This window comes from Budorcas taxicolor, chromosome 5, assembly GCF_023091745.1.
Source record: "Budorcas taxicolor isolate Tak-1 chromosome 5, Takin1.1, whole genome shotgun sequence".
Lineage (NCBI taxonomy): Eukaryota > Metazoa > Chordata > Mammalia > Artiodactyla > Bovidae > Budorcas > Budorcas taxicolor.
Genome location: NC_068914.1, coordinates 156,599,801 through 156,666,847, shown reverse-complemented (window position 1 = coordinate 156,666,847; position 67,047 = coordinate 156,599,801). Strand labels below are relative to the sequence as shown.

The window sequence follows — 67,047 nt, the reverse complement described above, 5'->3', positions numbered from 1 at the left end:
AGGCTGGGGAGAGATTTCAGGCCCCCATGGGATAAGGGGGGCCCATCAGCTCTGACACCCACATTTCAGGCCTAGCCACAGCCACCTTGCTCCACAGGCCGCAGGTCAGGCAGCCCCTCAAGTCTGCTGGCACAGAAGGTGGTGGGATGGGGGCCTGGGAAGCGATATGCCAGGTGAGCCCCCAGCGCTCAATGCTCTTGAGGCCGGAGCTCTTCCCAGGAGGGAGCCACCTCCCTGGGCCTCTTTATAGGATGGGCCCCCTTTCCCTGCCCCTTAAGGACACTCATCCCCCAGCCTCTGCCCAGTAGGAGTTGCCACTCACGGCCGCGCTAGAGCTCGGCTCCAACCCGGGGCTCTATCCTCTGAGGGGCCAGGTGAGGCCGGGCTCCCAGGAGCCTAGGCAGGGGCTGGAAATGAGCCTGAGTGGACCGGGCCGTGCTCTGGGGCAGGGTCAACCTTGGATCCTGGGACAGTGGGATGGCAGAGCTGAAGGAAGCCCTCAGAGCTCAGAGGAGGACACCCTGGCTCTCGTCCTTGCTGTGCTACGACATCATGTGACCTTGGGCTTCTGTTTCCCCTTCAGCCAGTAGGACGTTTGCCTCTGATGCCTGTCGGGCCCTGTGTTCCTGTGCCGACTCTGAGGCTGTGACCTTCTCAGCCTGGAGCCCCGGCCAAGGGCAGGGACCCCCATTCTCCAGCTCCAGCCCCCAGTCTGGTCTGCACTGAGCTCACACAGACACCACCCAAGGGCTCTAACGACTGTCTGCTCACCAGAGTCTTGGGCAGACTCCTTGGCACATTGAGGTTAAGAGCTGGGAGACACCAGTCAGGCAGGCTGGAAGCACCAGCCCCTGATCAAGCAAGTTGTGCCTTCATGACAGTCAGCTCTCGACATTCAGGGAGTCTTGTCTGTCCTTTGGCACAAACTCAGAACACCAGCCAGGGCCCCCTTGAGTCTCCAGCATACCCAGGTCGAGGGTTTAGTGGCCGGAGGTGGTGTTCCTCCAGCTTGTTGGGACAGGGTCCGTGGACGAAGCCACACTGAGTTTGTAGAAACTTGAGGACACTGAAAGGAGGAAACCGGGCCTACAGAAGTAACAACTGTGGATTTTTTGGACGCAGGGTCACTCGTGGCTCCGAATCTTGGGGATGTCAGAGGCGGGGAACCATCCCAGCCAGAGCTTCCTCAAGAGCTGGGGGACCCAGCCCCCGGGCCTTTCCTCCACGATGTCCTCCCCGGAAGCCTCTAAAAAGCACAATCAGACATGCCCTGTGGGTACCTTGCTGGAAGGAACCTTGCCCAGGGCTAGGGTACCCTCTGCTGCCAGGAGAACACATCAGCATTGCTAAAAGGGCAATACCTTCCACCAGCCCAAGGGGAGTGACCTCAAGTCCTGCCAGACCAAGAAGGAAGAAGGACACAAGGGGCCTTTTCGGGAAAGACGGGGCATCAGACTACCTGGGCTTCATCCCCGCCCCCTCCCTGGGCCAGGAGGGTCAGGGAGGAGCTCAGCTATCTGTGACCTCTGCAGGGTCCCTGGGGTGAGGGAGCAGGGCAGTCCTGCTCACAGGGTGGGGTCTGCTGTCTTTCCTGAAACGTACATGGCCGTCTCCTTTTGGGCCTTCTTATTCTCCTAGGAAGGGAGAAGGGGCAGAGGGTGGGATGAGGCAGGTTCTACATTCTGTAGCCAGGGAAACAGGCCTCACTTCACGAACAGTCGGGTAAGGCCAGGGTTCAGATCCACTCGTTGCTCAGACCATGTCTGCACCTCTCAGCTGCACACAGAGCTGTTGCTCCACCGCATTGGAAGTTTGACTCAGTGGTCTTGGGGTGCCCTGGCCTCCTCTAACCGTTGCCACGGTGGCATGAGCCTGGCCTTTCCACTCCACCCTGCAGAGCCCAGGGGCTTCCCAGGAGGACTCACATGGGGACCGTGTTCCAATTGAGCACCAGGGTCCTTACCTGCCATCCTGCAGTCCCTGCTACCTCTTCCTTCTCAGTCACCCCCTTCGCACCAGGAATGAGGCTGGCTGGTTCCTCCCCCGGGTCCCCCACCTGCCTCTCTTCCCTAGACAAGACAGCAGTCTCCTCCTTGGGGGCAGCATCTTTTGGTCCTCCCATTGCCTTGGGGGTCATGGCCTGCAAGGAGGGGCAAGAGGGCGCTATATGGGCAGAAAGGCTCTCTGATGCCCTACGCCTCCCCTCCTGCTGTGCACACTTGGGAGTCAGCATCCCTTGCTTCTGTGCACACTTGGAGTGCGCAACCCCTGCTTCTGTGCACACTTGCAGTGTACACACCCTGCTTCTGTGCACACTTGGAGTGCGACCCCCGCCTGCTGTGCACACTTGGAGTGTGTAGCTCTTTGTTTTTCCAGGGAAGCCCCTCCCTTCTCAGCTCGAGGTGTGGTCGGGTTGTTAGTGTCCTAAAGGAGCCCCCTTACTATCCCTGGGGCCCTGATCCTGCGCTGGACGAGTTCCTGTCTCAGCGAGCACTGACAGGGGACAGCCCCCAGCCCCCGGCCCTTCCTGGCCAGGCCTCACTTACCTCAGAGTCATGCTTCTTCCCACTCCTGACTCCACGTCTCTACAGAGGGAAACGGGCCGTCACATACAGCTGAGAGTGCCCAGGGTCCTTCCCTGCCTGCCTATCCTCTGTGTGTGTGCCCACCAAGGAGGCCCAGGACAGCCGCCCCGCTCCTGGGGAGAAGGAGTCCCCAGCCCTGACCCACCTGAGTGGTCACGGGGTAGCACTTATCCATCGGCCCCCACACTGGCCTTAAGGTCTCCCCGATGGGCTGTATGACAGGGAGAAAGAGAGAAGGCTGAGGTGACGTGTCAAGGGCTCAGTCACGCATTGGTCCAGGTCAGTGCATGCTGCAGACACCGAAGACTGCGAGGGGTTTCAGGAAGCTTCACACTAACAAATGATTGATGTCTTTAAACATAAAACGCTGCATTCACAAATCAAGGACGGGTACTAAAATAACAATGTTCCAACAATAACCTCTAAAACCTTTTTAAATTTCATTTTGGCTGAATCGGGCCTGTTGTGGTGCATGGACTCTTCATTTCGGCGCTTGGGCTTTTTTTTTCTCTCTCTAGCTCAGTGCACAGGCTCTTCTCTAACTGCTGGCCATGGCCTTCGTTGCCCCATGGCATGTGCGATCTTAGTTCCCCGCTAGGGATCACACTGGCATCCCCTGAGTCAGAAGGTGGATTCTTAGCCACTGGACCACCAGCAAGTCCCTCCAACTTCTAATTCTTCAAAAACAGAAATATGATCATGGGAATTAAAAATCCAATCACAATGTGGAGGATAAAATTGAAAAAGAGTTTCTCCCAGAATAGAGAGATCAGGCACTGCAAAGGCTAAAGCATAGATCTTTCTGAAAGAAGGAACAGAATCAACAAACTGGGGTGGCTGGAAAAATCCCAAATAAATTCCATTCATGTGTTATTGAGAATTTTCCCAAAGATGCAGGACCTGAGTTTGCAGAGAGAAGGAATGGCCAAGTCTCCAGGAGAATGGATGAAGGAGACCCACCCCAGATGATGTCATCAGTAAATATTGAAACACCTAGGATGAAAAGAAGAACCTAAAAACTACCAGATATGAAGAAAGAAGTCTATTAAGTTTCATCACCCTTTGAAGGAAGAAGAAAATGAGAATCTTCAAAATCTGCAAGAAAATTATTTCTAGTCTAAAATTCTGTACATAGTCACACTGACTTACATACGCAGTAAGACCTTTTCAGACAGGTAATATCTAGGACTACCCCTCCGGAGTATCTCAGGATTACCCCTCAGCACACCTGCAGGTTGTGCTGACCGCAAAATAAAAGATAACACGGGCTCCACATGTGAACGGAGTGACGTACTCACCAGAATGACGGTGAAGGGAGGTCCCAGGACAGCTGAGCCTCCGACCTCAAGGACGTCTGTCCAGGAGGGAAAAGGGTGGAGGGCTCCAAGAAATACGTCCCCAGCGAAATAATCATATTGATAAACCACCTAACTTAAGTCTTAAGTGTATAGCAAGGAGATTGTTTTTAATAGACAGTTTAGATGTATTAATTATAGGTTCACAGAAAACTACAGTTTAAAAAAGAGGAGAAACGCAAAATTGTACAGAAAGACTGATGATAGTATACTCCCTAACTCAGGAATACTCTTTGCATAGTTTTAACATGTAAACCCTCAATATTGAGCTAAACAAAATGATGCCCCAAGCCTACTAGAATGACTTTCAAAAAGGAAAATGCTGGAAATGTTAGGAAACAAACAGATCCTCTCGTTCTTTGCTGGAGAGAATGCAAAGTGGATACCAGCACTTTGGAAAGTTTCACAGTTTGCTAGGAAACTAAGTACACATTAGCACAGAACCCCAGCACCCCCTGCGCGGTGCTTACCTGAGTGAAAGAAAAACCTATTTTCACACAAAACTTGTACCTGAACATTACAGTGGTTTTATCTGAAACTGCCAAAAACTGGAAACAATCCAAATGCTTCTCGTCCAGTCGGCGGCCACACTGCGGGGCATCCATACTCGGGACAGCTACTGGGCAATGAGAAGGAACAAACTACCGCGGACCACGTGCAGGTGTCCTGTGCTCAGTGAGAGGCTCAGAGCCACACCCGGGTGCTGCGGCCAGCACAAGCAAGAGTTGCACCTGCACAGGGAGAGAACGGAGTGTCCCCGCTAAGAAAAATAAGAGAGAGAGACAAAAGATGGGGTTGAGAGGATCAGACCACAAATGGCTGATGCCTTTCTTTATTAGGCTACAATATTTATAGGATAATGTACGTGACTTAAGACATGTACAGGATTATTTTTTAATCTCAGGATACAATCACCAGACACTTACCATTGTATACAGAGCACTATAAGATTATCTATCTTACATGTTGCAGAAACAAGACATCTTGGAGCCTTAAGGGCTATAAAAATTCTTCAGGGGGGCGGGACAGGGAGCTTAGGAACGTGCCTAAGGCTCTGCATACCTGCCGAGCAGCTCCCAAGACTTAACCCTTCACGGGCAGTCCCCCGCACCCGGGGGCGGCCCTGTGGCCCAGCGGCTAGGACTCCGTGCCTGCACTGCAGGGGCCCGCGTTTCATCCCTGGTCAGGGAACCGAGCTCCCCAGGCCTGCTGCGTGGGCAGATAAATAAGACTAGGTGCTGGGATGTTTCCAGTTATATGCCCATCTTGCAAAGGCAAAACTATGGAGCCAGAAAACCAATCACTGGGTGCCAGGGGCTGGGAGGGGGAAGGGTATTAGTGAGTATGTGGGATTTTTCTGAACTGATTGGAGCTGTTCTGGATCTTGGCTATAGTGGCAATTTCATAATTGTATACATCTGTCAAAATTCACAGAATGGTACACTAAAAAAGAATGGATTTCATTTGATTTAAATAGTTCCCTAATTTTAAAAAATGAATAACATGAACCCACTTTGTGGGAGAGGAATTTAAAAGCCAAAATGATATAAAAGTTACCCAAAAAAAAAAAAAGCTAAAATGATACTTAAAAATTTTTAACAACTAAAGATGTCTTTACTCAAAACAGTTAGAATGCCGAAACCTAGGATATGATCATGAGGAAGACTGGAGAGAGGTGAGACGCCTGTTGGAGGTGGCACTAGGTTTTCAGTTGTTATGAGAGTTAAATCCTCACCTTTTGCTGTAATAATTCATTAGATGATGTTTAGATCTGAACAATCAAGACAAAGCAAGATAAGCTTTTTATTTAGAACAGTGGAGGCAAAATCAAGGGCTTCAGCTAGACAGTTGGAAGCTAGAAAGATTTCTACCCTGGGCTGCAGGAATTGTGGGTGAAGAGGGCTGGAACAAACAGCAGACTTTTTCCAGGTCTTAAACCTTTGACTCATCAAACTATTGTCTTTGATGACAATAGTTTCTTTAAATGAAAGTTTGGTTAATTAACAAAAAAAAAAAACATTAATGAAGCAACATAGGACTCTGTCTCCTAAAGTGAAATTTGCTCAGTTGTGTCCAACTCTTTGCAAACCTATACAGTCCATGGAATTCTCCAGGCCAGAATACTGGAATGGGTAGCCTCTCTTCCTGGAGAAGTCCCTTCTCCAGGGGATCTTCCCAACCCAGGGATCCAACAGAGTCTCCCGCATTGCGGGTGGATTCCTTATCAGCTGAGCCACAAGGGAAGCCCAAGAATCCTGGAGTGGGTTGCCTATCCCTTCTCCAGTGGATCTTCCTGACCCAGGAATCGAACCGGGGTCTTCTGCACTGCAGGCGAATTCTCTACTCACTGAGCTATTAGGGAAGCCCTAAGGCACCTGCCCACCTGGGCCTTCTTAGGGGCTCTCCAACCTCTGACAGTCACTCCCTAACCTCGTAGCCCACACGTCTCCGTGCTGCTGGGTCACAGAGAAGCTTGGCCCCATGAAACTCCTCTCTTCCCAGTAGCGCCAGAGGGAGAGCAGGGGGCCTCCAGAGACCAGGCATGTGACTCTAACGTGTCACCTTGGGCAGCCTGGGTCCAGTCACTGTCCCTCTGGGAGCCTAAGTTTCCTGCTCTACAAAGTGGGAGCTGCTGGTGGAGGCGAGGAGAATGGATACACGTGCATGTATGGCTGAGTCCCTTCACCGTTCACCTGAAACTGTCACATGTTTCCTGGCTATACTCCAACACACACAAAAAAATGCTGCTGGGAGCTGCAAGGTTTCACCAGATTGTCAACCCCTGATTTGGCTAGTGACTCTCAGTGGATATCCAGCTTCCATGTGTGTTTTCCTGACAGAGGGCTGGGAGTAGGGGCTTCAGTCACAGGTCCCTGGACCTGCAATGTCCAAGAGGATATGTGACCCCAGGTAGGTGTCCTGCTTACCACCACCCCCTTCACGTACAAATGTGGAACCATATTCCAAGGCTACTCACACAGTAGGGGTCATCATTTCCTATCGGTTTGTCTAGGTTCCTGCCCCGGACCCTGAGATGAGCTTACGGCCACAGATCTCTGAGGTGACCATACAGCCAGCCCGACGGGGGAGCGGGAATGGGGGTGGTAGAGCGGGGCTTTGTTTGACACTTTCCTGAGAACACAGGGAATTTCTCCAGAGTCCTCACACACACACACATACACAGTTGGTCAATCATTACCGATCAAGCCGCATGAGCGCTCTTGTGCTACGTGAGACAGTCCCCGTAGCCCCTGACAGAGGTCGCCACCTGTGATGACTCCACAGCAATCTCATGGGCAGGGGCTGTTTCCACAAAGACCCCTGAAAAGAGTAGTACACCACGCCGGCAGGTAGATGAAGAAAGACTAGTTAAAACATTTAAAAGAGTAACATAACTATTTTTAAATGTCGATGTTTACAATATGTTAGAAATGGTAGATTTTTAAAGTATTTTGATGTGTGATGAAAGACATTAGACATTAACTTACAAATGTGTGAGGAGACAGTTATTCAAAAGATATAAGTAAATATTTGAAGATCACTTTTGTAGAATATGACTTGGTTATATGTGTTTTGAGGGGGGAGTTTGGGAGTTTTTTGGGAGGATGCCTGGATTTTAGTGGCTCAGACAGTAAAGCGTCTGCTTACAAGGCGGGAGACCTGGGTTCTATCCTAGGTCGGGAAGATCTTCGGGAGAAGTAAATGGCAACCCACTCCAGTACTCTTCCCTGGAATCCCATGGAAGAAGCCTGGCAGGCCACAGACCATGGTGTCTCAGAGAGTCGGATATGACTGAGCGAGTTCACTTTCACTAACGGATTTTGGAAAACAACCCTGCTGCCTCCCTACCCCCAGACTCAACTTCCCTCAGCCACAACAGGTGGAAACTGAGGCAGCAGCCAGCCAGGTGAAGGCGCCGGCACCCCCGAGAGCAGCCTCCAGGTGCAGGGAGGTCGGCTGAGTCCAGGCAGCCGCTGAGAACTAGAGCCCTTGCTGCTGGGTCTCTGTGAGTGGAAGGTGGTAACACAGGCACTCGTGGATGTGGCTGTGTGGGTGTGTAGATATGCATGTGAGCATGGGCTAGTCAGGATGTGAATGTGTGTAAGTGTGGTTCATGAGTGTGTGATTCTGTGTGTGTGTTGCGTGTACCAGTGGGAAGTGAGGGGACACCAAGAACTTTATCGGTGGTCCCTCCGGTCATCAGGTCCTCCCGCCAGCACGGGGCAAGGACCAGAACATACTTGGGAGGCGAAGGCCACTAGGAGGAGGACAGGGACACGTTCTGGGAACGGGGCTGTGGCCGCATTAGAGGCTGACAGGCGACAGGTGGTGGCAGAACCCATTCCCAAGACCCTGGATTCTTCCTCGACTCTGCCGAGCTGGGGAGTCAGGCCGGGGCAGGGGGACTTCTTGTGCTCTCCAGCCACCTCCGGAAGCACGTGGAGAGCACGCGTGAGGGACAGTGGGCGCCCGTGCGCCTGACTCTCCTTGACCCCTCTCCTACCCTCTGGCAGCACAATCTCCCCTACAGCACACCTCAGGGCAGAGGGCAAAGGCCGGGCCTCCGCTCCCTTTATAAAGCGGCCCCGGACTGGTGGAGCCCCGGAGGTGGAGTGAGAGTGCCGCGCTGGGCTGGTCCTGGGTGCCGGTGTGGTGAGGAACGCAGCGCCCACGGAGGCAGCCATGGGGCTGCTGTCTGGGGACACGCTGGGGCCCCTGGCCGTGGCCGTGCTCATCTTCTTGCTCTTGCTGGACCTGATGCACCGGCGCTCACGCTGGGCCCCACGCTACCCACCAGGCCCCACGCCGCTGCCGGTGCTGGGCAACCTGCTGCAGGTGGACTTCGAGGACCCGCGTCCCAGCTTTAACCAGGTGAGGACGGAGGGGTGGGGAGTGCGCAGCAGTGGTCCTAGCGCCCCACCTAGCAGCAGACAGTGGGCTCTGGGTGAAGCCACAGGCCGGAAGAGGACTGGGCCAAGAAGAGGAGGCGGATTCGAGAGCCCTCCTGAGGGAGGGCGTTTGTCCAGGGCCCGAGAACAGTTTGGATTTTCCAAACAGAGGTCAGAGAGGACAAAGGCCAGGGGGTGGGGGATTTTACGGCATGGTGACAGGCTGCGGATTCAGCCAGCCAGCTCTTCAATTAAGTGAGCCTGAGTCCCTGAGGGTCACGTTGGGAGGAAAGGTCTTGAGAATGGGGGAGATGTCTGGTCATGGGCCCTGTTTGAATCAGGCGAGTTGAGGTTGAGAGAGGCACAGTGATCTGGTTCAGGTCTTTTGCCTCCATGAGACCTTGGGCCTCCCTGGTCCCCTCTGTGAGCCTGGGTCTCTTCACCTGTAAATAGGATGCTGACTTGGCCTGCTGGCCATTTTGTGACACTTGCACAGTCATAGCTGGGTCTGTGAGTAGGATGGTCTCATCCAACTTGAGAGCCTCAAAACTAGTGGATGTAACCCCCGGGGCTCACAAGACTAGATAAAGTCCTTGCAGTTGCTCGCTGCTGGAGGGGGGCCCAGAGGTGCCCAGAGGCTCACGCCAGGAGGCTGGGCCCACATCCTGGCCGCGCCTGGGCTTGCCAAACACCCTCGACCTTTGGCCTGCAGCTGCGGCGCCGCTTCGGGAACGTGTTCAGCCTGCAGCAGGTCTGGACGCCGGTAGTCGTGCTCAACGGGCTGGCCGCTGTGCGCGAGGCGCTGGTTCACCGCAACCAGGACACTTCCGACCGTCCACCTCAGGCACTCTACGAGCACGTGGGTTTCGGGCCGCGCGCCGAAGGCAAGCGGAGAGGGCAGGCCACGTCCCTGCAGGCGGAGGCAGGGTCGCGGACGCTCGGTGCAGGAAAGAGCCAACGAATCTGAGGGGGCGGCAGGTGGTGAAAGGAGACTGTGCCAAGCGTTGGAGAAATTGGATGAGGCAGAGAGCAGGGGCCTTACTAAGACAGGGCGGCTCAGGGCCACGGCGAGAGTGTAGGGGACATTGGTGTGGGCAGGAAAGAGGACAAAGTCGGGGTCGGCAGGGCAGGGGTAGGCCAGGACCTTCCCCACGTGACAAACGTGGTCTCGGATGGTAAAATAAAAAGTAGAGCCAAGATGGGCCCTTAGAAGAGGAGCCTCGGGGAGCAGTGTGGGCCGACAGCGAATGGGACCAGTCCTCAGATGGAAGAGGGTGTAAAAGTGCGCCGGATTTGGGAGGGGAGGGCGAGGCCATTGAGGGCGGGCAGGGCCGGGAGCTTCCCCCACGGGGTGGGGCTGTGAGCAGATCCCCGGGAGGGGCGGGGCCAGACCCGAGCGGCTCCCAAGTTTCCGCCCCGCCCCCAGGAGTGATCCTGGCGCGATATGGGAACGCCTGGCGAGAGCAGCGGCGCTTCTCCCTGTCCACTCTGCGCAACTTCGGCCTGGGGAAGAAGTCACTGGAGCAGTGGGTGACTGAGGAGGCCTCGTGCCTCTGTGGCGCCTTCGCCGACCAGGCCGGTGAGTGAGTGCTGGGGCTGAGGGACCCGGAGGTCTGGGAGGTTTGGAGAGGTCTGGGAAAGAAGAGATGGAGGCGTGCCCTACCTTGCACCGTCCCCTTCCAGGACATCCCTTTAGCCCCATGGACCTCCTGAATAAAGCAGTGAGCAACGTGATCGCCTCCCTGACCTTCGGGTGTCGATTCGAGTACAAGGATCCTCGAATCGTCAAGCTGTTGGACGTGATGGAGGATGGGCTGAAGGAAGAGATGAAAGTAGTGCGCCAGGTGCGGGAGGAGGAGGCGGCCTTGGTCCTCCAACGGTCCCCCCCCCCCGGAGGACTTGTTACAGAGCCAGCACAGGAAAGGGCTTTCCTGGAAAGGCACCTGCAAGGAAAAGGCTTGAAAGTCGGGAGAGATGGCAGACAGCCCAGGTGGGAGAGGCCGGGTCGGGGTCATTGAGCTTAGGGGTGGGAGTACGCTTTCACTGGAAGGGACCGGTATCCATGATATGTATTTTTTATGTTTATCTTTTGGGCCTCGGGCCAGGAAGGAGGGGCAGGGTCTGAACTTAGGGAGGAACAAGGTCGATGGTGGGGACATGGAGGAGGCTGGGACCTGACTGCTGAGCGCCTGAGCACCAGGAGGGCCCAGGTTCCAAGGGCCCTAGGCCTGTGACCCGCACAGGTGGCGGAAGCTGTGCCGGTGATCCTGCGCATCCCAGGGCTGGCCGCCAAGCTCGTCCGGGGGCAGAAGGTTTTCATGACCCTGATTGATGAGCTGATCACTGAGCAGAAGATGACCCGGGACCCGACCCAGCCACCCCGACACCTGACCGATGCCTTCCTGGATGAGGTGAAGGAGGTAAGGTGATCGGAACAGGGATGTGTGTTGAGGGCCCAGGAGGCAAACTCGGGGCTCTGTATCACCCAGGGATCAGACACCTGGGCTGACCGGAGCAGGGTGGGAGGCCATGTGGGGACTTCACCTCTGTCCCTGAGCTTACCTTCCCGGTGTGACCCAGGCCAAGGGGAACCCCGAGAGCAGCTTCAATGATGAGAACCTGCGCATGGTGGTGGCCGACCTGTTCTCCGCTGGGATGGTCACCACCTCGACCACACTGGCCTGGGCCCTCCTCCTCATGATCCTGCACCCAGATGTGCAGCGTGAGTCCAGCCTGGGGTGGGTGCTGGGAGGACGAGGACAGCCCAAGGGCTCTGAGCTCGGTTGATTTGGCCACCAGCACCAGCTCTGTGCAGAGCCTGAGCCCCAGCTCTGATGTCACAGCCACTCCTCCAAGTGGACGCAGTGCTACCCAGGCGTCAGGAGGAGGCAGGAGCCCAGCCCTTGGGTCTGACCACCACGAGGACACTTGTTTTCCAGGACGGGTCCAGCAGGAAATCGATGAGGTGATAGGGAAAGTGAGGCGACCAGAGATGGGGGATCAGGCACTCATGCCCTTCACCATGGCCGTGGTCCATGAGGTGCAACGCTTTGCAGACATCGCTCCCCTGGGAGTACCCCACATGACATCCCGTGACATCGAGGTGCAGGGCTTCCACGTCCCAAAGGTAGGCCTGCGGCTCTCCCAACCCTGCCTCCGCACCACCTGTCACCTGGTAGCCACAGTGAGTGTTGCCAGGTCTGGCCAGGATTGGAATCCAAGCCACCCTGTCCTCATGGCCAAGGTACTTAATGTCCCAGCCTGGGTGGGCGTGGACGAGAGCAGAGCAGGCCTGGCTCTGTCCACTCAAGAGCCCCAGGTCGGGCAGAGAAGACAAACTAGAACGTATCACAGCATTGGAGGAGCCGGGCACTAAGGGGAAGTAAGGGCACCCTGCCATGGGCAGAGGGACAGTGCTGAGAAGCGTCTTGGGCTGAAAGTTACTTGAAGAGTTCGGGTGTGTGCCACGCAATGTGTGTGCCCATGTGTGTTTGCTGGCAGGGGTCTGGGCACCCCCTCACCAATCGAGACCCACCCATGCCAGACATTTGCCACCAGGGGACAACACTCATCACCAACCTGTCGTCAGTGCTGAAGGATGAGACCGTCTGGGAGAAGCCCTTCCGCTTCCACCCGGAGCACTTCCTGGATGCCCAGGGCCGCTTCATCAAGCAGGAAGCCTTCATACCCTTCTCCGCAGGTACCTGGGGGGTGGGGTGGGGTGCCCGGTTTGCTTCCCCATCCTGAGGGGGTCTTAGAGGGGGAGACCCAGGGTCACAGAGCCCCCGTGCCCACCCACAGGCCGCCGTGCATGCCTCGGGGAGCCCCTGGCCCGCATGGAGCTCTTCCTCTTCTTCACCAGCCTCCTGCAGCACTTCAGCTTCTTGGTGCCTGCCGGGCAGCCCCGCCCCAGCGACCATGGTGTCTTTGCCTTCCTGGTGACCCCAGCCCCCTACCAGCTCTGTGCGGTGCCCCGCTAGAGGCAGGCACCCTGCCCCAACCTGCTCCTCAGCCATAGCCCTGATGCTCAATAAACCACTGTCTGGTGGCTCCATCCTGACTTGAGTCCCACCTGGGGCCCCTGACCAGCCCCTGGCAGTCATGTGGCCTCAGCAGTCTCCCCAAAACCAGCCCTCCCCCCCGGCCTGATTCATCCTTACCTGGCATTTGACCCCGTTTAACACATGAAGTGTACTGAGGCTCAGAGTGTCCTGGGGTGTACTGTGAGATGCGTGTACTGAGGCTAGAAGGTTGAGCTGGGTATACTGTGAGATGGGTGTACTGAGGCTTATAACCAGACACTCTGGAAGACCCAACCTTGGTTACTGGGTGTAGTGACGAGGCCTATATAATCAGGTCCTGGCTTCTGCTGGAGAGGCTCACATAGGCTGAGGAGAGATTTCAGGCTCCCATGGGATAAGGGAGCCCATCAGCTCAGACACCCACATTTCAGGCCTAGCCACAGCCACCTGGCTCCACAGGTCGCAGGTCAGCCAGCACCTCAAGTCAGCTGGCCCAGAAGGTGGCGGGATGGGGGCCTGGGAAGCGATATGCCAGGTGAGCCCCCAGAGCTCAGTGCTCTTGAGGCCAGAGCTCGTCCCAGGAGAGAGTGACCTCCCTGGGCCTCTTTATAGGATGGGCCCCCTTTCCCTGCCCCTTAAGGACACTCATCCCCCAGCCCCTGCCCAGTAGGAGTTGCCACTCACGGCCGCGCTACAGCTCGGCTCCAACCCGGGGCTCCATCCTCTAGGGACCAGGTGAGGCCGGGCTCTCAGGAGCCTAGGCAGGGGCTGGAAATGAGCCTGTGTGGACTGAGGCCGTGCTCTGGGGCAGGGTCAACCTTGGATCCTGGGACAGTGGGATGGCAGAGCAGAAGGAAGCCCTCAGAGCTCAGAGGAGGACACCCTGGCTCTCGTCCTTGCTGTGCTACGACATCATGTGACCTTGGGCTTCTGTTTCCCCTTCAGCCAGTAGGACGTTTGCCTCTGATGCCTGTCGGGCCCTGTGTTCCTGTGCCGACTCTGAGGCTGTGACCTTCTCAGCCTGGAGCCCCGGCCAAGGGCAGGGACCCCCATTCTCCAGCTCCAGCCCCCAGTCTGGTCTGCACTGAGCTCACACAGACACCACCCAAGGGCTCTAACGACTGTCTGCTCACCAGAGTCTTGGGCAGACTCCTTGGCACATTGAGGTTAAGAGCTGGGAGACACCAGTCAGGCAGGCCAGAAGCACCAGCCCCTGATCAAGCCAGCTGTGCCTTCATGACAGTCAGCTCTCGACATTCAGGGAGCTTTGTCTGTCCCTTGGCACAGACTCAGAACACCAGCCAGGGCCCGCTTGAGTCTCCAGCATACCCACGTCGAGGGCTTAGTGGCAGAAGGCGGTGTTCCTGCAGCTTGTTGGCACAGGGGCCGTGGACGAAGCCACACTGGGTTTGCAGAACCTTGAGGGCCCTGAAAGGAGGAAACCGGGCCTGCAGAAGCAACAACTGTGGATTTATTGGACGCAGGGTCGCTCGTGGCTCCGAGTCTTGGGGATGTCAGAGGCGGGGAACCATCCCAGCCAGAGCTTCCTCAAGAGCTGGGGGACCCAGCCCCCGGGCCTTTCCTCCACGATGTCCTCCTCGGAAGCCTCTGAAAAGCACAATCAGACACGCCCTGTGGGTACCTTGCTGGAAGGAACCTTGCCCAGGGCTAGGGTACCCTCTGCTGCCAGGAGAACACATCAGCATTGCTAAAAGGGCAGTACCTTCCACCAGCCCAAGGGAGTGGCCTCAAGTCCTGCCAAACCAAGAAGAAAGAAGGACGCAGCAGGCTCAGTCAGGAAAGATGGGGCATCAGACTACCTTGGCTTCATCCCCGCCCCCTCCCTGGGCCAGGAAGGTCAGGGAGGAGCTCAGCTATCTGTGACCTCTACAGGGTCCCTGCGGTGAGGGAGCAGGGCAGTCCTGCTCACAGGGTGGGGTCTGCTGTCTTTCCTGAAACGTACACGGCTGTCTCCTTTTGGGCCTTCACATTCTCCTAGGAAGGGAGAAGGGGCAGAGGGTGGGATGAGGCAGGTTCTACATTGTGTAGCTGGGGAAACAGGTCTCACTTCCCAAACAGTCGGGTAAGGCCAGGGTTCAGATCCACTTGTTTTTGCTCAGACCATGTCTGCACCTCTCAGCTGCACACAGAGCTGTTGCTCCACCGCATTGGAAGTTTGACTCAGTGGTCTTGGGGTGCCCTGGCCTCCCCCAACCGTTGCCACGGTGGCATGAGCCTGGCCTCTCCACTCCACCCTGCAGAGCCCAGGGGCTTCCCAGGAGGACCACATGGGTCGGTGTTCCAATTGAGCACCAGGCTTCTTTACCTGCCATCCTGGGGTCCCTGCCACCTCCTCTTCCTTCTCAGTCACCCTCTTTGCACCAGGAATGAGGCTGGCTGGTTCCTCCCTCGGGGCCCCCACCTGCCGCTCCTCCTAGACAAGACAGCAGTCTCCTTGGGGGCAGCATCTTTCGGTCCTCGCATTGCCTTGGGGGTCATGGCCTGCAAGGAGGGGCAAGAAGGCGCTATATGGGCAGAAAGGCCCACTGATCTCTACACCTCCCCTCCTGCTGTGCACACTTGGAGTGGGCAACCCCGCTGGTTGTGCACACTTGGAGGGCGCACCCCGCCCGCTGTGGACACTTGGAGCGTGCACCACCGCCTGCTGTGCACACTTGGTGTGCACACCCCCACCTGCTGTGCACACTTCGAGTGGGCATCCCGGCCTGCTGTGCACACTTGGAGTGTGCATCTCTCTGTTTTTCCAGGGAAGCCCCTCCCTTCTCAGCTCGAGGTGTGGTCGGGTTGTTAGTGTCCTAAAGGAGCCCCCTTACTATCCCTGGGGCCCTGACCATGCACTGGATGAGTTCCTGTCTCAGGGAGCACTGACAGGTGACAGCCCCCAGCCCCCGGCCCTTCCTGGCCAGGCCTCACTTACCTCAGAGTCATGCTTCTTCCCACTCCTGACTCCACGTCTCTACAGAGGGAAACGGGCCGTCACATACAGCTGAGAGTGCCCAGGGTCCTTCCCTGCCTGCCCATCCTCTGTCTGTGCCCACCAAGGAAGCCCAGGACAGCCACCCCACTCCAGGGGAGGAGGAGTCCCCAGCTCTCACCCACCTGAGTGGTCACGGGGTAGCACTTATCCATCGGCCCCCACACTGGCCTTAAGGTCTCCCCGATGGGCTGTATGACAGGGAGAAAGAGAGAAGGCTGAGGTGACGTGTCAAGGGCTCAGTCACGCATTGGTCCAGGTCAGTGCATGCTGCAGACTTGAAGACTGCGAGGGGTTTCAGGAAGCTTCACACTAACAAACGATTGATGTCTTTAAACATAAAACGCTGCATTCACAGAACAAGGACGGGTTCTAAAATAACAATGTTCCAACAATAACCTCTAACTCCTTCTTAAACTTCATTTTGGCTGAATCGGGCCTGTTGTGGTGCAGGGACTCTTCATTTCAGCGCTTGGGCTTTTTTTTTTTTTTTCTCTCCAGCTTAGTGCACAGGCTCTTCTCTAATTCCTGGCCATGGCCTTCGTTGCCCCATGGCATGTGCGATCTTAGTTCCCCGCTAGGGATCCCACGGGCATCCCCTGAGTCGGAAGGTGGATTCTTAACCACTGGACCACCAGCAAGTCCCTCCAACTTCTAATTCTTCAAAAACAGAAATATGATCATGCGAATTAAAAATCCAATCACAATGTAGAGGATAAAATTGAAAAGAATTTCACCCAGAATAGGGAGATCAGGCGCTGCAACGGCTAAATCATAGATCTTTCTGAAAGAAGGAACAGAATCAACATACTGAGGTGGCAGGGAAAATCCCAAATAAATTAAATTCATGTATTATTGAATATCTTCCCAAAGATGCAGGACCTAAGTTTGCAGAGAGAAGGAATCGCCAAGTCTCCAGGAGAATGGATGAAGGAGACCCACCCCAGATGATGTAATTACTAAATACTGAAACACCTAGGATGAAAAGAAGAACCTAAAAACTACCACATATGAAGAAAGAAGTCTATTAAGTTTCATCAGACTTTTCAACACCAACCTTTGAAGGAAGAAGAAAATGAGAATCTTCAAAATCTGCGAGAAAATTATTTCTAGTCTAAAATTCTGTACATAGTCCTACATACGCAGTAAGACCTTTTCAGACAGGTAATATCTAGGACTACCCCTCAGAAGTATCTCAGGATTACACCCTGCAGGTGTGCTGACTGCAAAATAAAAGATAACATGGGCTCCACATGTGAACGGAGTGACGTACTCACCAGAATGACGGTGAAGGGAGGTCCCAGGACAGCTGAGCCTCCGACCTCAAGGACATCTGTCCAGGAGGGAAAAGGGTGGAGGGCTCCACGAAATACGTCCCCAGCGAAATAATCATATTGATAAACCACCTAACTTGTCTTAAGTGTATAGCAAGGAGATTAATTGTTTTTAATAGACAGTTTAGATGTATTAATTATAGGTTCAGAGAAAACTACAGTTTAAGAAAGAGGAGAAATGCAAAATTATACAGAAAGACTGATGATAGTATACTACCTGACTCAGGAATACTGTTTACATAGTTTTAACATGTAAACCCTCAGTATTGAGCTAAACAAAATGATGCCCCAAGCCTACTAGAATGACTTCAAAAAGGAAAATGCTGGAAATGTTAGGAAACAAACAGATCCTCTCATTCTTTGCTGGAGAGAATGCAAAGTGGATACCAGCACTTTGGAAAGTTTCGCAGGTTGCTAGGAAACTAAGTACACATTAGCACAAGACCCAGGCACCCCCTGCGCCGTGCTTACCTGAGTGAAAGAAAACCTATGTTCGCACAAAACTTGTACCTGAACATTACAGTGGTTTTATCTGAAACTGCCAAAAACTGGAAACAATCCAAATGCTTCTCGTCCAGTCGGCGGCCACACTGCGGGGCACCCATACTCGGGACAGCTACTGGGCAATGAGAAGGAACAAACTACCGCGGACCACGTGCAGGCGTCCTGTGCTCAGTGAGAGGCTCAGAGCCACACCTGGGGGCGGCCCTGTGGCCCAGCGGCTAGGACTCCGTGCCTGCACTGCAGGGGCCCGCGTTTCATCCCTGGTCAGGGAACCGAGATCCCCAGGCCTGCTGCGTGGCCAGATAAATAAGACTAGGTACTGGGATGTTTCCAGTTACATGACCATCTTGCAAAGGCAAAACTATGGAGCCAGAAAACCATTGACTGGGTGCCAGGGGCTGGGAGAGGGGGAAGGGTATTAGTGAGTATGTGGGATTTTTCTGAACTGATTGGAGCTGTTCTGGATCTTGGGTATAGTGGCAATTTCATAGTTGTATACATCTGTCAAAACTCACAGAACGGTACACTAAAAAGTTTGGATTTCACTCTATTTAAATAGTTCCTTAATTTTAAAAAAATGAATTAAAAAGAGCCCACTTTGTGTGAGAGGAATTTAAAAGCCAAAATGTCATAAAAGTCAGCAAAAATGATTCTTAACTTTTAACAACTAAAGATGTCATTACTCAAAACATTTAGAATGCCGAAACCTAGGATATAAACATGAGGAAGACTAGAGAGAGGTGAGACGCCTGTTGGAGGTGGCAGTAAGCTTCAGGTGTTACAAGAGCTAAATCCTCACCTTTTGTTGTAATAATTCATTAGATAATGTTTAGATCTGAACAATCAAGACAAAGCAAGATAAGCTTTTTATTTAGAACAGTGGAGGCAAAATCAAGGGCTTCAGCTAGACAGTTGGAAGCTAGAAAGATTTCTACCCTGGGCTGCAGGAATTGTGGGTAAAGAGGGCTGGGACAAACAGCAGTCTTTTTCCAGGTCTTAAACCTTTGACTCATCAAACTATTGTCTTTGATGACAATAGTTTCTTTAAATGAAAGTTTGGTTAATTAAAAAAAAAAAAAACACTAATGAAGCAACATAGGACTCTGTCTCCTAAAGTGAAATTTGCTCAGTTGTGTCCAACTCTTTGCAAACCTATACAGTCCATGGAATTCTCCAGGCCAGAATACTGGAGTGGGTAGCCTCTCTTCCTGGAGAAGTCCCTTCTCCAGGGGATCTTCCCAACCCAGGGATCCAACAGAGTCTCCGCATTGCGGGTGGATTCCTTATCAGCTGAGCCACGAGGGAAGCCCAAGAATCCTGGAGTGGGTAGCATATCCCTTCTCTAGGGGATCTTCCCAACCCAGGGATTGAACCCAGGTCTCTGGCATTGCAGGCGGATTCTTTACTAACTGAGCCACAAGGGAAGCCCAAGAATCCTGGAGTGGGTAGCCTATCCCTTCTCCAGTGGATCTTCCTGACCCAGGATTCGAACCAGGGTCTTCTGCACTGCAGATGAATTCTCTACTCACTGAGCTATTAGGGAAGCCCTAAGGCACCTGCCCACCTGGGCCTTCTTAGGGGCTCTCCAATCTCTGACAGTCACTCCCTAACTACGTAGCCCACACGTCTCCGTGCTGCTGGGTCACAGAGAAGCTTGGCCCCATGAAACTCCTCTCTTCCCAGTAGCGCCAGAGGGAGAACAGGGGGCCTCCAGAGACCAGGCATGTGACTCTAACGTGTCACCTTGGGCAGCCTGGGTCCAGTCACTGTCCCTCTGGGAGCCTAAGTTTCCTGCTCTACAAAGTGGCAGCTGCTGGTGGAGGCGGGGAGAATGGATACACATGCATGTATGGCTGAGTCCCTTCACTGGCCACCTGAAACTGTCACAACGTGGTAATTGGCTATACCCCAGGACAAAATAAAGTTTCCCTTCACCGTTCACCTGAAACTGTCACATGTTTCCTGGCTATACTCCAACACACACACAAAAAATGCTGCTGGGGGGCTGCGAGGTTTCACCAGATTGTCAACCCCTAATTTGGCTAGTGACCCTCAGTGGACATCCAGTTTCCATGTGTGTTTTCCTGACAGAGGGTTGGGAGTAGGGGCTTCAGTCACAGGTCCCTGGACCTGCAGTGTCCAAGAGGATATGTCACCCCAGGCAGGTGTCCTGCTCACCACCACCCCCTTCACGTACGAATGTGGGACCATATTCCTAGGCTACTCACACAGTAGGGGTCATCTGTTCCTGTCGGTTCGTCTAGGTTCCTGCTCCGGACCCTGAGATGAGCTTACGGCCACAGATCTCTGAGGTGACCATACAGCCAGCCCGAGGCGGGGCGGGAATGGGGGTGGTAGAGCGGGGCTTTGTTTGACACTTTCCTGAGAACACAGGGAATTTCTCCAGAGTCCTCACACACACACACATACACAGTTGGTCAATCATTACCGATCAAGCCGCATGAGCGCTCTTGTGCTACGTGAGACAGTCCCCGTAGCCCCTGACAGAGGTCGCCACCTGTGATGACTCCACAGCAATCTCATGGGCAGGGGCTGTTTCCACAAAGACCCCTGAAAAGAGGAGTACACCACGCCGGCAGGTAGATGAAGAAAGGCTAGTTAAAACACTTAAAAGAGTAACATAACTATTTTTAAATGTCGATGTTTACAATATGTTAGAAATGGTAGATTTTTAAAGTATTTTCATGTGTGATGAAAGACATTAGACATTAACTTACAAATGTGTGAGGGGACAGTTATTCAAAAGATATAAGTAAATATTTGAAGATCACTTTTGTAGGATATGACTTGGTTATATGTGTTTTGAGGGGGGAGTTTGGGAGTTTTGGGGGAGGATGCCTGGATTTTAGTGGCTCAGACAGTAAAGCGTCTGCTTACAAGGCGGGAGACCTGGGTTCTATCCTAGGTCGGGAAGATCTTCGGGAGAAGTAAATGGCAACCCACTCCAGTACTCTTCCCTGGAAAATCCCATGGAAGAAGCCTGGCAGGCTACAGACCATGGTGTCTCAAAGAGTCAGACATGACTGAGCGAGTTTACTTTCACGAATGGATTTTGGAAAACAACCCTGCTGCTTCCCTACCCCCAGACTCAACTTCCCTCAGCCACAACAGGTGGAAACTGAGGCAGCAGTCAGCCAGGTGAAGGCGCCCGCATCCCTGAGAGCAGCCTCCAGGTGCAGGGAGGTCGGCTGAGTCCAGGCAGCCGCTGAGAACTAGAGCCCTTGCTGCTGGGTCTCTGTGAGTGGAAGGTGGTAACACAGGCACTCGTGGATGTGGTCATGTGGGTGTGTAGATATGCATGTGAGCATGGGCTAGTCAGGATGTGAATGTGTGTAAGTGTGGTTCATGAGTGTGTGATTCTGTGTGTGTGTTGCGTGTACCAGTGGGAAGTGAGGGGACACCAAGAACTTTATCGGTGGTCCCTCCGGTCATCAGGTCCTCCCGCCAGCACGGGGCAAGGACCAGAACATACTTGGGAGGCGAAGGCCACTAGGAGGAGGACAGGGACACGTTCTGGGAACGGGGCTGTGGCCGCATTAGAGGCTGACAGGCGACAGGTGGTGGCAGAACCCATTCCCAACACCCTGGATTCTTCCTCGACTCTGCCGAGCTGGGGAGTCAGGCCGGGGCAGGGGGACTTCTTGTGCTCTCCAGCCACCTCCGGAAGCACGTGGAGAGCACGCGTGAGGGACAGTGGGCGCCCGTGCGCCTCACTCTCCTTGACCCCTCTCCTACCCTCTGGCAGCACAATCTCCCCTACAGCACACCTCAGGGCAGAGGGCAAAGGCCGGGCCTCCGCTCCCTTTATAAAGCGGCCCCGGACTGGTGGAGCCCCGGAGGTGGAGTGAGAGTGCCGCGCTGGGCTGGTCCTGGGTGCCGGTGTGGTGAGGAACGCAGCGCCCACGGAGGCAGCCATGGGGCTGCTGTCTGGGGACACACTGGGGCCCCTGGCCGTGGCCGTGCTCATCTTCTTGCTCTTGCTGGACCTGATGCACCGGCGCTCACGCTGGGCCCCACGCTACCCACCAGGCCCCACGCCGCTGCCGGTGCTGGGCAACCTGCTGCAGGTGGACTTCGAGGACCCGCGTCCCAGCTTCAACCAGGTGAGGACGGAGGGGTGGGGAGTGCGCAGCAGTGGTCCTAGGGCCCCACCTAGCAGGGGACAGTGGGCGCTGGGTGAAGCCACAGGCCAGAAGAGGACTGGGCCAAGAAGAGGAGGCGGATTCGAGAGGCCTCCTGAGGGAGAGCGTTTGTTCAGGGCCCGAGAACTGTTTGGATTTTCCAAACAGAGGTCAGAGAGGACAAAGACCAGCGGGTGGGGGTTTATAGGATGGCGACAGGCTGCGGATTCAGCCAGCCAGCTCTTCAATTAAGTGAGCCTGAGTCCCTGAGGGTCACGTTGGGAGGAAAGGTCTTGAGAAAGGGGGATGTAAGGTCATGAGCCCAGCTCTATGCTCTCTGAGTCACCAGCTCTGTGCAGGGCCTGAGCCCCAGCTCCGATGTCACAGCGACTCCTCCAAGTAGATGCAGTGCTACCCGGGCGTCAGGAGGAGGCAGGAGCCCAGCCCTTGGGTCTGACCACCACGGGGACACTTGTTTTCCAGGACGGGTCCAGCAGGAAATTGATGATGTGATAGGGAAGGTGAGGCGACCAGAGATGGGTGATCAGGCCCTCATGCCCTTTACCGTGGCCGTGGTCCATGAGGTGCTACGCTTTGCAGACATCGCTCTCCTGGGAATGCCCCACATGACATCCCGAGACATCGAGGTGCAGGGCTTCCACGTCCCAAAGCTGGGCCTGTGGCTCCCCCAACCCCGCCTCCGCACCACCTGCCACCTGGTAGCCGCAGTGAGTGTTGCCAGGTGTGGCCAGGACTGGAATCCAAGCCACCCCGTTCTCATGGCTAAGGTACATAATGTCCCAGCCTGGGTGGACGTGGACAAGAGCAGAGCAGGCCTGGCTCTGTCCACTCAGAGCCCCCGGTCGGGAGGGAAGACAAACTAGAACGTGTCTCAGCGTTGGAGGAGCCGGGCACTGAGGGGAAGTAAGGGCACCCTGCCATGGGCACAGGGACGGTGCTGAGAGGAGTCTTGGGCTGAGAGTTACTTGAAGAGTTTGGGTGTGTGCCACGCAGTGTGTGTGCCCATGTGAGTTTGGTGGCAGGGGTCTGGGCACCCCCCCAAAAATCGAGACCCACCCATGCCAGACATTTGCCACCAGGGGACGACACTCATCACCAACCTGTCGTCAGTGCTGAAGGTTGAGACCATCTGGGAGAAGCCCTTCCGCTTCCACCCGGAGCACTTCCTGGATGCCCTGGGACGCTTCGTCAAGCAGGAGGCCTTCATACCCTTCTCCGCAGGTACCTGGGGGGTGGGGTGGGGTGCCCGGTTTGCTTCCCCATCCTGATGGTGTCTTGGAGGGGGAGACCCAGGCTCACAGAGCCCCCGTGCCCACCCACAGGCCGCCGTGCATGCCTCGGGGAGCCCCTGGCCCGCATGGAGCTCTTCCTCTTCTTCACCAGCCTCCTGCAGCACTTCAGCTTCTTGGTGCCTGCTGGGCAGCCCCGCCCCAACGACCATGGTGTCTTTGCCTTCCTGGTGACCCCAGCCCCATACCAGCTCTGTGTGGTGCCCCACTAGAGGCAGGCACCCTGCCCCAACCCGCTCCTCAGCCGTAGCCCTGATGCTCAATAAACCACTGTCTGGTGGCTCCATCCTGACTTGAGTCCCACCTGGGGCCCCTGACCAGTCCCTTGCAGTCACGTGGCCTCAGCAGTCTCCCCAAAACCAGCCCTACCCCCTGGCCTGATTCATCCTTACCTGGCATTTGACCCCGCCTAACACATGAAATGTACTGAGGCTCAGAGTGTCCTGGGGTGTACTGTGAGAGGGGTCTATTAAAGCTTACACCCATACACCCTGGGAGACCCAACTTTGGTTACTGGGCATAGTGACGAAGCCTATATAATCAGGTCCTGGCTTCTGCTGTAGGGGCTCACATAGGCTGGGGAGAGATTTCAGGCCCCCATGGGATAAGGGGGCCCATCAGTTCAGACACCCACATTTCAGGCCTAGCCACAGCCACCTGGCTCCACAGGTTGCAGGTCAGCCAGCACCTCAAGTCTGCTGGCCCAGAAGGTGGTGGGATGGGGGCCTGGGAAGCGATATGCCAGGTGAGCCCCCAGCGCTCAGTGCTCTTGAGGCCGGAGCTCTTCCCAGGAGGGAGCCACCTCCCTGGGCCTCTTTATAGGATGGGCCCCCTTTCCCTGCCCCTTAAGGACACTCATCCCCCAGCGCCTGCCCAGTAGGAGTTGCGACTCACGGCCGTGCTAGAGCTTGGCTCCAACCCGGGGCTCCATCCTCTGAGGGGCTAGGTGAGGCCGGGCTCTCAGGAGCCTAGGCAGGGGCTGGAAATGAGCCCGTGTGGACCGCGGCCGTGCCCTAGGGCAGGGTCAACCTTGGATCCTGGGACAGTGGGATGGCAGAGCAGAAGGAAGCCCTCAGAGCTCAGAGGAGGACACCCTGGCTCTCGTCCTTGCTGTGCTACGACACCATGTGACCTTGGGCTTCTGTTTCCCCTTCAGCCAGTAGGAGGTTTGCCTCTGATGCCTGCCGGGTCCTGTGTTTTTCTGCCGACTCTGAGGCTGTGACCTTCTCAGCCTGGAGCCCCGGCCAAGGGCAGGGACCCCCATTCTCCAGCTCCAGCCCCCAGTCTGGTCTGGACTGAGCTCACACAGACACCACCCAAGGGCTCTAACGACTGTCTGCTCACCAGAGTCTTGGGCAGACTCCTTGGCACATTGAGGTTAAGAGCTGGGAGACACCAGTCAGGCAGGCTGGAAGCACCAGCCCCTGATCAAGCCAGCTGTGCCTTCATGACAGTCAGCTCTCGACATTCAGGGAGCCTTGTCTGTCCCTTGGCACAGACTCAGAACACCAGCCAGGGCCCGCTTGAGTCTCCAGCATACCCACGTCGAGGGCTTAGTGGCAGGAGGCGGTGTTCCTGCAGCTTGTTGGCACAGGGGCCGTGGACGAAGCCACACTGGGTTTGCAGAACCTTGAGGGCCCTGAAAGGAGGAAACCGGGCCTGCAGAAGCAACAACTGTGGATTTATTGGACGCAGGGTCACTCGTGGCTCCGAGTCTTGGGGATGTCAGAGGCGGGGCACCATCCCAGCCAGAGCTTCCTCAAGAGCTGGGGGACCCAGCCCCCGGGGCTTTCCTCCACGATGTCCTCCTCGGAAGCCTCTAAAAAGCACAATCAGACATGCCCTGTGGGTACCTTGCTGGAAGGAACCTTGCCCAGGGCTAGGGTACCCTCTGCTGCCAGGAGAACACATCAGCATGCTAAAAGGGCAGTACCTTCCACCAGCCCAAGGGAGTGGCCTCAAGTCCTGCCAAACCAAGAAGGAAGAAGGACGCAGCAGGCTCAGTCATGAATGACTGGGCATCAGACTACCTTGGCTTCATCCCTGCCCCTTCCCCGGGTCAGGAAGGTCAGGGAGGAGCTCAGCTATCTGTGACCTCTGCAGAGTCCCTGGGGTGAGGGAGCAGGGCAGTCCTGCTCACAGGGTGGGGTCTGCTGTCTTACCTGAAACGTACACGGCTGTCTCCTTTTGGGCCTTCACATTCTCCTAGGAAGGGAAAAGGGGCAGAGGGTGGGATGAGGCAGGTTCTATATTGTGTAGCTGGGGAAACAGGTCTCACTTCACGAACAGTTGGGTAAGACCAGGGTTCAGATCCACTTGTTGTTGCTCAGACCATGTCTGCACCTCTCAGCTGCACACAGAGCTGTTGCTCCACCACATTGGAAGTTTGACTCAGTAGTCTTGGGGTGCCCTGGCCTCCCCCAACCGTTGCCACGGTGGCATGAGCCTGGCCTCTCCTTCCACCCTGCAGAGCCCAGGGGCTTCCCAGGAGGACCACACGGGGCCAGTGTTCCAATTGAGCACCAGGGTTCCTTACCTGCCATCCTGGGGTCCCTGCCACCTCCTCTTCCTTCTCAGTCACCCCTTTCACACCATGAATGAGGCTGGCTGGTTCCTCCCCCAGGGCCCCCACCTGCCGCTCCTCCCTAGACAAGACAGCAGTCTCCTCCTTGGGGGCAGCATCTTTGGGTCCTCGCATTGCCTTGGGGGTCATGGCCTGCAAGGAGGGGCAAGAGGGGGCTATATGGGCAGAAAGGCCCTCTGTTGCCCTACGGCTCCCCTCCTGCTGTGCACACTTGGAGTATGCATCCCCTCCTGATGTGCACACTTGGAGGGCGCACCCCCTGCTTCTGTGCATACTTGGAGTGTGCAACCCGCCTGTTGTGCACACTTGGAGGGCGCACTCCCGCCTGCTGTGCACACTTGGAGTGCGACCCCCACCTGCTGTGCACACTTCGAGTAGGCATCCAGGCCTGCTGTGCACACTTCGAGTGTGCATCCTGGCCTGCTGTGCACACTTATAGTGTGTATCCCCTGCTTCTGTGCACACTTTTGAGTGTGTAGCTCTTTGTTTTTCCAGGGAAGCCCCTTCCTTCTCAGCTCGAGGTGTGGTTGGGTTGTTAGTGTCCTGAAGGAGCCCCCTTACTATCCCTGGGGCCCTGATCACGCGCTGGAGGAGTTCCTGTCTCAGCGAGCACTGACAGGGGACAGCCCCCAGCCCCCGGCCCTTCCTGGCCAGGCCTCACTTACCTCAGAGTCATGCTTCTTCCCACTCCTGACTCCACGTCTCTACAGAGGGAAACGGGCCGTCACATACAGCTGAGAGTGCCCAGGGGTCTTTCCTGCCTGACCCATCCTCTGTGTGTGTACCCACCAAGGAGGCCCCGGGCAGCCACCCCACTCCAGGGGAGGAGGAGTCCCCAGCCCTGACCCACCTGAGTGGTCACGGGGTAGCACTTATCCATCGGCCCCCACACTGGCCTTAAGGTCTCCCCGATGGGCTGTATGACAGGGAGAAAGAGAGAAGGCTGAGGTGACGTGTCAAGGGCTCAGTCACGCATTGGTCCAGGTCAGTGCATGCTGCAGACACCGAAGACTGCGAGGGGTTTCAGGAAGCTTCACACTAACAAATGATTGATGTCTTTAAACATAAAACGCTGCATTCACAGAGCAAGGACGGGTGCTAAAATAACAATGTTCCAACAATAACCTCTAACTCCTTCTTAAATTTCATTTTGGCTGAATCGGGCCTGTTGTGGCACATGGACTCTTCATTTCAGCGCTTGGGCTTTCTTTTTTTCTCTCCAGCTCAGTGCACAGGCTCTTCTCTAATTCCTGGCCATGGGCTTCGTTGCCCCATGGTATGTGCGATCTTAGGTCCCCGCTAGGGATTGCACTGGCATCCCCTGAGTCGGAAGGTGGATTCTTAACCACTGGACCACCAGCAAGTCCCTCCAACTTCTAATTCTTCAAAAACAGAAATATGATCATGGGAATTAAATATCCAATCACAATGTAGAGGATAAAATTGAAAAAGAGTTTCTCCCAGAATAGAGAGATCAGGCACTGCAAAGGCTAAATCATAGATCTTTCTGAAAGAAAGAACAGAATCAACAAACTGGGGTGGCTGGGAAAATCCCAAATAAATGCCATTCATGTGTTATTGAGAATTTTCCCAAAGATGCAGGACCTGAGTTTGCAGAGAGAAGGAATCGCCAAGTCTCCAGGAGAATGGATGAAGGAGATGATGTTATTACTAAATACTGAAACACCTAGGATGAAAAGAAGAACCTAAAAACTACCAGATATGAAGAAAGAAGTCTATTAAGTTTCATTAGACTTTTCAACACCAACCTTTGAACGAAGAAGAAAATGAGAATCTTCAAAATCTGCGAGAAAATTATTTCTAGTCTAAAATTCTGTATAGTCACACTGACTTACATACGCAGTAAGACCTTTTCAGACAGGTAATATCTAGGACTACCCCTCCGGAGTATCTCAGGATTACCCCTCAGCACACCTGCAGGTTGTGCTGACCCCAAAATATTTTAAAGATAACATGGGCTCCACATGTGAACGGAGTGACGTACTCACCAGAATGACAGTGAAGGGAGGTCCCAGGACAGCTGAGCCTCCGACCTCAAGGACATCTGTCCAGGAGGGAAAAGGGTGGAGGGCTCCAAGAAATACGTCCCCAGCGAAATAATCATATTGATAAACCACCTAACTTGTCTTAAGTGTATAGCAAGGAGATTAATTATTTTTAATAGACAGTTTAGATGTATTAATTATAGGTTCAGAGAAAACTACAGTTTAAAAAAGAGGAGAAACGCAAAATTATACAGAAAGACTGATGATAGTATACTACCTGACTCAGGAATACTGTTTGCATAGTTTTAACATGTAAGCCCTCAGTATTGAGCTAAACAAAATGATGCCCCAAGCCTACTAGAATGACTTTCAAAAAGGAAAATGCTGGAAATGTTAGGAAACAAACAGATCCTCCATTCTTTGCTGGAGAGAATGCAAAGTGGATACCAGCACTTTGGAAAGTTTCACAGTTTGCTAGGAAACTAAGTACACATTAGCACAAGACCCAGGCACCCCCTGCGCCGTGCTTACCTGAGTGAAAGGAAAACCTATGTTCGCACAAAACTTGTACCTGAACATTACAGTGGTTTTATCTGAAACTGCCAAAAACTGGAAACAATCCAAATGCTTCTCGTCCAGTCGGCGGCCACACCGTGGTGCATCCATACTCGGGACAGCTACTGGGCAATGAGAAGGAACAAACTACCGCGGACCACGGGCAGGCGTCCTGTGCTGAGAGGCTCAGAGCCACACCCGGGGGCGGCCCTGTGGCCCAGCGGCTAGGACTCCGTGCCTGTACTGCAGGGGCCCGCATTTCATCCCTGGTCGGGGAACCGAGATCCCCAGGCCTGCGGCGTGGCCAGATAAATAAGACTAGGTGCTGGGATGTTTCCAGTTACATGACCATCTTGCAAAGGCAAAACTATGGAGCCAGAAAACCATTCACTGGGTGCCAGGGGCTGGGAGAGGGGAAGGGTATTAGTGAGTATGGGGGAATTAGTATTAGTGAGTATGGGGGATTTTTCTGAACTGATTGGAGCTGTTCTGGATCTTGGCTATAATGGCGATTTCATAGTTGTATACATCTGTCAAAACTCACAGAACGGTACACTAAAAAGCATGGATTTCACTCTATTTAAATAGTTCCTTAATTTAAAAAAAATGAATTGAAAAGAGCCAACTTTGTCGGAGAGGAATTTAAAAGCCAAAATGTCATAAAAGTCAGCAAAAAAAGCAAAAATGATTCTTAACTTTTAACAACTAAAGATGTCATTACTCAAAACATTTAGAATGCCGAAACCTAGGAGATAAACATGAGGAAGACTAGAGAGAGGTGAGACGCCTGTTGGAGGTGGCAGTAAGTTTCAGGTGTTACAAGAGCTAAATCCTCACCTTTTGTTGTAATAATTCATTAGATAATGTTTAGATCTGAACAATCAAGACAAAGCAAGATAAGCTTTCTATTTAGAACAGTGGAGGCAAAATCAAGGGCTTCTGCTAGACAGTTGGAATCTAGAAAGATTTCTACCCTGGGCTGCAGGAATCGTGGGTGAAGAGGACTGGGACAAACAGCAGACTTTTTCCAGGTCTTAAACCTTTGACTCATCAAGCTATTGTCTTTGATGACAATAGTTTTTTTAAATGAAAGTTTGGTTAATTAAAAAAAAAAAACACACTAATGAAGCAACATCGGACTCTGTCTCCGAAAGTGAAATTTGAACTCTTTGCAAACCTATACAGTCCATGGAATTCTCCAGGCCAGAATACTGGAGTGGGTAGCCTCTCTTCCTGGAGAAGTCCCTTCTCCAGGGGATCTTCCCAACCCAGGGATCCAACAGAGTCTCCGCATTGCGGGTGGATTCCTTACCAGCTGAGCCACGAGGGAAGCCCAAGAATCCTGGAGTGGGTAGCCTATCCCTTCTCTAGGGGAACTTCCCAACCCAGGTCTCTGGCATTGCAGGCAGATTCTTTACCAACTGAGCCACAAGGGAAGCCCAAGAATCCTGGAGTGGGTAGCCTATCCCTTCTCCAGTGGATCTTCCTGACCCAGGATTCGAACCAGGGTCTTCTGCACTGCAGATGAATTCTCTACTCACTGAGCCATTAGGGAAGCCCTAAGGCACCTGCCCACCTGGGCCTTCTTAGGGGCTCTCCAACCTCTGACAGTCACTCCTAACTACGTAGCCCACACGTCTCTGTGCTGCTGGGTCACAGAGAAGCTTGGCCCCATGAAACTCCTCTCTTCTCAGTAGCCCCAGAGGGAGAGCAGGGGGCCTCCAGAGACCAGGCATGTGACTCTAACATGTCATCTTGGGCAGCCTGGGTCCAGTCACTGTCCCTCTGGGAGCCTAAGTTTCCTCCTCTACAAAGTGGGAGCTGCTGGTAGGAGGTGGGGAGAATGGATACACGTGCATGTATGGCTGAGTCCCTTCACTGGCCACCTGAAACTGTCACAACGTGTTAATTGGCTATACCCCAGGAGAAAATAAACTTTCCCTTCACCGCTCACCTGAAACTGTCACATGTTTCCTGGCTATACTCCAGCACACACACACAAAATGCTGCTGGGGGGCTGCGAGGTTTCACCAGATTGTCAACCCCTGATTTGGCTAGTGACCCTCAATGAACATCCAGCTTCCATGTGTGTTTTCCTGACAGAGGGCTGGGAGTAGGGGCTTCAGTCACAGGTCCCTGGACCGGCAATGTCCAAGAGGATATGTGACCCCAGGCAGGTGTCCTGCTCACCACCACCCCCTTCACGTACGAATGTGGGACCATATTCCAAGGCTACTCACACAGTAGGGGTCATCTGTTCCTGTCGGTTCGTCTAGGTTCCTGCCACGGACCCTGAGATGAGCTTATGGCCACAGATCCCTGAGGTGACCGTACAGCCAGCCCGAGGGGGGTGGGAATGGGGGTGGTAGAGCAGGGCTTTGACACTTTCCTGAGAACACAGGGGATTTCTCCAGAGTCCTCACACACACACACAGTTGGTCACCCATTTCTGATCAAGCCCCATGAGCGCTCTTGTGCTACGTGAGACAGTCCCCGTAGCCCCTGACAGAGGTCCCCACCTGTGATGACTCCACAGCAATCTCAGGGGCAGGGGATGTTTCCCCAAAGACCCCTGAAAAGAGTAGTACACCACGTCGGCAGGTAGATGAAGAAAGATTAGTTAAAACATTTAAAAGAGTAACGTAATTATATTTAAATATCAGTGTTTACAATATGGCAGAAATGGTAGATTTTTAAAGTATTTTGATGTGTGATAAAGACGTTAGACATTAACTTACAATGTGGGAGGGGACAGCTATTCAAAAGTTATAAGTAAATATTTGAAGATCACTTCTGTAGGATATAACTTGGTTATACGTGTTTTGAGGGGGGAGGTTTGGGAGTTGTTTGGGAGGATGCCTGGATTTTAGTGGCTCAGACAGTAAAGGGTCTGCTTACAATGGGGGAGACCTGGGTTCAATCCTGGGTTGGGAAGATTTTCGGGAGAAGTAAATGGGAACCCACTCCAGTACTCTTCCCTGGAATCCCATGGAAGAAGCCTGGCAGGCTACAGACCATGGTGTCTCAAAGAGCTGGACATGACTGAGCGAGTTCACTTTCACGAATGGATTTTGGAAAACAACCCTGCTGCCTCCCTACCCCCAGACTGAACTTCCCTCAGCCACAACAGGTGGAAACTGAGGCAGCAGCCAGCCAGGTGAAGGCGCCGGCACCCCCGAGAGCAGCCTCCAGGTGCAGGGAGGTCGGCTGAGTCCAGGCAGCCGCTGAGAACTAGAGCCCTTGCTGCTGGGTCTCTGTGAGTGGAAGGTGGTAACACAGGCACTCATGGATGTGGCTGTGTGGGTGTGTAGATATGCACGAGAGCATGGGCTAGTCAGGATGTGAATGTGTGTAAATGTGGTTCATGAGTGTGTGATTCTGTGTATGTGTGGTGTGTACCGGTGGGAAGTGAGGAGACACCAAGAACTTTATCAGTGGTCCCTCCGGTCATTAGGTCCTCCCGCCAGCAAGGGGCAAGGACCAGTACATACTTGGGAGGCGAAGGCCACTAGGAGGAGGACAGGGACACGTTCTGGGAACGGGGCTGTAGCCGCATTAGAGGCTGACAGGCGGCAGGTGGTGGCAGAACCCATTCCCAACACCCTGGATTCTTCCTCGACTCTGCCGAGCTGGGGAGTCAGGCCGGGGGAGGGCGACTTCTTGTGCTCTCCAGCCACCTCCGGAAGCACGTGGAGAGCACGCGTGAGGGACAGTGGGCGCCCGTGCGCCTCACTCTCCTTGACCCCTCTCCTACCCTCTGGCAGCACAATCTCCCCTACAGCACACCTCAGGGCAGAGGGCAAAGGCCGGTCCTCCGCTCCCTTTATAAAGCGGCCCCGGACTGGTGGAGCCCCGGAGGTGGAGTGAGAGTGCCGCGCTGGGCTGGTCCTGGGTGCCGGTGTGGTGAGGAACGCAGCGCCCACGGAGGCAGCCATGGGGCTGCTGTCTGGGGACACGCTGGGGCCCCTGGCCGTGGCCGTGCTCATCTTCTTGCTCTTGCTGGACCTGATGCACCGGCGCTCACGCTGGGCCCCACGCTACCCCCCAGGCCCCACGCCGCTGCCGGTGCTGGGCAACCTGCTGCAGGTGGACTTCGAGGACCCGCGTCCCAGCTTCAACCAGGTGAGGACGGAGGGGTGGGGAGTGAGCAGCGGTGGTCCTAGGGCCCCACCTAGCAGCGGACAGTGGGCGCTGGGTGAAGCCACAGGCCGGAAGAGGACTGGGCCAAGAAGAGGAGGCAGATTTGAGAGCCCTCCTGAGGGAGGGCGTTTGTTCAGGGCCCGAGAACTGTTTGGATTTTCCAAATAGAGGTCAGAGAGGACAAAGGCCAGGGGGTGGGGGGTTTACAGGATGGCGACAGGCTGAGGATTCAGCCAGCCAGCTCTTAAATTAAGTGAGCCTGAGTCCCTGAGGGTCACGTTGGGAGGAAAGGTCTTGAGAATGGGGGAGATGTCTGGTCATGAGCCCTGTTTAAATCAGGCGAGTTGAGGTTGAGAGAGGCACAGTGATCTGGTTCAAATCTTTTGCCTCCATGAGACCTTGGGCCTCCCTGCTCCCCTCTATGAATCTGGGTTTCTTCACCTGTAAAATAGGATGCTAACTTGGCCTGCTGGCCATTTTGTGACTCTTGCACAGTCATAGCTGGGTCTGTGAGTAGGATGGTCTCATCCAGCTTGAGAGCCTCAAAACTAGTGGATGTAACCCCCGGGGCTCACAAGACTAGATAAAGTCCTTGCAGTTGCTCGCTGCTGGAGGGGGGACCAGAGGTGCCCAGAGGCTAACGCCAGGAGGCTGGGCCCACAGCCAGGCGGGGCCTGGGCTTGCCAAACACCCTCGACCTTTGGCCTGCAGCTGCGGCGCCGATTCGGGAACGTGTTCAGCCTGCAGCAGGTCTGGACGCCGGTAGTCGTGCTCAACGGGCTGGCCGCTGTGCGCGAGGCGCTGGTGCACTGCAACCAGGACACTTCCGACCGTCCTCCTCCGGCTGTCTACGAGCACCTGGGTTACGGGCCGCGCGCCGAAGGCAAGTGGAGAGGGCAGGCCACGTCCCTGCAGGGGGAGGCAGAGTCGGGGACATTCGGTGCAGGAAGGAGCCAACCAATTAGAGGGGGCGGCAGGTTGAGATCGGAGACTGTGCCAAGCGTTGGGGAAGGAGAAATTGGATGAGGCTGAGGGCGGGGGACTTTCTAAGAGAGGGCGGCCCAGGGTCACTGCGAACGCGAAGGAGACGTCGGTGCGGGCAGGAAAGAGGACAATGCCGGGGTTGGTAGTGCAGGGGCAGGCCAGGACCTTCCCCAGGTGGAACGATGTCTCCGTGGGCAAAATAAAAAGTGGAGCCAAGACGGGCGCCAAGCAGGGGTGACTCGGGGAGCAGTGCGGCCGACAGAGAATGGGACTTGTCCCCAGATGGAAAGGGGTGTCAAAGTGGGTGGGATTTGGAAGGGGAGGGCCAGGCCAGTGTGGGCGGGCAACCCCGAGAACTTCCCCCACGGGGGTGGGGTTGTGAGCAGATCCCCGGGAGGGGCGGGGCCAGGACAGAGCCACGCCCACATGCCCGCCCCGCCCCCAGGAGTGATCCTGGCGCGATATGGGAACGCCTGGCGAGAGCAGCGGCGGTTCTCCCTGTCCACTCTGCGCAACTTCGGCCTGGGGAAGAAGTCACTGGAGCAGTGGGTGACTGAGGAGGCCTCGTGCCTCTGTGCCGCCTTCGCCGACCAGGCCGGTGAGTGAGTGCTGGGGCTGAGGGACACGGAGGTCTGGGAGGTTTGGAGAGGTCTGGGAAAGAAGAGATGGAGGCGTGCCCTACCTTGCACTGTCCCCTTCCAGGACGCCCCTTTAGCCCCAAGGACCTCCTGAATAAAGCAGTGAGCAACGTGATCGCCTCCCTGACCTTCGGGTGTCGATTCGAGTACAACGATCCTTGCATCGTCAAGTTGTTGGACATGATGGAGGACATGTTGAAAGAGGAGTCTGGCTTAGTGCGCCAGGTGCGGGAAAGGAGCTCTGTAGAGGCGGCCTCGGTCCTCCAGCAAGTCCCTCCCCCCGGAGGAGGACTTGTGTAGAGGGCCAGTGCAAGAAAGGGTTTTCCGGGATAGGCACCTGCAAGGAAAAGGTCTGGAAGTGGGAGATGACAGACAGCCCAGGTGGGAGAGGCCTGGCGGGGGTCAGCGCACTTAGGGGTGGGAGTACGCTTTTACTGGAAGGGACCGGTATGCACGATATGTACATTTTAGGTTTATCTTTTGGGCTCAGGGCCAGGAGGGAGGGGCAGGGACTGAACTTAGGGAGGAACAAGGTCGATGGTGGGGACACTGGACGAGTCTGGGACTTGACCGGTGAGAGCCTGAGCACCAGGATGTCCCACGGTGCCAAGTCTGTGACCCGCACAGGTGGTGGAAGCTGTGCCGGTGCTCATGCGCATCCCAGGGCTGGCCGCCAAGGTCTTCCCGGGGCTGAAGGCCTTCATGGCCCTGATTGATGAGCTGATCGCCGAGCAGAAGATGACCCGGGACCCGACCCAGCCACCCCGACACCTGACCGACGCCTTCCTGGATGAGGTGAAGGAGGTAAGGTGATCGGAACAGGGATGTGTGTTGAGGGCCCAGGAGGCAAACTCGGGGCTCTGTATCACCCAGGGATCAGACACCTGGGCTGACCGGAGCAAGGTGGGAGGCCGTGTGGGGACTTCACCTCTGTCCCTGAGCTTACCTTCCCGGTGTAACCCAGGCCAAGGGGAACCCAGAGAGCAGCTTCAATGATGAGAACCTGCGCCTGGTGGTGACCGACCTGTTCTCCGCTGGGATGGTCACCACCTCGACCACACTGGCCTGGGCCCTCCTCCTCATGATCCTGCACCCAGACGTGCAGCGTGAGTCCAGCCTGGGGTGGGTGCTGGGAGGACGAGGACAGGACGAGGCCTCTGAGCTCAGTTGGTTTGGCCACCAACACCAGCTCTGTGCAGAGCCTGAGCCCCAGCTCTGATGTCACAGCGCCTCCTCTGAGTGGACGCAGTGCTACCTGGGCATCAGGAGGAGGCAGGAGCCCAGGCCTTGGGTCTGACCACCATGAGGACACTTGTTTTCCAGGACGGGTCCAGCAGGAAATCGATGAGGTGATAGGGAAGGTGAGGCGACCAGAGATGGGTGATCAGGCCCTCATGCCCTTCACCGTGGCCGTGGTCCATGAGGTGCAACGCTTTGCGGACATCATCCCCCTGGGAGTGCCCCACATGACATCCCGTGACATCGAGGTTCAGGGCTTCCACGTCCCAAAGGTAGGCCTGCGGCTCCCCCAACCCCGCCTCCACACCACCTGCCACCTGGTGGCTGCAGTGAGTGTTGCCAGATGTGGCCAGGACTGGAATCCAAGCCACCATGTCCTCATGGCCACAGGTACATAATGTCCCAGCCTGGGTGGGCATGGACGAGAGCAGAGCAGGCCTGGCTCTGTCCACTCAGAGCCCCCGGTCGGGAGGGAAGATAAACTAGAAGGTGTCTCAGCGTAGGAGGGGCTGGGCACTGAGGGGAAGTAAGGGCACCCTGCCATGGGCAGAGGGACGGTGCTGAGAGGCGTCTTGGGCTGAGAGTTACTTGAAGAGTTCGGGTGTGTGCCACGCAGTGTGTGTGCCCATGTGTGTTTGGTGGCAGGGCTCTGGGCACCCCTGCCCCCCTGCCACCAATCAAAACCTCACCCATGCCAGACATTTGCCACCAGGGGACGACACTCATCACCAACCTGTCGTCAGTGCTGAAGGACGAGACTGTCTGGGAGAAGCCCTTCCGCTTCCACCCGGAGCACTTCCTGGATGCCCAGGGCCGCTTCGTCAAGCAGGAGGCCTTCATACCCTTCTCCGCAGGTACCTGGGGGGTGGGGTGGGGTGCCCGGTTTGCTTCCCCACTCTGAGGGGTCCTGGAGGGGGAGACCCTGGCTTACAGAGCCCCCGTGCCCACCCACAGGCCGCCGCACATGCCTCGGGGAGCCCCTGGCCCGCATGGAGCTCTTCCTCTTCTTCACCAGCCTCCTGCAGCACTTCAGCTTCTCGGTGCCTGCCGGGCAGCCCCGCCCCAGCGACCATGGTGTCTTTGCCTTCCTGGTGACCCCAGCCCCATACCAGCTCTGTGCGGTGCCCCGCTAGAGGCAGGCACCCTGCCCCAACCCGCTCCTCAGCCGTAGCCCTGATGCTCAATAAACTGGTGTCTGGTGGCTCCATCTTGACTTGAGTCCCACCTGGGGCCCCTGACCAATCCCTTGCAGTCACGTGGCCTCAGCAGTCTCCCCAAAACCAGCCCTACCCCCTGGTCTAATTCATCCTTACCTGGCATTTGACCCCGCCTAACACACGAGTGTACTGAGGCTCAGAGTGTCCTGGGGTGTACTGTGAGATGGGTATACTGAGGCTTACACCCAGACACTCTGGGAGACCGAACTGGTCTGGGAAGTTCTTAAACCCCTGTGGGGGAGTCCAGGTGAGCTGTGGTTTGGTGCCCCCAACTGGATCTTCCCATTCAAAGGCAAAGATGGGCTGTGACGCTGGGGTGAGGCATACGCAGAAGAAGCCATCCTTGAGATCCAGGCGGGTATATACTTGAGTCCTCGGCAGGAGGAGGCTCAGGAAGGTACAGGGGTTTGGAACAGTGGGGTGTAAAGTCACAGTAGCCTGGCTGACTAGCCTGAGATCCTGTACAGGCCTAGAGTCCTGTCCTCCTTCCTTTCTGACTGGCAGGACTGGCGTATTCCAAACCAACTGGCACTCTACTAGAAGCCCGCTTGTTTCAGTCTATTGATGTGGGGCAGTATGCCAGCCCAGGCCTCTATCGCTAGCGGGTACTGGTGCTTTCTAACCAGGATGGTGCCTGGTTTGTGTTCTTTATCACTGGGGCTTGAGTTTAGCCAGACTAGGGGGCAGAGGGGTTTGTCTTTCGCCCAGACCTCAGGGAATAATTGAGGTAGCTCTATCTCTTGCTCTTCCAGCCCCCCCAGTTCTTCCTTCAGAGGCTCATGCAACCTCCACTCATCTTGGGGGGCTCTTGAGAAAGAGAGCAAATAAGTCGAAGTGTCCATCCAGAAGGTGGGCCTCTCCTCAGGGGACAAAGTCACTTGTGCCCCTAGTTTAGAGAGCAAGTCTCTTCCCAGCAGGGGTACTGGGCACTCAGGAATGTAGAGGAATTCATGAATTACTTGGTGCCACCCCATCTGACATTTTCTGGGCTGGCAAAACGATTTAATCCTCTCTTCTCCCGATACCCCAGTTACAGCGGTAGTCTTTTTGGACAGTGGTGCCACAGGTTTTACTACTGACAGTTCTGCTCCTGTATCCTCCATGAAGTCAATGTTTTGGTCCCCCGCTTTTAAGGTTACCATGGGCTCTCGGGGACCTGATATCTCTGAGCCCTGGCAGCCCTATTTAATTTCCAAGTCAGCAAGCCCCACAACTGGGGGAGCTTCCTCTTCCTTCCTTACCTTAGGGCATTCATTCTTCCAGTGGCCAAAAGCTCGGCACTGGGCACACTGGTTTTGGGCCTGGGGTCTCCGTTGGGACCAGTTGAAGGACTGTCCAGTCCCCGGGGCAGAGGAGGTTTTCCGAAGGGCCCGAGATAGACTTTCCCAGAGCAGCAGCTAGCATTGCAAATCTCTTGTCTGTTCTCTTTCGTTCCCTCCGGGGCTCTGGCAGAGCACAGTCTCTGCTTCATTCCAACGTCTCCCTCTCCTTCTTGTCAGAACTCACCGGGAGAGAAGGGCATAGCTTGGGCGGTTCGGCTGAAGCTGGATCCTGGAAGTGTTTGCCAGAGGCTTCTGTCACCAAGATCAGAGCCTGCTGAGGTGGCAGCTCTGTGACCTCGGGGAGAGCTGGCGGAGGAGCAGTGGCTGCTGCAGGACTTTGCCGGGGTCCAGCCCCCACAGGATCCAGGGAACCCGAAGGAGAAACAGCATTGGCAAATGAATGAATGAATGAGAGAGGAATAGAGGAGAGAAAGAGGCTGATATTCCTTGGTTTACGTAGAAAGCCAATAAAACCCCGAGAGAAGGAGTTTGCCCTGTTCACGGAGGCCACAGGTGCCCTCCCGGTCTCCCGAGGGAGTGAAGAACATCTTCCCATTCAGGTCTTAGAAACCCGGGCAGATAAGTGAACGCAGGGAGCCTCTATGCTCCAAGGGATCAGCCTGAAAAAGAGAGTAAGAGACAGAAAGAAAGAAAAAAAGAAGAGAGAGAGACACGGGGTGACCAAGCTTCTTCGAGCGAGGCCCATTACTTTATTTTCAAAAGGGACTTTTATACCCAAACTTGTACATAGAGGGAAATGAAAGATGCAAGGTCATACAGAGTCAGCCAAAACATCCCAGCAGTTTTGTCCTTATCGAAACCAGGATTTTTTCTGCAAACCTTTCCCACAAATGATGTTGTGTACATTATCTTCTGGCCTTGGAGGCCTGTGAACATTTTATGACCCTCTTTTGATAAAGGCTGCTCAACCAGAAAACTTATTTTCCCTCAAAGCGTTTTTTCTTTATATTTCTAATCTATGTCAGCCTCAGAAAATGCCAAACAGAGTTACATTTCTCACAGAGCAAAGGTGCAGTAAGAACCAATTAGCTCAAAGTTCTGATGTGGTTAAATTCAAGGCTGCACTTGTTGCCGGGAGCCACCACAGGAGATCCCACCCGACAGGGTCATGTGGTAGAGAACTGTTAAGCAAGGCTTCAGGACTCAAGGGCCTCCCTAGGCTTTCTCGAGCATCTACCCCAAAAACCAGAATCTGTCTGTTTTACTATTTCATGACTTTCACCAACTCCTCTGACATTAACAGGGGGCTATCCCTGACCACCTTTCTCTGGAGAAAATCAACTTAGGGCTATAGCTAATGAGTCTCCTGGACAAGAGAGGAATATTTCTAATCAAACCCCCTCTGTTAGCATTCTAGCTTGCTTGGCATGTATATCCAGACTCTTGCAGCTATGCATATGATTATTTACAGCCTCCCAACTGTGAGAGGCACGGAAAGCCTAAAACATAGAGCCTTTCAAAGAGTTAAAAGTTATTAGAGTAGTGCTGACATAGGATTTCATTATTGGACCAAAGCTTGTTGCTAAGTTTTCATATCTCTTATCCACTGTGCACCTGGGAATGCATTAGTTAACATAGTGAGAATGTAAGAAAAACAAGTATAGCCTTGAATTTAACCACATCAGAACTTTGAGCTAATTGGTTCTTTCTTGTAACTCACTGCACCTTTGCTCTGTAAAAAATGTAACTCTGTTTAGCATTTTCTGAGGCTGACATAGATTAGAAATATAAAGAAAAAACACTTTGAGGGAAAATAAGTTTTCTGGTTGAGCAGCCTTTATCAAAAGAGGGTCATAAAATGTTCACAGGCCTCCAAGGCCAGAAGATAATGTACACAACATCATTTGTGGGAAAGGTTTGCAGAAAAAATCCTGGTTTCGATAAGGGCAAAACTGCTGGGATGTTTCGGCTGACTCTGTATGACCTTGCATCTTTCATTTCCCTCTATGTATAAGGCAAGTATAAAAGTACCTTTTAAAAATAAAGCTATTGGGCTTCATTCACCGAAGCAGCTTGGTTTCCCCGTGTCAATCATTCTCTCTCTGCCCCTCACTCTCTTTTTCAGGCTGATCCCTTGGAGCATAGAGGCTCCCTGCGTTCACTTATCTGCCCGGGTTTCTAAGACCTGAACGGGAAGACGTTCTGCGTCTTCACTCCCTTGGGAGACCGGGAGGGCACCTGTGGCCTCCGTGAACAGGACAAACTCCTTGTCTCAGAGTTTCATTTGTTCTCTGTGTAAACCAAGGAATATCAGCCTTTTTCTCACCTCTATTTTCTTATCTTCAACATTCTTTCCTTATCTCTCTCTATATCAATCGCCAACACTGTTTCTCCTTCGGGTTTCCCTGGATCCTGCGGGGGCTGGACCCCGGCGACTTGTTTTTCTTACATTCCAACTATGTTAACTAATGCACTCCCAGGTGCACCGTGGATAAGAGATATGGGAACTTAGCAACAAGCACTGGCCCTATAATGAAATCCTACACCAGCACTACTCTAATAACTTTTAACTCTTTGAAAGGCTCTATGTTTTAGGCTTCCCATGCCTCTCACAGGTGGGAGGCTGTGAACAATCATATGCATAGCTGCGAGAGTCTGGATAAACCTGACAAGCAAGCTAGAATGCTAACAGAGGGGGTTTGATTAGAAATATTCCTCTCATGTCCAGGAGACTTATTAGCTATAGTCCTAAGTTGATTTTCTCCAGAGAAAGGTGGTCGGGGATAGCCGCTGTTAATGTCAGGAGAGTTGGTGAAAGGCACAAAATAGTAAGACAGACAGATTCTGGGTTTGGGGTAGATGCTTGAGCTGGTCTAGGGCGCCCCTCGAGTCCTGAAGCCTTGCTTAAAGGTTCTCTTCCACATGACCTTGTCATGGGTGGGATGGTCCCTGCTGGCTCCCGGCAGGACTTCACCTGGCCCTGGATTGGGCATTAAGGCGGCCTCCGGTCCTGGTGGAGCACTGGGAGGCAGGCGCGTCATTATCCAGCATGTGGGAGGGGTCAGTTCGTCCCCGTCCACATCCCGTAGAATTTCCTTTTCTATCATCAGTCAATCTTTGTGCCATTGATATTTTTCCCTTTCCCTCCTGGATACAGAACCTTGTCCAAGTAGGAGGGTCTTGAGCTAAACCTAGCCATGAGTCACTATATGGGTATTGATCCAGGTGTCCTGGCTCTCCTGTGACTACTGTATAGACTGCTTCCACTATTTTTAAGTTCATGGTGTTCTCTGGTGGCCGTCCTACTCCCATAGGGGGCCATTCCACCTCACAGAGTATGTGAAGGCGGTTAGGTGTCATCTTCACCCCATAGTCTCCTCCAATCCCTTCTTTAAATTTTTAAACATGCACTCCAATACAGTTGCCTTAGATTCACTTCCCCCCATCTTGCTTACCTTCTGGGGCTTCTTCTACTTTTCCTTTTCGTTCTGTCTACGAAGTTCTCAGTACCATATGTACCTCTGATATTTCTACTCAATGACACTTAAATTGCCATTCTGCCTCCTTCCTAATTGGGGTGAGAAGAGCCTCACCTGCCAGGTCCCAGAGGGAGAAGGGGATTGGTGTGTCTTCACCTGCCAGTCAGCATAGATGAACCAGAACACCACGTGGTCCAAGACTGTTTCTCCCTTAAAGTTCATTCTACTTTGGTGGGCTTGATCAGGTGCAGATGAAAACACAGATGGGTTAAATATCCCATGTCCCAGGCCATCTCCGGAAAAGCCAATTCATATTCACATATGTATACCCCTATCTAGCCTAACAATTCTGAGGGGGTCAAGAATTTCACAGCAGATGGGACACCTCCTGGAGGAGGGCAGAATACAGGCATACAAGGACCAGTTTCCTATCCTAAAAATCTCCTGGCGATCGCTGGTAATAATTTTCCCTAAGACGGCGTGGACACACCTCCTAAATGACCTTCACAAATTCACTTCCTAAGCCCTAGCAGGCTCATCGACCTGTGTACCAAGCAATCGCCGCCTGCCTATTCCAGTCTCCTGTGGGTCCGTGCCCCTTCTAGTCCCTCCCAGGGGGATGATCAGGCCCCCTCTTCCACCCTGCCGGGTGGGTTCCTCCTCACCTGAGTGCTCAGTTCCCCTGCTGCTGTCCACTACCTGCTAACGTGATAGGTCCGGGCGTTGAGAAGCAGAATCCTTCCAGAAGGGTGAGGCACCTTCCCCCTTCTAGAAGATTCAAGCTGCAAGGCCTCGGAGTAGTCCCAAATGGGACTTGTCTCCTCAAAGTGAGGAGATTCCTGGCCCATGCACCAAACATTGTAGCCACGCATTCCGGGAAACAAACTCACTCAGAAGGACAATGCAGATAGCGGAGTGCAGTTTATTACACTGGCGGGCCAAGGCAGAGTCCCCTCTTAGCCGAGGACTCGACCAGGTTTTGTGAAAACCTTATATACCCTAAGTGTGCTTGCTCAAACCCACCTCCCCAAATTCCTTGAAACTAGTCTGGACAAGGTAAAAGAGAGATAGGATCAAAGTTAGCCCATGAGTCATGTGCCACAAGACTAGATAAACAGTGGACATTTATCAATAAGACTGTGGTCATATCCCGATAAACAGAATGGAATTTATGACTTTGTTCTGTTACAGAGATAATTAGCATATTCTTTTAGGCAACGGAGAGTCCAAGTACAAGTCCTGAGGCTCTTTTATCCCAGGGATCTGGTTTTCCATTGGTATGCCATTACTATAGACCAGGGTACAAAATCAGAGTCCATTGGGAGGGGAACCATGCTTGTACCCTAATGTTTGCAGCTTGGCTTAAGATGGAGTCCAGCTCTGTCTGTTTCCTCCTTCAGCAGGACGTGGTGTTCCTGCAGCTTGTTGGGACAAGGGCCGTGGACAAAGCCACACTGAGTTTGCAGAAACTTCAGGGCCCTGAAAGGAGGAAACCGGGCCTGCAGAAGCAACAGCTGTGGATTTATTGGACGTGGGGTCACTAGTGGCTCCGAGTTTTGGGGATGTCAGAGGCGGGGAACCGTCCCAGCCAGAGCTTCCTCAAGAGATGGGGGACCCAGCCCCTGGGCCTTTCCTCCACGATGTGCTCCTCGGAAGCTTCTAAAAAGCACAATCAGACACTCCCTGTGGGTGCCATGCTGGAAGGAACCTTGCCCAGGGCTAGGGTACCCTCTGTTGCCAGAAGAACAGGTCAACATTGCTAAAAGGGCAGAAACCTTCCAGCAGCCCAAGGTGAGTGGCCTCAAGTCCTTTCAACCTAAGAAGGAAGAAGGACGCAGGGGGCTCATTTGGGAAAGACTGGGCATCAGACTACCTGGGCTTCATCCCTGCCCCCTCCCTGGGCCAGGAAGGTCAGGTATCTGTGCCTTCTGCAGGGTCCCTGGGGTGAGGGAGCAGGGCAGTCTTGCTACACAGGGTGGGGTCTGCTGTCTTACCTGAAACGTACACGGCCGTCTCCTTTCGGGCCTTCTTAGTCTCCTAGGAAGGGAGAAGGGGCACGGGGCGGGATGAGGCTGGTTCTACATTGTGCAGCTGGGGAAATGGGCCTCGCTTCACAAGAAGTCAGGGGAGGCCAGGTTTCAGATCCACTCACCACTCAGACCGTGTCACACCTCTCAGCTCCACACAGAGCTGTTGCTCCACTGAGATGGCAGTTTGACTCAGTGGTCTTGGGGTGCCTCAGCCTCCCCCAACCATTGCCACGGTGGTATGAGCCTGGCCTCTCCACTCCATCCTGCAGAGCCCAGGGGCTTCCCAGGAGGACCCACACAGGGACAGTGTTCCAGTTGAGCACCAGGCTTCTTTACCTGCCATCCTGGGGTCCCTGCCACCTCTTCCTTTTCAGTCACCCCCTTTGCACCAGGAATGAGGCTGACTGGTTCCTCCACCGGGTACCCCACCTGTCGCTCCTCCATAGACAAAACAGCAGTTTCTGCCTTGGGGGAAGCGTCGTTTGGTCCTCCCATTGCCTCGGGGCTCATGGCCTGCCGGCAAGTGTGCTTCTGTGCACACTTGGAGTGTGTATCCCCTGCTTCATTGCACAGAGTGTGTAGTTTTTTCTTTTTCCAGGGAAACCCCTCCCTTCTCAGCTCGAGGTGTGGTCGGGTTGTTAGTGTCCTAAAGGAGCCCCCCTACTATCCCTGGGGCCCTGACCATGCGCTGGACGAGTTCCTGTCTCAGGGAGCACTGACAGGTGACAGCCCCCAGCCCCCGGCCCTTCCTGGCCAGGCCTCACTTACCTCAGAATCATGCTTCTTCCCACTCCTGACTCCGCGTCTCTACAGAGGGAAACGGGCCGTCACATACAGCTGAGAGTGCCCGGGGTCCTTCCCTGCCTGACCATCCTATGTGTGTGTGCCCACCAAGGAGGCCCAGGACAGCCACCCCACTCCAGGGGAGGAGGAGTCCCCAGCCCTGACCCACCTGAGTGGTCACGGGGTAGCACTTATCCATCGGCCCCCACACTGGCCTTAAGGTCTCCCCGATGGGCTGTATGACAGGGAGAAAGAGAGAAGGCTGAGGTGACGTGTCAAGGGCTCAGTCACGCATTGGTCCACGTCAGTGCATGCTGCGGACACCGAAGACTGCGAGGGGTTTCAGGAAGCTTCACACTAACAAATGATTGATGTCTTTAAACATAAAACGCTGCATTCACAGAATAAGGATGGGTGCTAAAATAACAATGTTCCAACAATAATCTCTAATTCTTTCTTTGTTTTTAAATTTCATTTTGGCTGAATCGGGCCTGTTGTGGTACATGGACTCTTCATTTCGGCGCTTGGTCATTTTGGGTTTTTTTTCCTGTAGCTCCATGTGCACAGGTTTCTCTCTATTGCTGGCCACAGGCTTAGTTGCCCCATGGGCTATGGGATCTTAGTTCCCCGACCAGGAATGGAACTGGCATCCCCAGAATTAGAAGGTGGAATCTTAACCACTGGACCACCAGGAAGTCCCTAAAACTTCTAATTCTTCAAAAACAGAAATATGATCATGGGAATTAAAAATCCAATCACAAAGTAGAGGATAAAATTGAAAAAGTTTCTGCCAGAATAGAGAGATCAGGCACTGCAACAGCTAAATCATAGATCTTTCTGAAAGAAGGAACAGAATCAACAAACTGGGGTGCAGGGGAAATCCCAAATAAATACCATTCATGTGTTATTGAGAATTTTCCCAAAGATGCAGGACCTGAGATTGCAGAGAGAAGGAAATGCCAAGTTTCCAGGAAAATGGATGAAGGAGACCCACCCCAGATTATGTCATTACTAAATACTGAAACACCTAGGATGAAAAGAACATAAAAACTCCCAGATATGAAGAAACATGTCAATTAAGTTTCATAATACTTTTCAGCACCAACCTTTGAAACCAGAAGAAAATGAGGATCTTCAAAATCTGCGAGAAAATTATTTCTAGTCTAAAATTCTGTACATAGTCACACTGAGTTAAATACGCAGTAAGACCTTTCAGACAGGTAATATCTAGGACTACCCCTCGGGAATATCTCAGGACTACCCCTCAGCACCCTAAACGTGGGTGTATCTCTTCACGACTGCTCCAGCAAAGCACAGCCTCTGCTCCTTACCTTGGATGAGGGGTATCTCCTCACCGCCCCCGTTCCTGATCTTCAACGTGGGATAGCTCCTCAGGGAGAAATATCAATAACCTCAGATATGCAGATGACACCACCTTAATGGCAGAAAGTGAAGAGGAGCTACAAAACCTCTTGGTGAAAGTGAAAGAGGAGAGCAAAAAAGTTGGCTTAAAGCTCAACATTCAGAAAACAAAGATCATGGCATCCGGTCCCATCACTTCATGGGAAATAGATGGGGAAACAGTGGAAACAGTGTCAGACTTTATTTTGGGGGGCTCCAGAATCACTGCAGATGGTGACTGCAGCCATGAAACTAAAAGACGCTTACCCCTTGGAAGAAAAGTTATGACCAACCTAGATAGCATATTCAAAAGCAGAGACATTACTTTGCCAACAAATGTCCGTCTAGTCAAGGCTATGGTTTTTCCTGTGGTCATGTATGGATGTGAGAATTGGACTGTGAAGAAGGCTGAGCGCCGAAGAATTGATGCTTTTGAACTGTGGTGTTGGAGAAGACTCTTGAGAGTCCCTTGGACTGCAAGGAGATCCAACCAGTTCATTCTGAAGGAGATCAGCCCTGGGATTTCTTTGGAAGGAATGATGCTAAAGCTGAAACTCCAGTACTTTGGCCACCTCAAGCGAAGAGTTGACTCATTGGAAAAAACTCTGATGCTGGGAGGGATTGGAGGCGGGAAAAGAAGGGGACGACCGAGGATGAGATCGCTGAATGGCATCACAGACTCGATGGACGTGAGTCTGAGTGAACTCCGGGAGATGGTGATGGACAAGGAGGCCTGGCGTGCTGCGATTCATGTGGTCGCAGAGTCGGACACGACTGAGCGACTGAACTGAACTGAACTGAACCCCTCAGCACAACTGCAGGTTGTGCTGATCCCAAAATAAAAGATAACATGGGCTCCACATGTGAACGAAGTGACGTACTCACCAGAATGATGGTGAAGGGAGGTCCCAGGACAGCTGAGCCTCCGACCTCAAGGACGTCTGTCCAGGAGGGAAAAGGGTGGAGGGCTCCATGAAATATGACCCCAGGGATATGATCATATTGATAAACCACCAAACTTGTCTTAAGTGTATAGCAAGGAGATTAATTGTTTTTAAGAGACAGTTTAATGTAGTAATTATAGGTTCTGCTGCTGCTACTGCTGCTAAGTCGCTTCAGTCGTGTCCGACTCTGTGCGACCCCATAGACGGCAGCCCACCAAGCTCCCCCGTCCCTGGAAAACTAAAGTTTAAAAAAGAGGAGAAAAGCAAAATTATACAGAAAGACTGATGATAGTATACTACATGACTCAGAAATACTGTTTGCATAGTTTCAACATGTAAACCCTCAGTATTGAGCTAAACAAAATGACGCCCCAAGCCTACTAGAATGACTTTCAAAAAGGAAATGCTGGAAATGTTATGAAACAAACAGATCCCCTCGTTCTTTGCTGGAGAGAATGCAAGTGGATACCAGCACTTTGGAAAGTTTCACAGTTTGCTAGGAAACTAAGTACACATTAGCACAGGACCCAGCACCCCCTGCGCTGTGCTTACCTGAGTGAAAAGAAAACCTATGTTCACACAAAACTTGTACATGAACATTACAGTGGTTTTATCTGAAACTGCCCAAAACTGGAAACAATCCAAATGCTTCTCGTCCAGTCGGCGGCCACACCGCGGGGCATCCATACTCGGGACAGCTACTGGGCAATGAGAAGGAACAAACTACCGCGGACCACACGCAGGCGTCCTGTGCTCAGTGAGAGGCTCAGAGCCACACCCGGAGGCTGCCCTGTGGCCCAGCGGCTAGGACTCCTTGCCTGCACTGCAGGGGCCCGCGTTTCATCCCTGGTCGGGGAACCGAGATCCCCAGGCCTGCGGCGTGGCCAGATAAATAAAGACTAGGTACTGGGATGATTCCAGTTATATGACTCTCTTGCAAAGGCAAAACTATGGAGCCAGAAAACCATTCACTGGGTGCCAGGGGCTGGGAGAGGGGGAAGGGTATTAGTGAGTATGGGGGAATTAGTATTAGTGAGTATGGGGGATTTTTCTGAACTGATTGGAGCTGTTCTGGATCTTGGCTATAGTGGCAATTTCACAGTTGTATACATCTGTCAAAACTCACAGAACGGTACACTATAAAGCATTGATGTCACTCTATTTAAATAGTTCCCAATTTTAAAAAAATGTATTAAAAAGAGCCCACTTTGTGGGAGAGGAATTTAAAAGCCAAAATGTCATAAAAGTCAGCAAGAAAAGCAAAAATGATTCTTAACTTTTAACAACTAAAGATGTCATTACTCTCAACATTTAGAATGCCGAAACCTAGGAGATAAACATGAGGAAGACTAGAGAGAGGTGAGACGTCTGCTGGAGGTGGCACTAGGTGTTCAGTTGCTACAAGAGCTAAATCCTCACCTTTTGTTGTAATAATTCATTAGATAATGTTTAAATCTCATCAATCAAGATAAAGCAGGATAAGCTTTCTGTTTAGAACACAGAAGGCAAAATCAACGGCTTCAACCAGAAAGGTTTCCACCCTGGGCTGTGAGAATTGTGGGTGAAGGGGATCAGGACAAACTGCAGACTTTTTCCAAGTCTTAAAACTTTGATCCATCAAACTATGTACACACATATCTTTGATGTCAATAAAGTTTTTAAATGAAAGTTTGGTTACTGAAAACAAAAACATTAAGGAAACAACCTAGGACTCTGTCTCAAAGTGAAAATTGCTCAGTCGTGTCCAACTCTTTGCAAACCTACGGACTATTCAGTCCATCGAATTGTTCAGGTCAGAGTACCAGAGTGGGTTGCCCTTCCCTTTTCCAGAGGACCTTTCTGACCCAGGAATTGAACCGGGGTCTTCTGCACTGCAGGCGAATTCTTCACTCATTGAGCTATTAGGGAAGCCCTAAGGCACCTGCCCACCTGGGCCTTCTTAGAGGCTCTCCAACCTCTGACAGTCACTCCCTAACTACGTAGCCCACACGTCTCTGTGCTGCTGGGTCACAGAGAAGCTTGGCCCCATGAAACTCCTCTCTTCTCAGTAGCCCCAGAGGGAGAGCAGGGGGCCTCCAGAGACCAGGCATGTGACTCTAACATGTCATCTTGGGCAGCCTGGGTCCAGTCACTGTCCCTCTGGGAGCCTAAGTTTCCTCCTCTACAAAGTGGGAGCTGCTGGTAGGAGGTGGGGAGAATGGATACACGTGCATGTATGGCTGAGTCCCTTCACTGGCCACCTGAAACTGTCACAACGTGGTAATTGGCTATACCCCAGGACAAAATAAAGTTTCCCTTCACCGTTCACCTGAAACTGTCACATGTTTCCTGGCTATACTCCAACACACACACACAAATGCTGCTGGGGGCTGTGAGGTTTCACCAGATGAACAACCCTTAATTTGGCTAGTGACCCTCAGTGGATATCCAGCTTCCATGTGTGTTTTCTTGACAGAGGGCTGGGAGTGGGGTCTTCAGTCACAGGTCCTTGGACCTGCAATGTCCAAGAGGATATGTGACCCCAGGCAGGTGTCCTGCTCACCACCACCCCCTTCACATACAAATGTGGAACCATATTCCAAGGCTTCTCACACAGTAGGGGTCATCTGTTCCTGTCGGTTCGTCTAGGTTCCTGCCACGGACCCTGAGATGAGCTTCTGGCCACAGATCCCTGAGGTGACAATATAGCCAGCCCGAGGGGGTCGGGAATGGGGGTGGCAGAGCGGGGCTTTGACACTTTCCTGAGAACACAGGGAATTTCTCCAGAGTCCTCACACACACACACACACACACTTGGTCACCCATTTCTGATCAAGCCGCATGACCACTCTTGTGCTACGTGAGACAGTCCCCGTAGCCCTTGACAGAGGTCCCCACCTGTGATGACTCCACAGCAATCTCATGGGCAGGGGCTGTTTCCACAAAGACCCCTGAAAAGAGAAGTACACCACGCCAGAGGGTAGATGAAGAAAGACTACTTAAAACACTTAAAAGAGTAACATAATTATATCTAAATATCAGTGTTTACAATACGGCAGAAATGGTAGATTTTTAAAGTATTTTGAAGTGTGATGAAAGACATTAGACACTAACTTACAAATGTGTGAGGGGACAGTTATTCAAAAGATATAAGTAAATATTTGAAGATCACTTTTGTAGGATATGACTTGGTTATATGTGTTTTGAGGGGGGAGTTTGCAAGGATGTGTTTTGGGAGGACGCATGGGTTTTAGAAAACAACCCTGCTGCCTCCCTACCCCCAGACTCAACTTCCCTCAGCCACAACAGGTGGAAACTGAGGCAGCAGCCAGCCAGGTGAAGGCGCCGGCACCCCCGAGAGCAGCCTCCAGGTGCAGGGAGGTCGGCTGAGTCCAGGCAGCCGCTGAGAACTAGAGCCCTTGCTGCTGGGTCTCTGTGAGTGGAAGGTGGTAACACAGGCTCTCGTGGATATGGTCGTGTGGGTGTGTAGATATGCACTTGAGCATGGGCTAGTCAGGATGTGAATGTGTGTAAATGTGGTTCATGAGTGTGTGATTCTGTGTGTGTGTTGCGTGTACCAGTGGGAAATGAGGGGACACCAAGAACTTTATCGGTGGTCCCTCCAGTCATCAGGTCCTCCCACCAGCACAGGGCAAGGACCAGTACATACTTGGGAGGCGAAGGCCACTAGGAGGAGGACAGGGACACGTTCTGGGAACGGGGCTGTGGCCGCATTAGAGGCTGACAGGCGGCAGGTGGTGGCAGAACCCATTCCCAACACCCTGGATTCTTCCTCGACTCTGCTGAGCTGGGGAGTCAGGCCGGGGGAGGGCGACTTCTTGTGCTCTCCAGCCACCTCCGGAAGCACGTGGAGAGCACGCGTGAGGGACAGTGGGCGCCCGTGCGCCTCACTCTCCTTGACCCCTCTCCTACCCTCTGGCAGCACAATCACCCCTACAGCACACCTCAGGGCAGAGGGCAAAGGCCGGTCCTCCGCTCCCTTTATAAAGCGGCCCCGGACTGGTGGAGCCCCGGAGGTGGAGTGAGAGTGCCGCGCTGGGCTGGTCCTGGGTGCCGGTGTGGTGAGGAACGCAGCGCCCACGGAGGCAGCCATGGGGCTGCTGTCTGGGGACACGCTGGGGCCCCTGGCCGTGGCCGTGCTCATCTTCTTGCTCTTGCTGGACCTGATGCACCGGCGCTCACGCTGGGCCCCACGCTACCCCCCAGGCCCCACGCCGCTGCCGGTGCTGGGCAACCTGCTGCAGGTGGACTTCGAGGACCCGCGTCCCAGCTTCAACCAGGTGAGGACGGAGGGGTGGGGAGTGAGCAGCGGCGGTCCTAGGGCCCCACCTAGCAGCGGACAGTGGGCGCTGGGTGAATCCACTGGCCGGAAGAGGACTGGGCCAAGAAGAGCAGGGGGATTCGAGAGCCCTCCTGAGGGAGAGCGTTTGTTCAGGGCCCGAGAACTGTTTGGATTTTCCAAACAGAGGTCAGAGAGGACAAAGACCAGCGGGTGGGGGTTTATATGATGGCGACAGGCTGCGGATTCAGCCAGCCAGCTCTTAAATTAAGTGAGCCTGAGTCCCTGAGGGTCACGTTGGGAGGAAAGGTCTTGAGAATGGGGGAGATGTCTGGTCATGAGCCCAGCTCTGTGCTCTCTGAGTCACCAGCTCTGTGCAGGGCCTGAGCCCCAGCTGCGATGTCACAGCGACTCCTCCAAGTAGACACAGTGCTACCCGGGCGTCAGGAGGAGGCAGGAGCCCAGCCCTTGGGTCTGACCACCACGAGGACACTTGTTTTCCAGGACGGGTCCAGCAGGAAATCAATGAGGTGATAGGGAAGGTGAGGCGACCAGAGATGGGTGATCAGGCCCTCATGCCCTTCACCATGGCCGTGGTCCATGAGGTGCTACGCTTTGCAGACATCGCTCTCCTGGGAGTGCCCCACATGACATCCCGTGACATCGAGGTGCAGGGCTTCCACGTCCCAAAGGTAGGCCTGTGGCTCCCCCAACCCCGCCTCCGCACCACCTGCCACCTGGTAGCCGCAGTGAGTGTTGCCAGGTGTGGCCAGGACTGGAATCCAAGCCACCCCGTTCTCCTGGCTAAGGTACATAATGTCCCAGCCTGGGTGGGCATGGACAAGAGCAGAGCAGGCCTGGCTCTGTCCACTCAGAGCCCCCGGTCGGGCAGGGAAGACAAACTAGAACGTATCAGAGCATTGGAGGAGCCGGGCACTGAGGGGAAGTAAGGGCACCCTGCCATGGGCACAGGGACGGTGCTGAGAGGCGTCTTGGGCTGAGAGTTACTTAAAGAGTTCGGGTGTGTGCCATGCAATGTGTGTGCCCGTGTGTGTTTGGTGGCAGGGGTCTGGGCACCCCCCCAGCAATCGAGACCCACCCATGCCAGACATTTGCCACCAGGGGACGACACTCATCACCAACCTGTCGTCAGTGCTGAAGGACGAGACCGTCTGGGAGAAGCCCTTCCGCTTCCACCCGGAGCACTTCCTGGATGCCCAGGGCCGCTTCGTCAAGCAGGAGGCCTTCATACCCTTCTCCGCAGGTACCTGGGGGGTGGGGTGGGGTGCCCGGTTTGCTTCCCCATCCTGATGGTGTCTTGGAGGGGGAGACCCAGGCTCACAGAGGCCCTGTGCCCACCCACAGGCCACCGCGCATGCCTCGGGGAGCCCCTGGCCTGCATGGAGCTCTTCCTCTTCTTCACCAGCCTCCTGCAGCACTTCAGCTTCTCGGTGCCTGCCGGGCAGCCCCGCCCCAGCGACCACGGTGTCTTTGCCTTCCTGGTGACCCCAGCCCCATACCAGCTCTGTGCGGTGCCCCGCTAGAGGCAGGCACCCTGCCCCAACCCGCTCCTCAGCCATAGCCCTGATGCTCAATAAACTGGTGTCTGGTGGCTCCATCTTGACTTGAGTCCCACCTGGGGCCCCTGACCAGTCCCTTGCAGTCACATGGCCTCAGCAGTCTCCCCAAAACCAGCCCTACCCCCTGGCCTGATTCATCCTTACCTGGCATTTGACCCCGCCTAACACATGAGTGTACTGAGGCTCAGAGTGTCCTGGGGTGTACTGTGAGATGGGTGTACTGAGGCTTACACCCAGACACCCTGGGAGACCCAACTTTGGTTACTGGGCATAGTGATGAAGCCTATATAATCAGGTCCTGGCTTCTGCTGGAGGGGCTCACATAGGCTGGGGAGAGATTTCAGGCCCCCATGGGATAAGGAGGCCCATCAGCTCAGACACCCACATTTCAGGTCTAGCCACAGCCACCTTGCTCCACAGGTCGCAGGTCAGCCAGCACCTCAAGTCTGCTGGCCCAGAAGTTGGTGGGATGGGTGCCTGGGAAGCGATATGCCGGGTGAGCCCCCAGTGCTCAGTGCTCTTGAGGCCAGAGCTCTTCCCAGGAGGGAGCCACCTCCCTGGGCCTCTTTATAAGATGGGACCCCTTTTCCCTGCCCCTTAAGGACACTCATCCCCCAGCCCCTGCCCAGTAGGAGTTGCCACTCAGGGCCGCGCTAGAGCTCGGCTCCAACCCGGGGCTCCATCCTCTGAGGGGCTAGGTGAGGCCGGGCTCTCAGGAGCCTAGGCAGGGGCTGGAAATGAGCCCGTGTGGACCGCGGCCGTGCCCTAGGGCAGGGTCAACCTCGGATCCTGGGACAGTGGGATGGCAGAGCTGAAGGAAGCCCTCAGAGCTCAGAGGAGGACACCCTGGCTCTCGTCCTTGCTGTGCTACGACACCATGTGACCTTGGGCTTCTGTTTCCCCTTCAGCCAGTAGGAGGTTTGCCTCTGATGCCTGCCGGGTCCTATGTTCTTCTGCCAATTCTGAGGCTGTGACCTTCTCAGCCTGGAGCCCTGGCCAAGGGCAGGGACCCCCATTCTCCAGCTCCAGCCCCCAGTCTGGTCTGCACTGAGCTCACACAGACACCACCCAAGGGCTCTAATGACTGTCTGCTCACCAGAGTCTTGGGCAGACTCCTTGGCACATTGAGGTTAAGAGCTGGGAGACACCAGTCAGGCAGGCCAGAAGCACCAGCCCCTGATCAAGCCAGCTGTGCCTTCATGACAGTCAGCTCTCAACATTCAGGGAGCCTTGTCTGTCCCTTGGCACAGACTCAGAACACCAGCCAGGGCCCCCTTGAGTCTCCAGCATAGCCACGTCGAGGGCTTAGTGGCAGGAGGTGGTGTTCCTGCAGCTTGTTGGCACAGGGGCCGTGGACGAAGCCACACTGGGTTTGCAGAACCTTGAGGGCCCTGAAAGGAGGAAACCGGGCCTGCAGAAGCAACAACTGTGGATTTATTGGACGCAGGGTCACTCGTGGCTCCGAGTCTTGGGGATGTCAGAGGCGGGGCACCATCCCAGCCAGAGCTTCCTCAAGAGCTGGGGGACCCAGCCCCCGGGCCTTTCCTCCACGATGTCCTCCTCGGAAGCCTCTAAAAAGCACAATCAGACATGCCCTGTGGGTACCTTGCTGGAAGGAACCTTGCCCAGGGCTAGGGTACCCTCTGCTGCCAGGAGAACACATCAGCATGCTAAAAGGGCAGTACCTTCCACCAGCCCAAGGGAGTGGCTTCAAGTCCTGCCAAACCAAGAAGGAAGAAGGACGCAGGGGGCTCAGTCAGGAAGGACTGGGCATCAGACTACCTTGGCTTCATCCCTGCCCCTTCCCTGGGCCAGGAAGGTCAGGGAGGAGCTCAGCTATCTGTGACCTCTGCAGGGTCCCCGGGGTGAGGGAGCAGGGCAGTCCTGCTCACAGGGTGGGGTCTGCTGTCTTACCTGAAACGTACACGGCCGTCTCCTTTTGGGCCTTCTTATTCTCCTAGGAAGGGAGAAGGGGCAGAGGGTGGGATGAGGCAGGTTCTATATTGTGTAGCCGGGGAAACAGGTCTCACTTCATGAACAGTCGGGTAAGGCCAGGGTTCAGATCCACTTGTTGTTGCTCAGACCATGTCTGCACCTTCAGCTGCACACAGAGCTGTTGCTCCACCGGATTGGAAGTTTGACTCAGTGGTCTTGGGGTGCCCTGGCCTCCCCCAACCATTGCCACAGTGGCATGAGCCTGGCCTCTCCTTCCACCCTGCAGAGCCCAGGGGCTTCCCAGGAGGACCACACGGGGCCAGTGTTCCAATTGAGCACCAGGGTTCCTTACCTGCCATCCTGGGGTCCCTGCCACCTCCTCTTCCTTCTCAGTCACCCCCTTCACACCATGAATGAGGCTGGGTGGTTCCTCCCCCAGGGCCCCCACCTGTTGCTCCTCCCTAGACAAGACAGCAGTCTCCTCCTTGGGGGCAGCATCTTTTGGTCCTCGCATTGCCTTGGGGGTCATGGCCTGCAAGGAGGGGCAAGAGGGGGCTATATGGGCAGAAAGGCCCACTGATCTCTACGCCTCCCCTCCTGCTCTGCACACTTGGAGTATGCATCCCCTCCTGAGGTGCACACTTGGGCGCACCCCCTGCTTCTGTGCATACTTGGAGTGTGCAACCCGCCTGTTGTGCACACTTGGAGGGCGCACCCCCGCCTGCTGTGCACACTTCGAGTGGGCATCCAGGCCTGCTGTGCACACTTCGAGTGTGCATCCTGGCCTGCTGTGCACACTTAGAGTGTGTATCTCCTGCTTCTGTGCACACTTTTGAGTGTGTAGCTCTTTGTTTTTCCAGGGAAGCCCCTCCCGTCTCAGCTCGAGGTGTGGTCGGGTTGTTAGTGTCCTAAAGGAGCCCCCTTACTATCCCTGGGGCCCTGACCATGTGCTGGACGAGCTCCTGTCTCAGGGAGCACTGACAGGGGACAGACCCCAGCCCCCGGCCCTTCCTGGCCAGGCATCACTTACCTCAGAGTCATGCTTCTTCCCACTCCTGACTCCACGTCTCTACAGAGGGAAACGGGCCGTCACATACAGCTGAGAGTGCCCAGGGGTCTTCCCTGCCTGACCATGCTGTGTGTGTGTACCCACCAAGGAGGCCCAGGGCAGCCACCCCACTCCAGGGGAGGAGGAGTCCCCAGCCCTGACCCACCTGAGTGGTCACGGGGTAGCACTTATCCATCGGCCCCCACACTGGCCTTAAGGTCTCCCCGATGGGCTGTATGACAGGGAGAAAGAGAGAAGGCTGAGGTGACGTGTCAAGGGCTCAGTCACGCATTGGTCCACGTCAGTGCATGCTGCAGACTCTGAAGACTGCGAGGGGTTTCAGGAAGCGTCACACTAACAAATGATTGATGTCTTTAAACATAAAACGCTGCATTCACAGAACAAGGACGGGTGCTAAAATAACAATGTTCCAACAATAACCTCTAACTCCTTCTTAAATTTCATTTTGGCTGAATCAGGTCTGTTGTGGAGCATGGACTCTTCATTTCGGCGCTTGGGCTTTCTCTTTTTCTCTCCAGCTCAGTGCACAGGCTCTTCTCTAATTCCTGGCCATGGCCTTCGTTGCCCCATGGCATGTGTGATCTTAGTTCCCCGCTAGGGATCGCACTGGCATCCCCTGAGTCAGAAGGTGGATTCTTAACCACTGGACCACCAGCAAGTCCCTCCAACTTCTAATTCTTCAAAAACAGAAATATGATCATGGGAATTAAAAATCCAATCACAATGTAGAGGATAAAATTGAAAAAGAGTTTCTCCCAGAATAGAGATGTCAGGCACTGCAACGGCTAAATCATAGATCTTTCTGAAAGAAGGAACAGAATCAACAAACTGGGGTGGCTGGGAAAATCCCAAATAAATTCCATTCATGTATTACTGAGAATCTTCCCAAAGATGCAGGACCTGAGTTTGCAGAGAGAAGGAATGGCCAAGTCTCCAGGAAAATGGATGAAGGAGACCCACCCCAGATGATGTCATTACTAAATATTGAAACACCTAGGATGAAAAGAAGAACCTAAAAACTTCCAGAGATATGAAGAAGTCTATGAAGTTTCATCAGACTTTTCAACACCAACCTTTGAACGAAGAAGAAAATGAGAATCTTCAAAATCTGTGAGAAAATTATTTCTAGTCTAAAATTCTGTATAGTTACACTGACTTAAATACGCAGTAAGACCTTTTCAGACAGGTAATATCTAGGACTACCCCTCAGGAGTATCTCAGCATTACCCCTCAGCACACCTGCAGGTTGTGCTGACCGCAAAATAAAAGATAACATGGGCTCCACATGTGAACGAAGTGACGTACTCACCAGAATGACGGTGAAGGGAGGTCCCAGGACAGCTGAGCCTCCGACCTCAAGGACGTCTGTCCAGGAGGGAAAAGGGTGGAGGGCTCCAAGAAATACGTCCCCAGGGAAATAATCATATTGATAAACCACCTAACTTGTCTTAAGTGTATAGCAAGGAGATTAATTGTTTTTAAAAGACAGTTTAGATGTATTAATTATAGGTTCAGGGAAAACTACAGTTTAAAAAAGAGGAGAAACGCAAAATTATACAGAAAGACTGATGATAGTATACTACATGACTCAGAAATACTGTTTGCATAGTTTTAACATGTAAAACCTCAGTATTGAGCTAAACAAAATGACGCCCCAAGCCTACTAGAATGACTTTCAAAAAGGAAATGATGGAAATGTTAGGAAACAAACAGATCCTCTCGTTATTTGCTGGAGAGAATGCAAAGTGGATACCAGCACTTTGGAAAGTTTCGCAGTTTGCTAGGAAACTAAGTACACATTAGCACAGGACCCAGCACCCCCTGCGCGGTGCTTACCTGACGAAAGAAAACCTATGTTCGCACAAAACTTGTACATGAACATTACAGTGTTTTTGTACACTGTACACTGTACATGAACATTACAGTGGTTTTATCTGAAACTGCCCAAAACTGGAAACAATCCAAATGCTTCTCGTCCAGTCGGCGGCCACACCGCGGGGCACCCATACTCGGGACAGCTACTGGGCAATGAGAAGGAACAAACTACCGCGGACCACGCGCAGGCGTCCTGTGCTCAGTGAGAGGCTTAGAGCCACACCCGGGGGCGGCCCTGTGGCCCAGCGGCTAGGACTCTGTGCCTGCACTGCAGGGGCCCGCGTTTCATCCCTGGTCGGGGAACCGAGATCCCCAGGCCTGCGGCGTGGCCAGATAAATAAAGGCTAGGTACTGGGATGTTTCCAGTTACATGACCATCTTGCAAAGGCAAAACTATGGAGCCAGAAAGCCATTTACTGGGTGCCAGGGGCTGGGAGAGGGGGAAGGGTATTAGTGAGTATGGGGGAATTAGTATTAGTGAGTATGGGGGATTTTTCTGAACTGATTGGAGCTGTTCTGGATCTTGGCTATAGTGGCAATTTCACAGTTGTATACATCTGTCAAAACTCACAGAACAGTACACTAAAAAGAATGGATTTCATTCTATTTAAATAGTTCCTTAATTTTAAAAAAATGAATTAAAATGAACCCACTTTGTGGGAGAGGAATTTAAAAGCCAAAATGATATAAAAGTCAGCAAAAAAAAAAAAAAAGCAAAAATGATACTTAAAAACTTTTAACAACTAAAGATGTCTTTACTCACAACATTTAGAATGCCAAAACCTAGGAGATAATCATGCGGAAGACTAGAGCGAGGTGAGACGCCTGCTGGAGGTGGCACTAAGTGTTCAGTTGCTACAAGAGCTAAATCCTCACCTTTTGTTGTAATAATTCATTAGATAATGTTTAGATCTGAACAATCAAGACAAAGCAAGATAAGCTTTTTATTTAGAACAGTGGAGGCAAAATCAAGGGCTTCAGCTAGACAGTTGGAAGCTAGAAAGATTTCTACCCTGGGCTGCAGGAATCGTGGGTGAAGAGGACTGGGACAAACAGCAGACTTTTTCCAGGTCTTAAACCTTTGACTCATCAAATTATGTATACACATTTCTTTGATGACAATAAAGTTTTTTTAAATGAAAGTTTGGTTAATTAAAAAAAAAAAAAACACTAATGAAGCAACATAGGACTCTGTCTCCAAAAGTGAAATTTGCTCAGTTGTGTCCAACTCTTTGCAAACCTATACAGTCCATGGAATTCTCCAGGCCAGAATACTGGAGTGGGTAGCCTCTCTTCCTGGAGAAGTCCCTTCTCCAGGGGATCTTCCCAACCCAGGGATCCAACAGAGTCTCCTGCATTGTGGGTGAATTCCTTACCAGCTGAGCCACAAGGGAAGCCCAAGAATCCTGGAGTGGGTAGCCTATCCCTTCTCCAGTGGATCTTCCTGACCCAGGAATCGAACCAGGGTCTTCTGCACTGCAGGTGAATTCTCTACCCACTGAGCTATTACGGAAGCCCTAAGGCACCTGCCCACCTGGGCCTTCTTAGGGGCTCTCCAACCTCTGACAGTCACTCCCTAACTACGTAGCCCACACGTCTCCGTGCTGCTGGGTCACAGAGCAGCTTGGCCCCATGAAACTCGTCTCGTCTCAGTAGCGCCAGAGGGAGAGCAGGGGGCCTCCAGAGACCAGGCATGTGACTCTAACGTGTCACCTTGGGCAGCCTGGGTCCAGTCACTGTCCCTCTGGGAGCCTAAGTTTCCTCTTCTAAAGTGGGAGCTGCTGGTGGAGGCGGGGAGAATGGATTCACGTGCATGTATGGCTGAGTCCCTTCACTGGCCACCTGAAACTGTCCCATATACCAGTACAAAATAAAGTTTCCTTCACCGTTCACCTGAAACTGTCCCATATTTCCTGGCTATACTCCAACACACACACACAAATGCTGCTGGGGGCTGCAAGCTTTCACCAGATTGTCAACCCCTGATTTGGCTAGTGACCCTCAGTGGACATCCAGTTTCCATGTGTGTTTTCCTGACAGAGGGCTGGGAGTGGGGGCTTCAGTCACAGGTCCCTGGACCTGCAGTGTCCAAGAGGATATGTGACCCCAGGAAGGTGTCCTGCTCACCACCACCCCCTTCACGTACGAATGTGGTACCATATTCCAAGACTACTCATACAGTAGGGGTCATCTGTTCCTGTCGGTTCGTCTAGGTTCCTGCCACGGAGCCCTGAGATGAGCTTGCTGCCACAGATCCCTGAGGTGACCGTACAGCCAGCCCGAGGGGGGTGGGAATGGGGGTGGTAGAGCGGGGCTTTGTTTGACACTTTGCTGAGAACACAGGGGTTTTCTCCAGAGTCCTCACACACACACACACACAGTTAGTTGGTCAACCATTTCTGATCAGGCAGCATGACTGCTCTTTGTGCTACATGAGACAGTCCCCTTAGCCTCCGACAGAGAACCCCACCTGTGATGACTCCACAGCAATCTCATGGGCAGGGGCTGTTTTCCCCAAAGACCCCTGAAAATAGTAGTACACCACGCCTGCAGGTAGATGAAGAAAGACTAGTCAAAACATTTAAAAAGTAACAATTATTTTTAAATGTCAGTTACATACAATAGTAAATATGGCAATAATGGTATATTTTTAAAGTATTTTGATGTGTGATGAAAGGCATTAGACATTACAAATGTGTGAAGGGACAGCTATTCAAAAGTGAAACTGAAAGAAAAGAAAGTGAAGTCACTCAGTCGTTTCCGACTCTTTGTGACCCCCATGGACAGCAGCCTACCAGGCTCCTCCATCAATGGGATTCTCCAGGCAAGAGTACTGGAGTCGGTTGCCATTTCCTACTTCAGGGGACCTTCCCAACCCAAGGATCGAAGCCTGGTCTCCTGCATTGTAGGCAGATGCTTTTTACCATTTGAGCCACCAGGGAAGTGGTGTTATTCAAAAGGCATAAGTAAATATTTGAAGATCACTGCTATAGGGTATGACTTGGTTCTTTGCGTTTTGAGGGGGTAGTTTGTGAGTTTTTTGGGAAGATGCATGGGTTTTAGAGTCAGACACAGGTTAAAATCCCACTTCTCCATGGAGGTACAGAGGGAGGAAAGGGAGAAAGAAGGCCAGCCTCGGTTCTGAGCAGTGTGACCAGCCCTGGGGAGGCAGGCACATGGTGATCTCAGGAGGGGGCCTCTGAGAGTCTTGGGGAGTAGCTGGAGATGGAAGTGGCTCAGAGACGAGCACCCATTCCTTGGGTCCTGCCATCAGTCCCCCAACCACCCCAGCACCCCGGCCCTCACCTGTAAGAATGAAGATCTGTATTGTGTAGAGGAGACTATAGAGCCTGGAAGGAAAGCAGAGCAGAGTGTGCGGCTGGGGTCTCCCGCTCTCACGGTTTCCTCCTCTGTCCAAGCCCCAGCACCTATTCCACCAGGAGGCGTCCAGTCAACACTTGCGGATGAATAAATCCACAGCTGTAACAGGGCTCAGCCTAGGCTCCCTACTGACTTTGTGCCTCTACTTATTCAGAAAGCCAGACTTGGAGCCTGGAGCCAACACGGCCCCTCTGACCCCCTCCATTCTCCTTTCCTTCTTGTTTGCACAGGTCCACCTTGCCTCTCCAGCCTGAAGGCAGGGGCTTAGCCTTGGCTCAGCATTCAAAGCTGTTCGTTCAAGGGTTGTATTAGCTTTTTGGCCCACAGCCCCCCAAAGGCCTCCCTCCCTCCTCTGGATTGACTCCAGCCTGGATTAGAAATAATATCCCATTGTCCATCTTGCTCTTCTGGAACACCTCCCTTGGGACAAACAGAGCTTTTCAGCTACTCTGAATACCACGTGGGATGGTTCCCCTACCAGAGATTGAGCTTCCACAGTGAAAGTGCCAAATCCTAACCATTAGACCACCTGATAACCCCCTCGAACACAGCATCTTGGCACTGCCAGGATGCTGGCACCCTGTCTATACACACACAAACACACACACACACACACAGAGGCATGTCCCATTTGTCTGTACCAGGCTCTCCACTCTGACCCTGAGTCCCAGAGACACTGTAACAGTCAGGAAAGGGGCCATACAAAACCCCTTCCTTGTGGGACCCAGTGAGGGGGTCCCCTTTCCTGCTTGATGAGGGTATGATAACAGGGCCCATGTAAACTTTACCTCTCTCTCTGGCTGCACAGACCAAACACCATTTTCGGTCTAAGGAGAGAAGATGGGTATCAGTCAGTGCATCATGTAACCCCAGAGGCCTAGTATTCCTTTACTTTGTGGCTGGCGGGGACTGCAATGGGCCAGAGGCAGCTGGGGGATGGCATGACCCCCACCAGCAGGGTTCACCCAAGGGAGAGCCCGCTGGTCGCAGCTTGAGGCTAAACTAAGGACAATGGAGTGGGTTAGTACTCGGAGCTTGGAAAATGCTCAGGAATTTCTCCCAAGACCTCAGACCCCCCACTGGAAAAGTAGGGGTCAGGATGGGGAGGGCGGGTTGGGAGAGGATTAAGGGAAAAGGAACAGCTCTACTGAACATCTGATGTAAAATGACCCCAGGGGGTAGGCAGCTAATTATAAGAGTAAATAAAAATGATTAAAAACTACCACCAGTTTAAAGTATTTTCGGTGTTATGCAGCAGATTTGGAATAATCTTGGGAGGACAGGGGGAGATTCCCTAGCCTTTCGAAAGCACCCTCTCTGTCTAGAATCCCACCTTCAGCGCTGAATTGCATATAAACTGACACAGGGTAAGTTAAGGTCTCCAGGGTGAGGTGGACCTCAGCATGGCCTGGGGAGCCTCTGTTCCCCTTGAGTCCCCCATTCTCCACAGGAACTGTTAGGGAGTCTCTCTCTCAACCTCCAGCCCCTTGTCCGCCTTCCTCACTCTCACCCGGGCCCACAGGCTCTATCAGACGGGTGTTCCCAGATTTTCTGCCACTAGACTCACTCGTCCGTTCTCTGCTTCTCGCAGGTCATTTCCTCTTCAGAGGAGGAGACCGCGCCCCCTTCTCTGGGGCTCACCCCTCCTGTACTCCATCCCTCCGGTCTTCTTACAACCTGGTGTTTGGGTTTCCTCTCTCTCACTTGTCCTTCCTTCTCTTCCCATCTGTATGTAATCATATCACCCAGCTCGTGTCCCTTCGGCCCACATCTTTTCTCCAGGTGCCATCCTAATTGTCCCCTTCCCTTCACACCATCTCCTTGAGAGACTCTGCCGTGCATGTCTCTGCTCCTCTCCACCGCTCCCTCACTCCACAACCCGCTTCAGACTCTTTCTGTTCCCATCAACCTCTGAGACCTCTCTCACCAAAGTCATCAATAAGCTCCTAGTCTCCAAACCCAGGGGGCCTTTTGGGGGCCTCAGCTCATTTCATCTCTCTCCGGGGCACTACCAGACCTCTCTTCCTACTGAACTACCTTCTCTGAGAATACTGCTAGCAACATATTCAACAGCAAGCTTTCAAAACGCAAGAAAGATATCAGTCTTTTTCTGAACGAAGGTTTGGAGGAGAGAAAGTGAGAAGAAGAGGAGGGAAGAGAGACGACCACATAGGAAGGGAGGCAGAAAAGTTAGGCTAGGAGTCGTCAAGACGATTATCACCTGCTTGGGTGGTTTACCGAGGGCGGCCTTTTGAAACTGTGTGCCAGATCTACCAACCTTGAGGATATTAGCAGTCTGCAGAGTATCCCTTGACCATATCAGTGTGAAGGCAGCCTATTCACCTCCCCTCAGGCTCCAGGACACACTGAGAAGGGCACTGGAGCACAGCTAAGCCTGGGAGCCCAGCACACAGCCCCTCCCTTTCACAAGTGGGGTCTGTGTGTGACATCATGCCTTTGGGGGCTTTATGACAGGACAGCCTCTCCAACCTTGACCAGAGTAGCTTGTCATTGCCTCAGGGTGGATGTAAACCCCCATCAGTCAGAGGCGGCACCTTTGCAGGTATCTCTTCAGGTTCATTCAGTGCCATCAATGCTGCTTGAGCACCCATGATGTGCCAAGCTCCACGCAAAGTCCTGCAGGGACACAAAGGTGCATAATACTCACTCACATGACTCAATAATCTTGCTTTTTAAATAAAAAGCCAGATCACAACCGGACCATTTCTAAGTGTCATCCATTTATTCGACCAATGTCTACTGAGCTTTCAGTTTGGGCCAGGAATATGGTGAGGGTCCCAGGTGGCTCAGTGCTAAAGAATCCGCTTGCCAATACAGGAGACATAGGAGACCCAGGTTCAACCCCTGGGTCAGGAAGATCCCCTGGAGAAGGAAATGGCAACCCACTCCAGTATTCTTGCCTGGAGAATCCCATGGACAGAGGAGCCTGGCGGGCAACAGTCTATGAGGTCGCAGAGTCAGACACGGCTGAGCAACTGAGCACACAGAAAGGTAAACAAGACTGAGACCAAACAAACATCTTCAGAGTCAAGACAACAGCTTTTACACCCTCCCCAAATTACTACAACTGTAACCGAATAATAATTACAAAACCACAGTGGTTAAAACAGAAGAATACCTTAGTTCCACATATATATGAAATATTTACCATGGAACACCATATTCTCAACCACAAAACAAGCCTCTATCACTTAAAAGTTTTAAGTAATTGCAAGCATGTTCTTGGACCACATAGAATTAAATTATAAGTCAGTAACAGAAAGATCCCTGAAAAATCCCCAAATATTTGGAAACTAAACAACACACTTTAAAGAATGTATGTGCGGGGACTTCCACGGTGGTCCAGTGGTTAAGACCCAGTGGTCCACGCTCCCAGTGCAGGTTTTCTATTCCTGGCCAGAGAGAACTAGACCCCACGTGCCACAACTAAGACCCAGTGCAGCCAAATAAATTTTAAAATAATAACAGTAAGACTTCCCTGGTGATGCAGTGGATAAGGATCTGCCTGCCAATGCAGGGGACATGGGTTCAGTCGCTGGTCTGGGAAGATTCCATATGCCATGGAGCAACTAAGTCCTCCAGCTGCAGTTACTGAGCCTGTGTGCTGCAATTATAGAACACCTTTCTCCTAGAGCCCCTACTCTGCAACAGGAGAAGCCCCTGCACCACAGTGAAGAACAGCCCTCACTCACGGCAACTAGAGAAAGTCAAGCAAAGCACTGAAGACCAGTGCAGACAGAAACAAATAAATACACATGTATATGTGTGTGTGTGTGTGAAATAGATAATTCCCTGGCTGTCCAGTGATTAGAACTCTGCACTTTCACTGTTAAGGGCCCAAGTTCGATCCTTGGAAGCTTTCAGTGCAGCCTAAAAAAAAAAAAAAAATTCACGTATGTTTATAAAATAAAAAGATAAAGAAAGAATGTTAAACAAAAAGAAAAGAAAAAAAATATATATATATATATCAGGGACTTCCCTAATGGTCCAGTAGTTGGAAGTCTGCCATGCAATGCAGGGGACATGGGTTCAATTCCTGGTCAGGGAGCTAAGATCCTGAATACTGAGGAGCAACAAAACCCACATGCCACAACTGGAGAGACTGTGTACCGCAAGGATCCCGCATGCTGCAACTAGGACCCAACACAGCCAAGTAAATAAATATTTTAAAAATATATCAAAATTTTTGGGATGCAGCTAAAGCAGTACATAGAGGGAAATTTATAGCACTAAAATACCCATATTAGAAAATAAGAAATGTCTGTAGAAAACAACTTACGGTTATTAAAGGGGAAAGAGAGTGGGGGAGGGATAAATTAGGAGTTTGGGATTAGTAGATAGAAACTGCTATACATATAATAGATCAACAACAAAGTCCTACTGTAGAGCACAGGGAACTGTATTCACTATCCCGTAAAAAACAATAATGGAAAAGAATATAAAAAAGCATAAGTGTGTGTATATATATATGTATATGTATAACTGAGTCACTTTGCTGTGCACCAGAAACTAATGCAACATCGTAAATCAACTATATTTCAATAAATAATTAATTAAAAAAGAAAATAAGAAATGTCTCAAATCAATGACTTCAGTTTCTACTTTAAGAAAGTAGAAACAGAAGAGCAAATAAAAACCAAAGTAAGCACAAGAAATTTTAAAAGATCAGAGTGAAAAGAAATGAAACAGAAAACAGAAAAAGAGGGACTCCCCTGGTGGTTCAGTGGCTGAGACGCTGCACTTCCAGTGCAGGGGACCCAGGTTCAATCCCTGATCAGGGCACTACTCCCCACATGCCTCAACTAAAATCAATAAAATCAGAAGATCAACAAAATGTACAATCCTCTAGATACAACAGATCAGGAAAAAAAATAAAATGCAAATGATCAATATCAAGAATGATAAAGGTGGAGCTTACCTGGTGGCTCAGTGGTAAATGCAGGAGACACAGGTTGGATCCCTGGTCTGGGAGGACCCTACATGTCAACAAATGCATAAAAAAACATTTGACAAAGTCAACATCTCTTCCTGAAACAAAAAAATCTCCCAGCAAACTAGGAGTAGTTGGAACATCCTCAACTTGACGAAGGACATATATGAAAAACAGAGCTACCAATATACCTGATGGTAAAATACCGAACGTTTTCTCTTTAAATTCAGGAAAAAGGCAAGGATATCAGCACTCTTTGCTTCTACACAACACGGTACTGGAGGTTTTGGAATGTAAACTAAGTCAAGAAAGACAAGTTATTTTCCCTTACCCCATCAGTAAACCTACCACACTCCTGAATGGGGCGATGATGTCAAATAAGAAGCATAACACCAGACCTCCCTTCCCATGCCTCAGTTCAGTTCAGTTCAGTTGCTCAGTCATGTCCAGCTCCTTGCGACCCCATGGACTGCAGCATGCCAGGCTTCCCTGTCCATCACCAGCTCCCAGAGTTCATTCAAACTCATGTCCATTGAGTCGGTGATGCCATCCATGTTGGTAATTTGATCTCTGGTTACTCTGCCTCTTCTAAATCCAGCTTGAACATCTGGAAGTTCGCGGTTCACATAACTGTGACTTCCCTTCCCTTGCCTAGTCTAGTCCAGAAATCAACCTAACATTAGAAAACCTGATTTATTATCATTTGTTGATCTTTTTCCTGAAGTCAAACCGTATACTTTGAGTAACAGATTTCTAGAGTCAGAACCACAATTAAAAAAAAAAATGGGGGGTATTTCCCAGGCAGTCTAGTTGTCATGACTTTACATTTCCAATGCAGAGGTGAGAGGTCAGTCCCTGGTCAACGAACTAAGATCTCACATGCCCCATGGAAAGGCCAACAAAAAAACAAAACAAAAACAGAACCTCATGATTGCAGTCATTAGCCCTTTATATATATAATTTACAAAACTATTGGTGTTAATTTTATAAGTTATAACATTTTCTTCATTTATGCTGCAAATTGTAAATGAGACAAAACCTTTCACTTGTATCTATATCATAAGTTTACTTATTGATTACACTAATGTTTTTCAAATTTGACACATTCAGTCATTAAATAATGATCACTTCTTTCAATGAACTACAAAGATTAAAAATAAAAAATAGGGACTTCTCTAGTGGTCCACTAGCTAAGACTCCGAGCTCCCAATGCTGGGTGCCCAAGTTCAATACCTGAACAAGGGACTAGATCTCAGATGCCACAACTAAGAGTTCACACGACACAACTAAGGACCCTGTGTGCAGCACTAAGACCCGGTGCAGTCAAATATATAAAATAAAAAATAAAAGAGAGAAGTAAAATGTAACTACATTGGAAAGGAAGAAGTAAAGCTACCTTTATTTTGCAGACAGCATGTTCATATATAAAATCTTATGGGGTCATCCAAAAAGCTACTAGAGTTTAGCAAAGTGAAGGATGTATAATCAATATATAAAAGTCAACTGCATTTGCTATGACCCTAAAATTGCTCTAAAAATGTATTAATATCAATTATAT

General features: G+C 52.7%; 7 protein-coding genes and 1 pseudogene across 7 annotated transcripts; 4 read left to right on the top strand and 4 right to left on the bottom strand.

Annotated features, from left to right (window-relative positions):
• Positions 1-8,623: 8,623 nt before the first annotated feature.
• Positions 8,624-12,809, top strand: LOC128047529 (cytochrome P450 2D14-like). The gene is made up of 9 exons (XM_052639762.1): positions 8,624-8,812; positions 9,542-9,713; positions 10,256-10,408; positions 10,513-10,673; positions 11,073-11,249; positions 11,410-11,551; positions 11,769-11,956; positions 12,388-12,529; positions 12,631-12,809. The coding sequence occupies exons 1-9, from the start codon at positions 8,624-8,626 to the stop codon at positions 12,807-12,809; spliced, it is 1,503 nt and encodes a 500-aa protein (XP_052495722.1).
• A 1,513-nt stretch (positions 12,810-14,322) lies between these two features.
• Positions 14,323-21,279, bottom strand: LOC128048269 (uncharacterized; annotated as a pseudogene).
• A 340-nt stretch (positions 21,280-21,619) lies between these two features.
• LOC128048268 (cytochrome P450 2D14-like) lies at positions 21,620-23,348 on the top strand. The gene is made up of 5 exons (XM_052640648.1): positions 21,620-21,808; positions 22,186-22,225; positions 22,310-22,495; positions 22,925-23,068; positions 23,170-23,348. The coding sequence occupies exons 1-5, from the start codon at positions 21,620-21,622 to the stop codon at positions 23,346-23,348; spliced, it is 738 nt and encodes a 245-aa protein (XP_052496608.1).
• A 1,485-nt stretch (positions 23,349-24,833) lies between these two features.
• LOC128048267 (uncharacterized) lies at positions 24,834-32,216 on the bottom strand. The gene is given in 8 exon segments (XM_052640647.1): positions 24,834-24,955; positions 25,299-25,341; positions 25,673-25,852; positions 26,386-26,424; positions 26,571-26,636; positions 30,801-30,841; positions 30,844-30,883; positions 31,773-32,216. Coding segments are annotated over 8 exon segments (975 nt in total).
• Positions 32,215-36,415, top strand: LOC128047530 (cytochrome P450 2D14). The gene is made up of 9 exons (XM_052639763.1): positions 32,215-32,403; positions 33,133-33,304; positions 33,851-34,003; positions 34,108-34,268; positions 34,671-34,847; positions 35,008-35,149; positions 35,367-35,554; positions 35,995-36,136; positions 36,237-36,415. The coding sequence occupies exons 1-9, from the start codon at positions 32,215-32,217 to the stop codon at positions 36,413-36,415; spliced, it is 1,503 nt and encodes a 500-aa protein (XP_052495723.1).
• A 6,386-nt stretch (positions 36,416-42,801) lies between these two features.
• On the bottom strand, positions 42,802-50,512 carry LOC128048266 (uncharacterized). Its single transcript, XM_052640646.1, has 6 exons — positions 50,069-50,512; positions 44,244-44,309; positions 44,060-44,098; positions 43,628-43,804; positions 43,256-43,298; positions 42,802-42,920 (listed from the first exon to the last, which is right to left on the bottom strand). Exons 1-6 carry the CDS (start codon positions 50,510-50,512, stop codon positions 42,802-42,804), a joined length of 888 nt encoding a protein of 295 aa, XP_052496606.1.
• On the top strand, positions 50,511-52,242 carry LOC128048265 (cytochrome P450 2D14-like). The gene is made up of 4 exons (XM_052640645.1): positions 50,511-50,844; positions 51,203-51,390; positions 51,821-51,962; positions 52,064-52,242. The coding sequence occupies exons 1-4, from the start codon at positions 50,511-50,513 to the stop codon at positions 52,240-52,242; spliced, it is 843 nt and encodes a 280-aa protein (XP_052496605.1).
• A 1,485-nt stretch (positions 52,243-53,727) lies between these two features.
• LOC128047267 (uncharacterized) lies at positions 53,728-61,358 on the bottom strand. Its single transcript, XM_052639357.1, has 8 exons — positions 61,327-61,358; positions 60,464-60,507; positions 59,628-59,704; positions 55,428-55,493; positions 55,244-55,282; positions 54,566-54,745; positions 54,193-54,235; positions 53,728-53,849 (listed from the first exon to the last, which is right to left on the bottom strand). Exons 1-8 carry the CDS (start codon positions 61,356-61,358, stop codon positions 53,728-53,730), a joined length of 603 nt encoding a protein of 200 aa, XP_052495317.1.
• Positions 61,359-67,047: the final 5,689 nt, after the last annotated feature.

Excerpts from the sequence above, each read along its gene's own strand:
- LOC128047529 (XM_052639762.1), top strand. The coding sequence starts at position 8,624 with ATGGGGCTGCTGTCTGGGGACACGCTGGGGCCCCTGGCCGTGGCCGTG. Across the intron at positions 8,813-9,541 it reads CGCGTCCCAGCTTTAACCAG|CTGCGGCGCCGCTTCGGGAA; the intron begins GTGAGGACGGAG and ends TTTGGCCTGCAG. Across the intron at positions 11,552-11,768 it reads CCTGCACCCAGATGTGCAGC|GACGGGTCCAGCAGGAAATC; the intron begins GTGAGTCCAGCC and ends CTTGTTTTCCAG.
- LOC128048268 (XM_052640648.1), top strand. The coding sequence starts at position 21,620 with ATGGGGCTGCTGTCTGGGGACACACTGGGGCCCCTGGCCGTGGCCGTG. Across the intron at positions 21,809-22,185 it reads CGCGTCCCAGCTTCAACCAG|GGCCTGAGCCCCAGCTCCGA; the intron begins GTGAGGACGGAG and ends AGCTCTGTGCAG. Across the intron at positions 22,496-22,924 it reads GCAGGGCTTCCACGTCCCAA|AGGGGACGACACTCATCACC; the intron begins AGCTGGGCCTGT and ends ACATTTGCCACC.
- LOC128047530 (XM_052639763.1), top strand. The coding sequence starts at position 32,215 with ATGGGGCTGCTGTCTGGGGACACGCTGGGGCCCCTGGCCGTGGCCGTG. Across the intron at positions 34,848-35,007 it reads TCCTGGATGAGGTGAAGGAG|GCCAAGGGGAACCCAGAGAG; the intron begins GTAAGGTGATCG and ends GGTGTAACCCAG. Across the intron at positions 36,137-36,236 it reads CTTCATACCCTTCTCCGCAG|GCCGCCGCACATGCCTCGGG; the intron begins GTACCTGGGGGG and ends GCCCACCCACAG.
- LOC128048265 (XM_052640645.1), top strand. The coding sequence starts at position 50,511 with ATGGGGCTGCTGTCTGGGGACACGCTGGGGCCCCTGGCCGTGGCCGTG. Across the intron at positions 50,845-51,202 it reads GAGCCCTCCTGAGGGAGAGC|GACGGGTCCAGCAGGAAATC; the intron begins GTTTGTTCAGGG and ends CTTGTTTTCCAG. Across the intron at positions 51,391-51,820 it reads AGGGCTTCCACGTCCCAAAG|GGGACGACACTCATCACCAA; the intron begins GTAGGCCTGTGG and ends ATTTGCCACCAG.
- LOC128048266 (XM_052640646.1), bottom strand. The coding sequence starts at position 50,512 with ATGGCTGCCTCCGTGGGCGCTGCGTTCCTCACCACACCGGCACCCAGG. Across the intron at positions 43,299-43,627 it reads CAGGGACCCCAGGATGGCAG|GAGACTAAGAAGGCCCGAAA; the intron begins GTAAAGAAGCCT and ends CTCCCTTCCTAG. Across the intron at positions 42,921-43,255 it reads GACGGCCGTGTACGTTTCAG|AAGCTTCCGAGGAGCACATC; the intron begins GTAAGACAGCAG and ends TGTGCTTTTTAG.
- LOC128047267 (XM_052639357.1), bottom strand. The coding sequence starts at position 61,358 with ATGGTGTTTGGTCTGTGCAGCCAGAGAGAGAG. Across the intron at positions 60,508-61,326 it reads CTGTGCAGCCAGAGAGAGAG|GCTCTATAGTCTCCTCTACA; the intron begins GTAAAGTTTACA and ends CTTTCCTTCCAG. Across the intron at positions 59,705-60,463 it reads ACAGATCTTCATTCTTACAG|GCGTGGTGTACTACTATTTT; the intron begins GTGAGGGCCGGG and ends ATCTACCTGCAG.